Below are 60948 nucleotides of genomic sequence, written 5' to 3'. Positions count from 1 at the left end.
CGCGGGGAGGTGCTCGTTTTGAAGTAATTTAAGCCCAAGTTTTCGCGCGGCTTTACTTTCTATGTGCATTTGGGGAGGGTAGAGGGTTCATCGGGCGAAAAATAAATGCGTGACGTTACACATGCGCGCTCGTTTGACATTATAAACTCGCAAAACTCTAGGCGACGAGTGCGCGATGATTTCGATCGCGCAATGCAGGTAGCGTATTAAGCTTGCCGAAATAATTATTTTAAACGAAGATGCGTTTTTATAATTTGATGCGAATTTGTCTGAAATAATTACCGCGAAGCTTATGCTCTTATGAATCTTATCTGTGGGTATTTATATGAAAGATCATTTGAAATTTCTTCGCCCGATGTTGTTGTTGATAAATCAATTAAGTTTATTGGAAGAATAATAGCTTTGAGAAGCAATTAAGAAGGTCTTTGGAATTTTAATATTTCGTCATAATCATTAACTGAAATATCATCGCAATAGACTATTATACAAAAAATAAACATCGTTCCCGATAGAGAAAATTTTTGCGTTTCGCTACAATGCAAGTCTGTCGAATCTGGTCCTCACGCTTAAATCGTCCTCGCATCGTTGCTCCACGTCATCGACGTTCGTCTTCTCGAACAAACTCAACAGATCCTCGTCGCTCATTTTTTCGGCAACTTTTACACAGACGTGCTCGGGCAAATTCAAGCTGCAATAATCGGTCATGGAGAGATCGGCCGCGAGCATTTTGAAATCCACCAGTAGCTTCATACAGATGTTTGCCATGTATCTTCTTGCGTGGATTCTCATGAACGCACCGTCGCAATTTATATCGTTCATCGCGGCGGGGCATGCCAATTGTCTACGTTACTCAGTAGCCGAGGTAGTTAGATTCTCTAGAATGCTTTGCTATATGCATTAGCACCAGAAGTGAAACTTCAGAGTTCTTTTCTTCGGTTGAATTTTCATTTTTGAATTTTCTTAAATTTAACTCGATTTTGAATATTTGTTTTTTTCAATTACATTGAGACTTATTTGAACTTTAATTTTTTTTATTCATTTGATTTCTTTCGATCTTTTTTTGAAATTACCTATTTCAATTAAAATTCAATTTTTTTTTACTTTTGGATTTACTTACTTTACTTTTTTACTTCACTAAAATTTTCGATTTTTTTCTCTTTTTCGTACGATTTTCTATATATTGATGTTTGAATTTAATTTATTGAAGTTTCACTTCTGATGGTTGTCCTTGATAGCTAATTGTATTATTGTATTAATGTTAATTTTTTATAAGAAATCCAGAATTTTTAATCCATAATGATGGAATTTTAGTATGAATGCCAAAAATCCACTCTACACAAGCTTATGAAATTTCAGACTTTTACCATGAAAAAATTTCATTTTTCAACAAAAAATACAATTTATCATATAGGGTAAAACACCTATTACTGTGCCCAAGACATAACCTTCAATGACCCTATTACTGAATATTTGATTACATGTTAAAATCCAGCAATACGGACAAGCACAGTAATAGGTGCACCTACCCTACTTTTCCTTTAATTCCCAATTCTATATTTTCTCGCCGCATGATCACGGCGCACTGCAATCGATAATTGTGTTATATGTATTCTTATCGTTTTGAAGAGGATAATGATCTTGTGCTTATCAATGGACAAACGGAAACTCGTTTTATTAAATGTATTTATTAATTCATTGAAGCAATTACACCGTATACATATAAGAAGATTCGATCAAATTAGTGTGATGCCGTATATGTTTCTCTGTTAAACAAAGATTATTTATTATTACAACTAAAATAATTATACAATATCTACAAAATTACCTGTTAAACAAAGAAACGACAATTCAGTTCAAATGCCTCAAACTTCTATTTACTCTCTGTCCAGGTGTTCAAAAGGTCGCTTCTAAGTTTAACAGTAAGTACCAACATCACTCTTCTCTTTCCATACACGCAACACTTCAAGCGCGCTCACTCACGCACCAGAGAAATATCGATTTCTTTACATACATAAATAAAATTATTCTAATTATAATTAATGTCATCATCACGAGTTTTAACCCGCAGCCGCCTAGCTAATACCCGATCATCTTTTTCACTCCTTTTACATTTTATATTATCATATCAACATTCAATTTTTAGCCTTTTTGGAGCGTTTCCATCTCCAACAGGTCTTTCGTTATTACGTTTTAATACATTTTCTGTAACATTTATTTTATCTTGCTCATCAGTTTGACCTTTAGCCGCCAAGCAAATATAATACAAATCTTTGTTCGTTAGCTGGTCTATAATCATGTTACAACAGAGAATTGGCAACCGATAGTGTATCAATGCCATAAAGCAATCCAGGGCCCAATCGCGAAAAAATTTCCTCGTTACTTTCTCGCACAAACGGAAATCACAAGCATCCCTAGACCTGTAGTTGCGGCTTCCCGTATAAGACCTCGCGAACTTGAAGTAATCCATATACGTGGATTTTTCCGCCATCTGTTCGAGTATTGGATCGGCTAAACTGTCGACATACTTAGTGATCGAAACATTCACACGTTCATACAATTTGTACTTGTCGAAAAATCCCATGACCTTCAGGGCGTCGCCGAGATCCAGTTCCTGACCTACTTTTGTCTCGAGCAGTTCGACGATGGCCAGCAGACCAGTCGCCACGGCTAGTCTAATCACAGAACAATACTGGACAGGGAAAGATGTTGGATAATCGTACGATGCCGCGGTCGGAAAAACGAATCCGGACACGTCGGCGCCATATTCCAGAAGACTCTTGACGGCCGGCGGACTGCAACTCGCCACGGCCCATTCAAGCGCTGTTCGGCCCAAATTGTCCCGGGCGTCGATCCGCACCGTCTGCTGCGATCTTTCCTTGATTGTAATGAAAATTCGCTCCTCTCCGAGGCCTTGCTTGGCAATGATGTGCAGAAGAGTCTCTCCTTTATCGTTGACCGAGTTCGGATCGGCGCCACGTCTCAGCAGCAACGAAGCTAGCAGCAGTCCGCTGCCGTAATACGACAGAGCCACGTGCAACGGTGTGTTGCCCTCATTGTCCCGCGCGTCGATATTTACTGGCACGCATTTTTCGTCGCAGATCTCTAATAGATCTGCGCACTGTTTTTTACTGATCCTCTCGTAATAAAAACGATCGGCGTTTAGTTTACTAAGGACGTGCAAAGCAGTCGATCCGAACCTGTTGGCCAGGTTCGGATCGGCGCCACTTCTCAGCAACAATCCAACAACCGTCGTGTTCACGTTTTTCAAAGCCAAGTGTAGCGGGTAGTCACCTGTTTTCGGCACGAGGAGATTTGGATCAACTTGACCGACCTCGAGGAATTTCTTCACCGCGTCTTCGAGGCCGTATTTACAGGCCACGTGGAAATGAGAGTAGCCCGACTCGTCGATATAATTTACGTCAAATTTGTCGTAAATGTTGAAAAGACGTTGCAACGCTGCATATCTCGAAGTGCAGTACACGTTACTGCATTGATCTATCTGATGTACTGGCGTGGTGCGACGCAGCAGTGGCTTGCCGTCCTCGTCCATATCGGGCTCGTCTTTGTAGCCGCAACAAATGAAGAAATCAACTATTTCTCGATGCTGGTCAAACGAATACATGATCGCCTCGAGAAGCCAATCCATCTCTTGCCTTGTAAAGATATCGCGCAGATTTGGAAGTCGTTCCGTCCAATCTTTTATTAATGTTTTTAAATTATTGATAAGTAGGTGTCGGTGGCATTTCTCCTTCAAGAAGTAGTTTTTTCTTAACCTCTTCAATTCGTCTAATTTTGGATGCTCCTCCACGCGTTGTTCGTCGGATCTAACACTTGACGAAGACATTATAAATTTTGAACACTGTAACAGTACACGACACACAAACACCGACTATTTAAAAAAATATATTATTTTTTTCTTTCAAAATCAATGAGAGAGTTGTGCTGCTTACACCACGAGGTCGAAACGCGTACTGAGATCTCTATACAGAAATTGAAAAACACATGGTCGTAGCTACACGAGCCATGCACAGTCACGGCTCGAAAGTGAAAGTTCCCTTAGTGTAATCGGAGGCCCCGCATCGCGCGACAATAGCGCACGCAGGAAGCACATGGGCAACGCCCCTAATACACGCCGAACTTTCAAAAGTTTGATCGCGACGCTGCTGACTGTACACTGGGTTAATATCGTTTATCTGTCTACGGTCCAACCGAATGGTGGGACGTGTTTAAGCATACACGGAAAAACTGGCGCCGAGCTGTGAGCCGTGCTCGCTGAGAGCATGAGTTTTAGGTTCATGTTCAAGAAAAAGCCGTGCATGAGCAGCAGCGTGTCAACGGCGGCGGTCGCACGGCACTTTTTGACAAAATTGCTTAATTTCTAACTCGCTTGAAAACCTACTAAAGCTACTTAAAAAAAATATGTGACCTATGATTTCGATTGAAAATTTCCTCAGCTTTCTGATGATGTGCTCAGATTTTCCAAAAAATCTATTTTTATCCGAAAAATTAAAAAATTAAACTTTTAACATTAAAAATATATAAAAAGCGTAATTTTAAGATTTTTGATAACAGTCTAGATCAAAAGCTGAGAAAATTTTCATCTAAATACACATTTTCCAGATGGTTGATTTTATTTTTACTAGCTGAATTACATTGATGAATGTGTAAAAACGCTTTTTACACGTTTATCGCTGTGGTTTAATAAGTAATAATTATTTTCATACTATGAAAACTTGCATATCAATGGGAAATTTTTTCAGCTTTTGATCTAGACTATCATCAAAAATCTTAAAATTACGCTTTTTATATATTTTTAATGTTAAAAGTTTATTTTTTTAATTTTCCGAAGAAAAATAATTTTTTCGGAAAATCTTAACACACCATCAGAAAACTGAGAAAATTTTCCATCGATGTGGCATGTCATATATTTTTTTTAAGTAGGTTTAGGAGGTTTTCCAGCGTGTTAGAAAATGAGTAATTTCGACAATAAGTGCCGTGCTATGCGACCGAAGCGCGATGAGCGCTGCTGCGCTACTCATGCCCGGCTTTCTCCTGTGCATGCAGGGCTATTTCATGAGCACGCACGCAAGCTAAATTTGTGGTTTTATTTTTATCCGCAAAAAAATAGGTTTCAAAATATACTATACACTTACTCCGTAAGAATTCCCGGGGTTTTCATACTTTTGTCGCACGAGGCATACGGGGAATGCAATTTGCACGCGGGCGCGATCGTCCGATTTTTCTCCCGCGCGTTTTCTCGCGCGCCTTGGACTCTCCGCGTGGCTACGCGCGACCCTTCTTCGATCGCTTCTCTTTTTTCTTTTCTTCCTTTTTTTTTTCATCTTCATCTGCACTTTTTCACTCGCTCGCTCGCGCGCGCAAATAATCCAGTCGGCGATCAAGATTATCAAGATCTTTAATGCGCTTTGGTGCTCTTTGCGCTTTCTTTTTATTTTTCTTGCTCGGTACATTTTTTTTATCTCACTCGACTGCGTACGCTCCTTTCTCCCTCTATTTCTTTCATCCGCTGCTCGAGGATCCTTTCAGCGCTGTGCGAGTTCGGTCGTTTTTAAGCGCGTCGCAATCAATGCGCCGGCCGGCGTGTATTAAACGAAAATTAAATACCATCTACCACTTGCTTTTACGGCAAAGAAAAGAGAAACGTGTCGAGTACAATCGGTAAGATAGGAAACAAACGAAAAAACTGTTTCTCAGTTATTCTCTTCGATCAACAGTTACTAAGCGCTTTCATATTACACCATCGAGTACGAGACAAAAATTCCAACGAGTGTACTATAACATCGTTCCGTCGTATATATACTTTATATCGATACGTGCGATCGACTTCCGAGCGGACTCGTCCCATATTTTCATCATCTTTCCGACGAATGTAGTGTACTAAATCGAGCACACGATCTATGCGGCAAATAAATATGGGCTGGTACACAAATCGCATGGGTTATTTATTAAGAAATATACCCACACGCTGCTTGCTGTGCCGCACGCGATATCGAACGCGGAACACGTATCACGGATGCAAAATATAGGTACTTGTTGCGTTCGAAAGGGGGAGTTTCCTTCTGGGACGAGTGCACATGTGTGTGTGTATAGAGTAACGAGCTATATCATGTGTATAAGCTAGTCCTAGCCAAGCGGCGACGCGAGTTGTGGCCGACTTATCGGAGCTATATCGATTTTTGTCTCTCTCTCTCACCGATATAATGTAGAAAATTAGCTCGCGTGTAGTAGCACAAGTGCTGCTGCTGCGAGGCAAGAGGAGAAAGAGCAGGAGGAGGAGGGGCGAAGGGTGTAGTTTCTGAAGTTTCACGTGCATTATGCAGCTGTAGTAGGCACCGGATGTTTATTCTTTGACTTCGACGAGCGGATATTTAATCGAGCCTATGAGCGATATATCAAACTCGAGGAATCGCAAATAGTCGATCGTGAATTTTATACGGTAAAATATAATAAAAGAGAAAAATGAAATTTCACTTGGAATAGTTTAATTTATGAGTGTAATTACGCGAGCTCGTGACGCTTTAATCAATGTCTTTTGTATACGACATACCACGCCTCGGGTTTACATAAGTGTATTACGATATACAGGTCGATTTTCCTCGCGCGTTATCGACGCAGGATAATCCCTGCGAAAATTGTCTCTTCGCCGCCCGAACGCGTGTGACAAATCTGCGCCGAGCAGTGCATCGGAATGACGATACAACAACACACACACACACGCGCGCGTCAAGAATCGACGTCTTCCTCGGAAGCTCGGTGGAGTAGGCGATTGCGCACAAAAGCTCACCACGTGCTGCACGGAATAAACCAATAACCGCGAGAATGCGGCACGGCAGGAAACAAAAGCTGCTGCTGCTGCTGCTGTATATAAACACGAGCGATGCTTGCTGGGTAAACCTCGTATCCTATTCTATATATATTTACGTAATACGTGATTTTATGTGTCTCTTTACAAAGCGCGTGTCGAGGTTGAAAGCGGAAAATTCTCGTGTGCAACTCTCGACATTTGTTACTAAGGCACACGGCGACTCATGAATTTATAAAAAGGCTGAGCAAAGTACGAGTGCGTGTGTATATTGCATGTGTCATATAATAGACGTCTTACTTTAGGTACACAGGCAAAACTTTGATATTACACGAAACTTTGCTCTCGTGTTGCTCTTTTTGTAGATACCACAGTGTTTTTTTTTTTTTACTATCGAAGTACTTATTTATTCTTAATGTACAGTATTTGTGTGTGTATACGTATCCGATTGTAAGAACTGTCCGTATTAATTTTATGAAAGAGTAATTCTCTCGAGTAGCTTGACGCGACCGCGTGTACTGATTTTGTGTCTTGATTATTCCAAACGCAACAGCTGTGGATAATTTAAGGATTTTCTCTCGTGACCGAGCAACTGAGCTGAATATAGAATCACCTCGTCAATTACTGAAAGCGAACCATTGAATGAAAGCTCATGTTTAACTTAGAAATTGAATAATATTATTAAAATAATTGATGGACAGTAAAACTATGATATCATATAATTTTATCCCACGCCAGTTATTGTAATACGATTATTTAATTTTAAGATAAATATAAGCTTTCAATTAAAAAAAAACATCAATCGATTTTTCAAGAAATTTTACATTGTAATGTTTCGCGAGTGTCGGTATAAGGGCATTTATAACGATGAAAAATAGTCGAGTCAATGTGGCGCTGTTGTAGCATAAGTTAGATTTTCTTGTCACTGATAGACATCCCAGCGCTTGGCTTCGCGATGCAAAGCGCACGCAGTTGCCTTGCGAGTACTGACATAAGAGGGTTCAAATCCTCGCCGTCAACTTTAAATTGGGGTGCTCTATCTTTTACTTTTTTTTTCTTTCGAAACAATTCATTTTAATTTTATGTTTTTTAATTTATTTATGTTTTGTTTAATTTAAAAAATTAATTATTTTAAATAATTAATAATTGCTATTTAAAAATAATTCTAACTCGGGAATCGTGATTCGTGGGTGAGAAAATGACAAAAACAATTTTTCTGTTAAATAAATTTAATTTCATAGTCGGTATTTACATACTCGTTGTTGAGTACACACTCATCCGCACGATATTGCTCTAGTCTTGAGTTGCCAGCTAAATATTGCTCGAAGCACGCCGAAAATTCCTCGTGCGTATACCTACGTACGTTTTATTGTCCTCAAACTTAAACCAAATTATATTTACCTCTATTGTATTATATTGCTCGTTGTGTATGTGTTGTAGTATATGCGTAAACGACGCTGCAGCCCTATAGACGAGAGAGAGTTGAAATTTAGGCGCGCACGCTGCGTCAAATTCCACATGCGTATATATTTGACGTTGTATGAATTATTCATCAACGTCATAGTCCCTCCTGAGACTTTGGAGAAACGATCTCGACGATCTCCTCCCCTTCTCTCTCTCTCTTTATGCATGCATATTAACCCTACAAGTGTGTGTGTGTGTGTGTGTGTGTGTGTGTGTGTGTGTGTGTGTGTGTAGGATCCACGCATCGCATGTCGTCGCTGCTGCATCCGTGCGAGCTTATTTGCCGAATTTGCTTTTATTGATTTCAAATAATGTAAAACAGCGGCCCGCGTTTCCCGTCGTTTGATGTTTTTACTCGGTTCTGGTGCATTTTACAAGTCGGACGCAAATTGAGCTTGATGAAAAAAAAAAAATTGTATTTCAACGTAACCGCGTTTGAAGTTTTTGGAAAATGTTGATTGACTTTTTGATTGATAAAAATAAAGATTATTATGAGAAACATTTCGGAAAATAATATTTTTATTTCGTCCTTTAAAAAAATACTTTTTGATACGTATAATATTTTTAACCGAAATGATAATTATGAAAAAATTAATGTTTATTTTAAAAAATAATCTCGATGTGAATAAATTTTACGAGGAGTGCATGTAAACATTATTTGTTTTTATTTGTATAGTTTGTAAAAACAATTAAAAATGATGTATGTCATATGTAATTGATTTCGTTTTGTTTACCATGTATCGATTCAAATAGTCGGTGCCGCGATACTATGCCATACTATCTACGCGCAGACTATACTCATCCCGCTTTAGTTTACGTATCGCTCACTAGATGGCTTCGGGGCAACAAATCGCAACCCTTAAGCGAAGCATGGCCCAGCGTGTACTTAGCGGGGAGCGAAACCTGCCACGAGCATACTTACCTGGCGCAGAGGCTACCGTGATCATGAAGGCGGTTCCTCCAGGGTGAGGCCCTCTCATTGCACTACGATTGGGTTGACCCCTGCGAATATCCCTAATGTGGATATCTCGGGCGTATAATTTTTGTTAGCCGGGTCTGCGTTCGCGCTAACCCGATAAATCAATCCAAAAATAATTTCTCGTCTAGAGAAACCAGCAGCTGAATCATCGTATTGATGTCAGCTGTTTGTAGCTCGGTGGCGACGTTGTGTGAATGCCGAGGCCTCTATATAGTTAATTGTCGTTGAAATTGTCTAGCCCAGACAAGTTAGAATAGACTTTTCGATGATATAATATTATTAATTTACTGAGTTTTATTGATAAAGAAATAATGAATTTGTTATATTGTGTTGTATTTAAGTAAAAATGATTAAAAGATTGGTATCTTGTACAATAATAAGTATACTGAAGTTCGTACATTTATTACGAAGATTATGTTTGCTTTTTATTAGATCATTTAATCATACATCTTGAATGATTTTTACGGAAAGCTACTCATCACTTTTTTATGAGAATTTATTATTTTCATAATACAGTGAAGTGTTCTCTTTCCACGTGCTTGTAACCTTAAAAATTTTTTCTGTTACTTACTACATTGTGTGTATTACAAGGCTATTCAGTAGAAAAATTCATGGCAATAAAGTATTACATTTTCAAAAGTTGTTCCAAATAAAAACTACCTAAGAACTTCTTTTTTCTTTGATGATGCACTTGATAAAGTGTGAAACTTATTACAAGAAATATAAGTAATCGTGTTAAGTTTTATGATACGGTCTCGTTAAATTGACCATTAACGAAGACCACTACAACGTCAGTCACTTACGTGACGTCGTAAAATTCTCGCGTTGAAAAATTGTCAGTCATTGCTCGTTTTCAGTATAGTTATAGTGCATTAGTTCTTAGAGTGAAACGAAACATAATACCATGAAAAAATTTAAAAAAATTTATTTTTGTTTTTCCATCGTTTTTTTCGTGTTCAAAGGTAATAATTAAAAGCTCAAAAATCAACATTTTCAATAATGATTTGACTATACATTTTAATATTTAATGAGCGCTTTCTAATTATAAGATTGCGGCGCAGTTTTCAAAGGCCAAGAGGCAAAAATTGAAGATTTTCCCTACCAGGTAAACATTCGTATTTTTATTCAAACTACACCGCATTCAAAATTTATCAAAGTTTCTTCATTAATTAATTAGTACATCGAATAATACGAATTCTTTTCAATTTGATTGAAATTCATCGATCAGGTCTCCATTCAAAACTCCGATGGTAATAATCATTTTTGCGGTGGCGTAATTATCGATCGCCGTCACGTTCTTACAGCAGCTCATTGCTTATACGGGTATGCATAATTCAATGCGATCTTTAATTCAGCGCGTAAAAGTATTTTCTAGAATTATACCAAAAATAAATTTAAATCTTTTTATTATTTATCCAGATTCGAGCCCGAAGATTTTAAAGTCGTCGCGGGGGTATCAAATTTAAAATTACCCGGCAGTGTTTACTCTGTATCAGATCTGTTCGTACACGATGGTTTCGCATTCAACAGACCAGCTATAAATGATATAGCTCTGTTGAGGGTAAGACATGTGTTTCTTTTACAAAAGACTTGAAGATAATTATTAATTAAAATTTATCATTCAGGTTAACACTTCGTTCCAATTTTCTGACGTCGTGAAGCCAGCCAAATTAAGCATGGCCAGACGAGCATATGGACCATCTCGTAGTTCGGTCTTATACATAAGTGGATACGGAAGAGATAGTGTAAAAATATTTAATTTTTTCCTCCCAATTATACATAATCGTTTAAATATCCATTTTAGTTACATTCTTGGTCATCGAAACTATTGAGAAAAGGTGAACTGCGCATCACTCACGTGAGGTTGTGCGAAAAATATTTCAAAAAACACAACTACTATCAGCCTCAAAACCAAATATGCACGAAAGAAAAAATTACTGGTCGTGGCGGTATTTGCAAGGTAAACATTTACCCCTTCATTCGTCAATACTAAAAAATATTTTATGTCGAAAAATTGAATGTTCTAAATTTCATATAAAGGGTGACTCCGGAGGTCCTTTATCGATAAACGGAAGAGTTATCGGTATCGCGAGCTTCGCCATGGAAGGATGCGCCGGTCCAGGTGATCCATCCGTGTTCACCAAAATCTCATCGTACGTTGGTTGGATACAAAGAAAAATTAAGATGAGTTCGATGAACAGTATAGATATGCCGGATTAATTTTACTTGTTTTCTATAATAAGTTCGCTTGATTAAAATACTGTATTTATTTTATAAATTTAACTCCTTTAAAGTCAAACCAACCAAAAATATCTTACAGTTATTTGAACAGTAGCAAGCATTTACTTGTACAATATAATTCGCTAATTAAGGGCTCCGCAATAACAGAACGGAAATATGTTTATGAAAGGTACCATTAGGTCGAGAACATTGACTCTCCTTCTCTCTCTTTCTCTCTGCGCATCGGGCTTATTTTCATGATAATTTAGCATTTTTATCATGTTAATCGAGCATTAAAATGGCCCTTTAAATTCGTTCCGCGCCGTGAGTATAATTTCAATTTTCCACGGCATACTCAATGGAAAATGATAATGGGTAACGGAGAGAGTGCGTCGCGACGCAAAAAGCTCTCTCTCTCTCGCTCTGCGTTACACAACGAATTAAAGTTATGTAAATATGCGCGACGCCGCCAAAAATTTTCCGCTCCAAGGGACAAGCTTGGCTTTTCTGGAATAACGAGAGCAGACAATAGATTTTATTGTATAAATATTTAAAGTCATTTATACAATCTATATCCATTCTTACAACGATATTATTAGTCCAAAAAATATTAATATCTCGGTTACTATTAATCTTTGACTCTCTCTCTCTCTCGAGAGTCAATGCTCCACATATACCGCTGCTGTTCATTGTTCCTTTTAAATCCATAAATTACAGAATTTCAATACTATAACTGCAGAAACTTCGAGGCATTAAATCTTATATACATATACGCGAGATATTCCCGTGCACACACATAGACAGCCCCCGCGCGCGCGCTTGTAAGTCTTTTATATTCGGTTACATGTACACGTTGCATATTTCCCTCGACTTTGTACGTATAGATATACCACCAAGTATGTATGCATTTTATGAACAAGACCTGAGAGATAGTTCGTCGTAGGTGGTGTATTTCATTGATGCGAAAACGTGGAGCTCGTTAAAGGCTCGCTTCTCTCTCTCTCTTAATACACGACGATTAATTATCCTCACGTGACTGCCGAGCGAGAGAGAGAGACATGATGTACGTGTACGCACTTATATATATGTAATACGCGGAGCCGCGAGCGAAATGGCAAGCTATACATCGTTATATTCTCTCTCTCTTTACCGCAAGAATTAACCATTGAGTTTCATCGTCGTTTATATGGATGTACGGAATGCATCGAAACGATGCGAGAGATATTATGTTTATTCGTGATATCAAGCTCTCGCGAGAAATATATATTTTATCGTTATTTTTTTTTGGGGGGGGGGGAAATAACTACGGCATTAGCTCGAGCATTAAACACGTGGTATACAGAGCTTAGAGCTTTTAACCATATTATGCATCATATGCATGTAGAAAAAGGACACACAATGCGCGAGAGAACTTTATGCAGCCACTGCGAAAAGCCACGAGGAGAACAAAGTACGTTTATATATCTACGACTATACTTTGAAAGCTCGGGGGTTGAAGCAAAGTTGCGTGTGTATATACGGCGGCGCGTGCGCGCAACAACCACCACCACCACCACCAACCCCCCTACATCTCGGAGTCGAGTCGCGAGGCATTGCATCGCCGTCGAGCGCTTGCAGCAGCAGCAGCAGCACTACTTTGTAACATCCTCGCGGAGAGAGAGAGGAGAGTACCCTTACTATACGCATTTGGAATCACGATCAGTCGCTCCAGGACGCCGGTCACGTTCGCATCCAACCCCTTGCTGTGCCGTGCCGCTGCTGCTGGGTGCTTGCTCTCCGTGCGTGTGTACCGCGTTGTGTTGTGCTCTGTGTACTTATGTGCCGCTGCTGCTGCTGTTCCGTGTGTATGCCTAACTGCACCGTGTTTATCCACAAAGTATCGTAATAAACTCGTGTATTATTACGTTGTACGAGTTGGTTTTTTTGTTTGTTTTTGTTTTTTTTTTTTGAGATGTGGTGCGCGTCTTGGATCGTTCGATAGTGATCGAAAAAAATTATCGGTATTTCCCAAGCTTGCGAGAAGAGTACATATTTATCGTAAAAGCAGTAAGTCTTGATTTTCTGAATCAACGCGGTATATTTTGCGCATCGGTAAACAAAAACGGGGATTTATATATAACCACTCGATCGAATGTATATGCGTATACGTGCGTGAAACTATAATAATAACAACAACGACGAGCGAGTCGAAACAAAAAAAAAAAAAAAAAAAACCGAATCCGAACGAAACCCGGCCTCGGATCGAGTAAATAGCGATTTAAATAATTGATTGGCTTTTCATTAGGGCCGCGAGGCAGCAAATGTCGATTCGAACGAAACGTGAAATGCGCTCGAGAGAAAATTTCGCGATGGTTCGCTTGATTGAGATACGCTCGGAAACGACGAAGGGTAATATAAGAAAAAATCTTCGTTAACGCACTGCGGGTTCGCCATCATCGTCATGTGTGTGTGTGTGTTCTCGGCGTAAGGTTTTTTTTACATATAATCAAGCTCGAGCGCGCGCGCGTGTGTGCGTCAACCCCCGCGCGTTTTATATACACGACGATATCGGGAAAAAATTAATTTTATCCGAGGAATATCGCGATCAATATGTAAGCTCGAAAGCTCCATCGTCGTGTGTCTCGACTTCCATCTTTTTTTTTCTCTTCTCTCTCGATTCGCGCTCGAGTTCTCTCTCGTGTAATAATAATAATAATAATAATCTTAATAATCTTATATCCATTCAGGAATCGAAAGCTATATATACAGTGGCTTGCGCGCGTGTGTACTGAATTTTCTTTTTTACCTTTCGAATAAATTATATGAAATTTTTCTGCGTTTTACAACCAACCAGTAGAGAGAGATAGAGAGAGAGAGAGAGAGAGAGAGAGAGATGAGAAAAAGAGCAATGGCTTTGAATTGACTCTTATATCCACAAGGTATTCCTCGGTGCCGCGCTGCTGCAGTTACAGAGTGCACTGTGCTCCGAGCGCATATTTTTATAGGAGCAATGAATCGAGCTTTACAAGTCGCTTCGAAAAATAAAATGAAAAAAGAACGTATCTATATATTTTTTTATGTGGTCCAGTGAATGTGAAAAAGCTCTTTGCTGATGCTCGCGCGCGCGAGCTAGCGATCGATCACTCTATAGGGCTGCCTATAGCACGGGTACTTTTTTTATCTATCATTTTCCCTTCATTTCTTTTTTTTTCACGATGAGTGAATTAACGAGTGCAAAATTAGTAAAGTTCGATGTGTCGTTCACTTCTTTTGTTTTTTTTTTGTTCTTCATAGTGAAAGCTCGACATGCAACGACGCCTAATTAGAGAGAGAGAGAAGAATAGCGCCCCCCTTATTCTGCGTCGCTGTGCTGCTTGCGGTCTGATATGAACGAAAGGCGAACAAGAATTACCGAAGAGAAGCAGCAGAAGCAGCAGGCAATCAAGCAAAGAGAGAGCTACTAGTCCGAAGGTACGAGACGACTCAAGATATACCCTGTACCCGAAACCCACTACTGTGCGCGCTGCATTCGTACTATACTACTCTGGCTGCTGCTGCTATAAAAGCACGTGTTGCATAATTGAAATAATAGCTTCGCTCGGGCAGCAGCGGCATAAGGCTTTTTCGCTCGGTGCCCTCAAAGCTCGAGAGAGAGAGAGAGAGAGGGTGAGAAAACGACTCGAGTTTTTATTGCAATATTCCGGGCACGTTCGTAAACGGCTGCTGCTGCTGCTTGGCGTTAATTAGACTAACTGCTTATCGACTTTGAAATATAGCGGGGCTTTCGAAAGCTCGCGCGCGCGCGGCCCCCTCGACGTGGTTTTCTATTCTTCTTTTTTTTTTTTCTCCCTCGCAGCGCATTACTGCACATTTATAACGTTGAACTCTTGACCTACTGCACTATACGCAGCAGCAGCAGCCGCTTGATTAAAGACTCCTTTGCATAAATTTTCTAGCGCTGCGGAAAAAGGAAATAAATACAAGAAAAAAACGACGACGACGACGACGACGATAAGATGTATCGTCGCTACGAGTCGTGGGCCTCCTCGTCCATGGTCGTGCTCCTGACCTGGGTCTGCCTGATGTGGCTCGGCCATCATCCTGCGGAGACCGAGGCGGGCAGCTGTCGTGCCGCGAAGCTCTGCTGCCAGGGCCGCGACTCCGGCTGCGTCATACAGAAGGCGGCACCCAACGCCATAATCGAGAGCCCGCGCGACAAGCCCTGCTACTGCGATCACGCCTGCCTGAGACTGGCCGACTGCTGCAGCGACTTCAACGAGACCTGCATCGGTGAGAGCGATTCATTATCATTACTATTGATGTTGTGTAATTTCGTTGCGAGCTTTTTATGTGCTTTATCATGATCCAACGTGGGAGAGGGATTTTTTTTTATCTTGTTAATGATATACAACGTATTAAGGAGGTGGGCAAACTTTGAGCGAGGCACTGGGGTAAACGAAGGGATGGGTGAGGGGATCGGATACGGTGTAATTGGCTTTTAAAGAATCGCTAGCTGGCTGAGCACATAAAAGGGAGAGAGAGAGCGACTCGATATATAATATAGCTTCATTGGTCGAATTAAAAGCACTTATTTCTCGACCGTAAATCAAGAAAAGCCGAGAGAGAGAACTAAGAACTAGTACTTAATAAAAAGTTTTTTTTTCATCCTCTTCTTCTTCTTCTATTTTTTTTTTTATTATCCAAATGATCCAATAGATTTGAGCCACTTGCGCCGCTGAATGAATTATGTCACGGAAATCAATCCTTTGAATCGTGTACCGCGCCATTACATAATCGCTTGTATTATATTTTTTGTTAAGCATAAATCTTTTTTATGCTTCCTTCCTTGAAATCCCAAAGTTTTAAAAACGCGAAGATATTTATCCGAATTCCCCTTTGAATATTTTATACATACACATAATAGGGGGAGAACAATATATTTGCGTCAATTCCCTCATTTTTCTCGCCGCGCCGCCGTTGCCTAACGCAGAATTTATCCACTTTTTATTTGCGCGTATTCTTTTAGCCTTTTTTACATCTGTAAAACATCTCGTTATACGCATCGTTTCTCTCTCTCTCTCTCTGTATCCCTCACGCGCCTGTCTCTGTGTAGTAGTAGAAAATCGTCGACGCAAGCAAATAAAATGATGGATTCCGTCAGGAAAACTGAATTTTTTCACTCCGACGCATTCCTCCTCCTCCTCCTCTTCTACAACCCGTTGCTGCACGCGCGCCTTGAAAAATAAGCGAAGCTCTGCGTACACACACACATAGAGAAACGAGCTCTATTATACAGCTGCCACTGCTGCTGAGCGCGTGTGTTTTTACGAAAATACGCGCGCGCGCGCGCGAACGTACGCGTATTTTTATTTAAGCTCTGCGCAGTGCACCGGTCGAGATTATAACGAGCGGCTAGATTGCCATTGTTTAGTCGATATATAGAGCTCTCGGAGGAGGAGGAGGAGGAGGAAGAGAAAAAAAAGAGTTGAAAAAAGCTCTACACCCGCGCCTGGCCTATACCCCCCAGCGAGCGAGAGAGAGAGAGAGAGAGAGAGAGAGAGAGAGAGAGTTACGCGCGCGAAGCTTTCCCGCACGAAATTTCGAGACGTATAGCCGAGATTGCTTTGCGATTCAACCAAGCCGGTACAGAGCTCGTGAAAGAGCCTGACATTAAAAAAAAGAAAGAAAGAAAGAAAGAAAGAAAAGGAAAAAAGATGGGTCAAGCAAACACCGAGAGAGAAACGACACGCTCTTTGAATTTTTCGAATAATTTGTGTCAGCGAAATTTCGCTTCTCTCTCTCTCGCTCTGGCGCGCGCGCGCGCATTCATCTCGGGCTCCCGATTTTTATCTTTTATCGCGCGCCACGATTATAAATAGCAGCTTTGAAAATTGACCAAATGCAAAATATATTTTGTTTTTTATATTTATGTAGGCCCGAGTGTTATGTGTGTACGAAATAAAAAGGATGCAGCGCGGTGCGCGCGATGAAAAGCTCATATGTGCCTCGCGTCCCGAGATAAAAAAGTATATTTACTGCGGTTTTGTTTCAACGTGCACGCGTTAATAAATACACACAAAAAACGAGATGCGGTGCGTATACGATTCACTTTTTTGTTTGCATTCGAAGAAAAAAGAGAAGAGAGAGAGAGAGAGAAAAAAAATGAAATTTATAGAACGGGTAATTAACCGACCGCTCATTGATTATTTTATTTTATTTTTTTACCATCTCGAACGTCAGAAATTAATATCAAAGCATCGATCGCGCGAGCGAAGCAGCTTCCAGCTCTTGAATGGGACTTTGCCATGCGGTGGTGGCGCGCACTTGCCTGAGAGAGATTTGTACATCGCTCCGAAGCTTTAATTAGCTCTCTCTCTCTCTCTCTCTCTCTCTCTCTCTCTCTCTCGGGCGGCGAACCCAATCAAAGTTTCGAAAACGCCTTGGCCCCCTCCTAATTGGCCTGATGTTAGGATCCGATTCGCCAATTAGACGTTTGGGAGTGAGAGAGAGAGAAAATTCAACAAGCTTACATATATCCTCGTGTGGCTTTATAAATATATGAGCGGTTTACGTTTATTTGCCTCGTGTTTGTATTGCTGCCGAGCTTTGATTGCTCGGCATTTGTCAATAATCCGCCCGGCAACTTCTTCTTGTCGTATCCTTGCTTAATGAACGGAAAATTGAGTCGCTTCGACATAGTTATAATAATAATGCGTGGATATGTCGAATACAGGCGCACACATGTGTGTGTGTGTGTGTAGTGTGTAAGCATAGACTCACAAGTTGAGCAGAGTAAACTAACAACTTGAGTTTTCTTAACTAACTAATGTTGATGTTGCTTCGAGCAAACACACGTTACAGGATAATAATTTAATGTACATAGATCGTGAAATCGAAAAGAACGATAAATAATTTTCGGCTGAAGCCATTCATTATCGTATCCGCCGTTCGTCGCAATGAATAAAGCAGCGAAAGATGTTTTATTCGTCGAGTATATAATCTCCACGGAGTATGGAGAGGCTCTAAAATTAACTCCTCACCCCCCTGGGGGATCGAGACCCGACGCGCATCGGTGTACAAGCTGTGTATAAAATAATTATGATCGTTATATCTATATCGACGCGCGCAGACACTATATTGATTCGCACTTAAAACATTATATACACGCGCCGCGGACACGAGCGGATTAAGATTAATGAAGAAGCGAATTTCGGAGCTTATATATATGGAGTCGATAAGGGGTGTGCAGCGCTGCCGAGCACTAATTGCCCCCCTTCGCTTTAAAGATCTTTATTAATCGCGCGGCCCCGAAGCGCTGATCCCGAACTCTCCAGACACGATCGGTTTTGTTACGTACGTAGCATGATCCTGGTAAAAATGGGTACATTGCCATCGATGAACTCGTTTTTGCCGATTTTTTCGTTAGAATTATTTCGCGAATATTAAACGCGTTTTAAACGACGATTTAACCTGTTTCAAAATATCGACGGTAATTTTCAACGACTTTAAATTCGATAATACTACTTTGAGTCTCCACCACTAGATGGTGAGTGTACCTTTAGATGTAAATCTGCAAGTGGCAAAAACAAAATAATTGTATAAGTTAAAGCACGATTCTATAAAAATTTGCAGTTTTCTATAGTTGTTGTGATATCATGAATTTAACCTATCATTCCTGTATATCCACGTTGGATTCATACCCACGTCACTGCAAGTTTACTCGGTGAAAACAAGAAGATACGAAAAATATGACATAACAATATTATCATTACGTCTGATCCAACTCTGTCCGTTTGTCTGTCTGCAGCGAGCGACTGCTTGGTCGGCGACTGGAGCGCCTGGAGCGCCTGCGACAACAGGTGCGGCACCGGCTCGCGGAGCCGCGCGCGCCTCGTCCTCGCGGCGCCGCGCAACGGCGGCAAGGCCTGCCCGACTTTGGAGGAGCGGGCCGACTGCGAGAGCTACGATCGCTGCAGACGTCGATCGCATCATTTTTACGTTCAAGGTTCGTCTCGACACACTTATATTTATTAGTTTTTTTTTATTTTTTTTACTTTCTCTCTGCGTTATAATGCAATAGTCGCCCTCGTTTTGGTTCTCTTTCTCGCGCTTCACACACGCGCGCGCGCACAAACGAGTTTATTTATGGAAACTTCGCCCGAGCGTGAGCGCGTCGGAGTTAATACCGCGTGTAAGGCTGGAATCTAATTAATCACGCAGGCAACCTCGCCTGTATAGTGTGTACTGCACACGACGCACATACATACATACATACATACATAATATAATATAATACAGGCAGAAGAGGCGCAGGTATATAGTAGTGACGAAGATTTCAAAATTTTCCGCAGATACGAGCAGCTTTTCCACGTCGAGTAAAAGCGCCGGAGCCGGAGCCAGAGCCACCGTCGACGACGACGACGTAGCTGCTGGTACATCTAACGACAATGACGTTGCAAGTTTGCACTCAAACTTCGTTCCACGAGTTTCTCGAGGGTAAGTTCTCTCTCTCTCTCTCCGGGCTTTAAGCTTATGTACCTTACCTACCGCATTTTTTGCCTCCGCGCGTCTCGTCTCTAGCTATATATACGGTGCGCTGTTCTGCTGCCTTAATACGATCATAATTCAGTCGATTACGTATGACGGCATTTATGTAATTTTATTAGCGACTCCGAGAGAGAGATGTAGCTAGCTCGGCGCAGCGCAGCAGCACACACACACACAAGAGAAACTTTTTAATCAAGGCATTATGAATATTTGAAAATTCGCCGCTACACAAAAAAGAAGAAGAAGAAGAAGAAGTTACCGTCTCTTCTTGGGTTATAATATATATATTTTTTTATTATTCCATAAAAGCGACACGCCTAATTTTATCGACTCAATTAAGCGCGAGAGGCAAAGACTAATTTGTGTTGGGTCTCGGCGAAACTTCGTAATATCGATCTTTACTTAAAATAGTAGCTATAAAGTTTTCGATAAAAGGGCCGGGAAATTTTCCGGGCTCTTCGACGCACTCGCTCAAAAGATTCGATGCTGCGAAGCTACAATAAAGTACATAAGAAATATATATTGTATTTGTTCAACGCGATGACGATGGTGGTGGCTCTTATATGTAGCGCAGACACGACGCGCGTCACAATGCTCACAATCAACCATTATATCATATATTTTCGTATATATAAAGATATTTCGTCTATATTTATTTATTCTTATTCGCGGGCTTGGGGCGCGGGTATATTCAAATTTATTCCAGTGGAAATAGACAAATTGAAGCGTATGAAGATAATGGACGTGCGCTGGCGGGGCGCGCGTAGAAAGGGAGCTGCTACGCTGCGCAGACAATGGAATCTTTCGCGTTATGTTAACTTTTTATTGATAAGGTAAAAGGGAGATTTTCAAAAGTGTAAATTATCGACTCGAATCGATGGCATTTCTTTGACGAATTGATTGATCGAACGACGTGCGCACGTATCAAGCGAATTCAAGTCGACAAATTCACTCTCGTTCGACTAAAAGCACTATATATCCGTCTCAATTTTTGTCATACGAACTCGGAAATATGACAAAACAATCGTTCCTTCGAACTTCACCATCCACGACGCATACACGCCGCACGAATTCAATTCTTTCGAGCGAGCGAGAGAGATCGGCGCGCGACGCGACGCGCTGAAAATTAATGTCAAATTTTGCGGCTTACTTCGTAGCAACTTAACTACACACACACACAGCTGCATGGATATTAATACGGCTTGACGAAACTCCATTCGAGTTCTTGGCGTTTGTATTATAATGCCTTACAGCGTTAAGCGATGCGGGGCAACTATATACATGACGCGATACGCCTACATAATAATATACGTATGCAACCGAGTGAGTCTCAATTATGCATATCTCGTTGTTGTTGTTGTTGTTGTTGTTGTTGGCGCTCTGCAGCGCGTACTTATGGAGTAAAATTTCTAATCGAAAATTCGCGCGAGTCATACAGGCGCCGCCGCCGCCGACGTGGCAACTCTCGTCGGATGAGGGGGGGTATATAATTATGCATAATAGACGGGTAAAACAAACCACTTCTCTTGGAGGCGTAGTTTAATGTAAGTAGCGGATGCGTCGCGTTTATATTATATATGATGCATATCGCAAGGTACGTTTATCCACACCGAGAGAGCTACGACTCGCGTGTCTTGGATGTATTTGGGAATAATAAGATGGAATGTAGAATTTGGTACTCGATATTCACTTTTTTTTCAAGTTTATTATAAAAATTATAGAAAATATTTAATTATGCAAAATAAACAGAAACAAAAGATAAAAAACAAAACAAATCTGCGATCAAGTATCTTCCAAGAGTCGTGGTCCGCAGCCGCCGCAGCGATGCAAATATTACGCAAATCTCGATTGTTCAGCTGGTCGACGATCGTTTCGCAGCAGTGCGTCGGCAGTCGGCAGCGCGTCAGCCGCATGACAGGTTCCAGGGCACAGGCGCGAAAAAATCCTCTCGACATCTTCTCGCACAGATGCGCGATGCAGAGCCTGCCGTACTCTCTGGGCAGCATTATCGGCAATTCCACCTGCAACTGCAGATAGTTCGAGTAGGCGAGTCGTCGCGCCGCCTCCTCGGCTCGCAACGGAATCAAGTCGCGGAGCGACAGACTCGGACCAATCGTTACTCTTCTCGCCGCTCGCGCGAAGTCCGCCTGGGTACGCAGACGTTCCTCGAGATCCACGTCCGACTGCTCGAACAGCTCGTGCTTGGCGAACAATTCCATGATCGTCAGAGCGGCTCGTTGGTCGAGCTCGTATCCTCGGCTCTCGAGAATTTCGACGCAGGCCAGAATTCTAGAGGCCAGGAACAGTTTGAGGCCGGCGCACGATTCGCAGCCCGCGGCGAAGTCACGGCAAGTCGGAAAAACGAAACTGGCTAGATCGGCGCCGCGATGCAAGAGTGCGTGGAGAGCGAGCGGCTTGAGATTCGTCAGGGCCCATCGAAGCGCCGTCCGCGTCAAGCCCCTCCAGACGTCGATCTGCGCCATCCCTTGATCCAATTCGTCGTCGATCTCGAAGAACGCCCTCACCAAGTCCTCGTCTCCGTTTCCGAGGCAAATATCCAGCGGCGTCGCGTTTTTCGAGTTGGCCAGATTGGGATGGGCGCCTCGTCTCAGCAGCAACCCGACCATCGCCCTGTGACCGTTGGCCAGAGCCAAATGCAACGGTGTGTCACGCATCGAGTCCTGGACGTCGACCCGCACCGACCGACCGAGCGCGTCGCCGAGCTCGAAGAATCTCCGTGCCAAATCGTCGTCGCGTCGTTTGCCCTTGCAAAGAAGATGCAGCGGAGTCGCGCCCTTGCAGTCGGCCGAGTTTACATCGGCGCCCCTCGTCAACAGCGATTCGATCGCCCTCCCGTTGTCGTGCATCGCCGCCCAGTGCAGCGCCGTCCGGCCCTCCTCGTCCTTGGCGTTGATAATAAGCGGCGTCTGACGCTCCTCGTCGACTATCCGGAAGAACGTCTCCACGAAGCCCGCGTCCTCGTTCATTCGGCAAACGACGTGCAGAGCAGTGCGTCCCTTGGCGTTGGCCAAGCTCGCGTTCGCGCCCCTCCTCAGCAGCAGCTCGGCCAGTCGCTTGTGGCGTTGATCCAGAGCCAAAATCAACGGTGGATCTACCGTATTCGCGTCGAGGAGGCAATTGGGATCTTGACCGAGCTCGAGGAATTTCTCGACGACGTCGTAACAGTTGAACCTGCAGGCCACGTGGAAATGCGTCACGCCCGACTCGTCGCTGTAATTCGCGCCGAACTTGTCGTAAATCCGAAAGAGCTGCCTGATCACGGGCAAAAAGTCGGAGCTGGGCTCGAGTCTAGCCGCGAGATGCAACGCGGTGGTGCGACGCAGTATCGGCTTGCCTTTCTCGTCGACTCGAGGCTCGTCCTTGTAGCCGCTGCGAGCCACGAAATCGACGATGAATCGTCCTCGAATCGGTCGACGTTCCAAGTATTTTATCGACTCCGAGAGAAGTCGATCCATTTCTTCCTTGCGAAAAATATCTCGGAAATTCGGGAGTTGGACCTTCCAATGCACGAACAAGTAATAGAATTCATCGAGATCGTACGATTGTTTCATTACCAAACTCTTCCATGTTTTCTTCAAGCGTAAGCTCTTTAAACTGTCCATTAGTTTTTGTGTGTAGATCGTCGTCGCAAAATCATCCATGGTTTCAAGGGTAATTCTGTTTCTGCACACTCGCGCACAACACACAATCACAGTTTAATATACTTTTTTATTTTATTTATTTCGTTTTTTACAAGAAAATTAGTCGCGGAAGTCGATGCGATCTACCTCTGTTTACGCTGCAGAGTTACAACGTGTACTGAGACTACATACAGTGTAGGCAAACACATATGTGGACGAACTTATAAGATATACACGTGAGCGTGATATTTTTTATGGCTGGCGCTGCTTAATTTGGTAATGATTAGAAATCGAAAATTCGGGGAAGTCGCAGGAATAATTAAAATAGAACCGATGCGCTGGATGTAAGCTTTCTAAATTAGATCTAAGCGTGACGCTGGACGCGGAGAGAGTAGCTCGAGGCAAGCGGCCGCTGCAAGAGAGAGACAGAGATACATATATGACGGCTCACAGACATTGTAATATGAGCTGCTTCTTCGTAATCTTTAACATTTACATAGATTGGGTACGATTACGACCAATGCAAGCGTCAGTGCGCATCGAATACTCCGATTCCGAATCGAATCTCTAAAGTTATTCGAGTTTGTATTTTCAGAGCTCGGTGCATAACAGTCGGGGGGCTGGGACATATACCCTTGGTAACTAAGGAGACACCGAGGACTCTTTTTTAGCACACCGAGAATCAAAAATTGAATTTATTCTATCTATTGTTTTATTCTGAATTTCGAAAAAACGTTCTATATGGTGCTCTACGTGCATTGCTCTGAACAACTAACGCAAATTTTAACACTTTTCAACGAGTTGTTTCCCAGGATGATGAGATCATAAATTTCAACATTTGTTATTTTACATAATATAAGCGAATAGAAATAGAAAGAACAGTAAACTACTTAACTGCTCAAATTTACTACTTTGTTTACGTTTATTACAATTATTTAATTTGTGCCACCTAGCGACGACACGGCAAACTATCTTCGCTTAATCAATCACGAGCAGATATTTATCATCGCATCAATCATGTGTAATCTACTATTACTCTCCTAAACTTGTCTTGAAAAATCTTTAAAAAAATTATCGTGTCGCCGAAACCGAGCACGTTGTGCCACCTTCGCACTCAGCGCGAATTCTTATGAATTCATAACTCGACGTTCTTGGGAAGAAAAAAAAGAAATATCAAATCGAAATTTGTGGAGTATACTACTCAACTACAACGCCGTATACCTCAACCGAGCTATTTACTCGACTAATTAATGAAGCGAATCGCGTAAATCTGCTAAAACTGAAGTTGCTTACTCTCTCGAGTAATATTTCTATTGAGATTTTGAAGTATAGGCAGTGCGATAATTTTAATAAAATGTTCTTTGCTTCTCTTTTCAGGTACTGCACGGCATTCACGGTATTAAAAGTCTCCAAGGGTTGCCGCAGAAAATATTTTCACGAAGGTACGTGTGCAAAAGTTGTATTTACAAAACGTTTCTCTCTCTTCCCTCGTTTATATTTGAATCGCGTTACCAAGATGCGTTTATAAATTTCTCCCGGCACGCACGTATAAACAGCGCCAAAGAAATCGCTCGTGCACATAAACTCTCGAACGATTTCCGTCTCGAGCGCGCAAAGAGAACAAATAAACATAAATATACATAATACACGGGGGTATATCGAGGTACAGCAGTGCGCGCTATACTTTGAATAATTTCAAAATTGGCATTATAAGAGGCAGCGCGCGCGCGCGACTCGTCTCGGCAATCGGACAATTACTCTTAGCGCGCGCGCAAGCTCTCGTGACGCATGAAATATTCATGATTCGCGCGCAGACGTTGATATTTTATATAGTACTCGTATATAGAGTGTAAGATCCCCGCGCGCGTGGGAGCTTGCAAGCTCCACTTTTCTACCGACTGACTGTACAGCCGGAGGGGCATTGTGACATTTAAATATATTAATGCGTAGTCGTTTCTCTTTCATCGAGCGATTTCTGCACCTCTCCCCCCGTCTCGCCGCCTGTGCATATAAACGATGCGCGATATTCGAAATTTTCAATGATTCGCATAATATTTCACGCGGCGCGCGACGCGCATCGATATTATAATATTTACGTATCAATTAACGCTCGCAGCAGCAGCGGCGGCAGCGGCAGCGGCAATGGCTGTATAATAATAACGATAACGCGCAAGCTCCGCAAAATTTCCATTTCGTTGCCATCTGGCGTATCAGACGGATGATGATAATAATAATAAAACGCGTCGATTACAAATTTTCGCAACTGCATCGGGCGTATTGAAAAATTTTTCCGCAGTGCCTCATAAAGTATGCTAATTCAACCGCGCGAGTCTCTCTCTCTCTTCATTCGTGTGTACGCGCGGCTGTGTCTGGGTTCATTACCGAAGCCCATAAATAGTAGCGAAGCATTAATAATAAGGTCTTTTTCTCTCTCTCTTACCGAGCTGTATACCATTACCTATACGTATATTAGCATTAGCTCTTATTCTCGAGTCTGTCTCCGGCACACGCACACTCGTACACGTACATATAAACTACTTAGCTCTTGCGCGCCTCGCCGGAGGGCTTTATAAACGCAACTGTGTGTGCCCGCCTGACTCTGCCTAGCAGCACTCCACTTATCGGCTTGAATTTGCATGCGACAAAAGGGCATATATACTCCATGCCATCTTATACAAGCTGTACTCGTTTGCCGTTGACTATATGTATATTCACGAGGCGGGTAGTAGTAGTAGTAGTACGAACGAACGAACGAGGTAAGGAGGGAGGAAATTACCTCAACGCTTGTCAGAGCCCCGCGCGCATGTTGTCCGACTGTAAGAAAGAGAGAGATTGTCGCGCGAGAGGGGAAGAATAGGTAGGGAGAGATAGACTTACAAAGGAAGACACAGGAGTTAAGACGCGGAGGAAGCTAACTGCCTCTCGACGCGCCTGTAACTTCCCTTTATCTACGTGTATGTGTGTGTGTATGTACGTGTATGTATGTATAAGCTCTATCAAAGATTTGCTACGCCAATACGTGCCGCGGCGAAAATTGCATAGGGGTTTATTACGGATATAGCGCGCCGCTGCCGCCGCGCTCCATCGGGATCAATTGGATTTGCACTTTCTCGGGGTACGCGCGCGCGAGGAGAACTTTATATCTCTCTGTAGTCATCGTCGTCGAGTGCTTCAATGGTAGCTGGGGGGGGGGGGGGGGGGGGNAAGATTCGACGCAAAAATAAAAAAAAAAAAACATCTCATCTCGTTACCGTACAGTACTCGCGTCGGATTTTTGTATTATAAAACACACACACGCAATCTCTGGCGCGTCATTCCTCGTTTTCCGTGTATACATACGCGCGCGGGGTGTATTGATTTATCACGACGTTGTGTCAAAGCGATAAAGTTGCGGCGTGCATACCGCATGCCATGCATTGCGTCGTTGAAGGGGGGCACCACTTCGTCGAACATGGCTCGTATATACCGTGCGCTGCTGTACGTATACGTTTATATCGGCACACACATCGTGGTAGCTGTATAACTTGGAAAATATGAATGTGCGCGTATATGTATATAGCTAGCCCTCGTACAGGCACGCAATATTTGACGCTGTGCGGGCTGCACGAGATACTATATATACATGCTAAATTCGAACTCTACGTGATTGCAGGTTTCCGAGTGTGCGTCTGGTGCGGCGGCGGCGGTGGCAGCAATGCTTCGGGGACCAGCAGCAGCAGCAGCAGCAGTAACAGTAGACCGAAGGAGACGTCGTCTACTACTACCGCGTCGTCGTGTCAACTAGACAGACGAAGTCTCCGAGGTATTGGCAGATGGGAGCTGAGGGGCTCCACGGCCGAGGGGCTCAAGCACTGCCACGGCAAGTGGATAGCCGACGACGCGGAGCTACTGGAGGAGGAGGAGGAGGAGGAGGTGGAGGACTTGGACGACGACGAGTACGCGGAAGAAGAAACTGTCGAATACTGCCGGACCAGTGCCAAATGCCGAGATAGACCCGTATGGTCCTTTCTTTAGAAAATGGCCGGAGAAGAGATAGGGAGAGAGAGAGAGAGAGAGAGAAACTCGAGAGTGCTCGCGTTCAACGACTGATTAAATAAGACGTATATATTGTTGTTTTGCTGTAACTCTCTTCTTTCTTTCTTTTCTTTTTTTTTTGTTTTTATTTGTACATAGACGTGTATTGCGGTGGACGTTTTATCTGTAAACCCGATTTTAATCAAGGAGCAAATACTGTAACGTTCATTAAACGATGTATACATTTACATTATATATATATATCTGTGCATCTGCATCGATGTGGATTTTTTAGGGCGTTAAGAGAGAAAATAAAAAAGTATCTTTCTTTGTATAACGAATAAAACAAAACTGTGTATGAATGTACAAACAAAAAAGATAAAAGAAAACTATATATACCAATAAATAGCGTAAGAGCATTTTTACCAATATCCGACTCGAGTTACGAATCTTTATTTCATTCGCAAACCTCCTCTTTTTTTTCATAACCCAGCTTTTTCATTGCGTCATCGTTGATATACCGAGGATATTCACTCGCACTTCACGACTCTATATACGAGGCCCGTGGTATGCATCGGAAAAAGGAATAAATATTTAAGAAGTTAATGAAGCGAGAGCGTTTGGAACTTGTAATTCACGCGCGCGTTCGTATATACGTTTTAACGAAGAAAATATGATTCCCGCACGCAGCAGCGAATGAAACTCTCTCTCACTAGCGCGCGCATTCATTCGAGAATCCCATTTAATTAACTTTTGGTTCTGGCGCGCGCGCGCGTGAGTTGATTTAAAATATTTACGCAATTAAATCGATTCCTCGAGTATAGCAAAGCTGCCCGGGTCAGATTTTTCACTTCTCTCTTCTCTATTTTTTTCGCGCGCGCGAAATCTTTGCTTACACACATGCTGCACACTGTAGTTCACGTGCCTCTACACATGCAAACGCGCGCCTGCGGGTCTAAAAAGACGACGTGTATGAAAAGAAATTAAATCCTTTGACCGCTCGCGCTACTACAGTATACGCGTTAACGCTTATCGGCAGCTATTTCAAACTCATCGGCAGCGGCTCTCTCTCTCTCTCGTTTGCTTTTCATCGTCGCTTTTCCTTCGTTTCTTTTTTCTTTTTTTTCCTCGTCCTAGAGAGATGCGGGCGTTAACTCGGTACTACCTCGTCGAGTGCGTGTATATACGAACCCACGCGCTCGACTTACTCCTTTTTTCACGCCGTATAAGAGAATCGTTAATTCACCGCGACGCCTTAATCCAGCAACGTATAAATTAGATTAGAGAACGCGATCTCCGCGTTTCGTGTGAGGGAATTTTTTTTTCTCTTTTTTTTCAAAAAAAAAAAAGGCTGAAACGTACGAATCCGCGTTTGTTTCACCTTTAGTGCGCGCATCGCAACGCGAGCCGAGCTTTTTTCCTCTATTTACGCGTGACTGGAATTTATATCAAAACGCGCGCGTACGTCGATTTCGTTTCCTCGTATACCGTTTCAACTCACTGGTCAAAATCAGCTTTTAAACTTTATATAAAATAAATCTGCTTCGTTGAAACGCGGCAAATATTTCGAATCAATCCACTAATCGCGAAGCCGCTGCTGCTGTCGGAGCTTTCGCTCGTGCATTTGGATTATCCCGGAAAATTAAGCTTAGTTATACGAACTTTTCAGAAAGTAAACATTGATGGAATATTTCGAATGAGAAGATTACATCGCGAAGTACTATTAAGTTTTTTACAGGATAAATCGCAAATAACTGTATTTAAGCTAAATTAAATATTTATCAGGGATCCTTAAAATTTAGGCTGCTAATTAATTTATCAAATTATTTCATTAATTTGCAATATTACTCATTTAAACTGAAAACAAATAGCTGAAGTATAACGCTTTGATAATGTAACCGGTGAAGCTCTTTGATGATGGCCTTACGCTCGATCGCATAATGTAATATTCCATGAAGCCTCGACTAGAAATGTTTATTGACACGTGTCGAGAAAAAAAAACTGCAAACACAAACAGGAAATGGTCTATTCAAGGCTTTTCAATTGTCATAGCAACTTTGACGATTTTTTGGGCAGAAGCTCTCGTAGGCACACACATCTGTATACGCACTATCAGCGCATAATAATACCGCAAAACAATTCGGCACGGCATGATCTAATATAAATACTAGGCGCAATAGGCAAATCGGTCATCATTCAGCGACTCGCAGTCGTCGCTGATTGACTCTCGCTCGAAGTCTTTTCACACAAAGTGTTCGCAAGCCACGAATCATCGAAAAATCAATCGACATGTCTTCGTCAACGGGAAAGGACATTCTGCTGCTGTTCGACAGGCCCCAGGAGCCGCTCTTCATACCCAAGGGCGAGGAGCGCGTCGGCTTCGACATCCCGACCAATTACTTGGTAAGTTAACAAAAAAACTTCGGGTTGCGCATATCGCGTCCCACGAATTCTCATCGCAACAACGTCGTTCAACAGTCGGACAAGTATCAACCCGTGGCCGGCCGCATCCTCAACCGCTTCGGCGCCGACTCCCAACGCACCGTCGGCCTCAAGAACATCTCCATACCCGATCTGAGCCTGCCCATGCAGCTCGGCCGCAACGACGGCTTCTCCCATCTCATACCGTCCCATCGTCGCATGGCCGGCCGCCTCGTCGAGCTGTTCCTCGGCATGCGCACCGTCGAGGATCTCATGTCTCTGGCGGCCTACTGCCGCGACCGACTGAATCTGCAGCTGTTCTATTACGCGCTGTCGGTGGCCATCGTGCACCGGCGCGACATGAGCGACGTCTCGCTGCCCCACCACTCGGAGATCTTCCCGGACAAGTACATGGACAGCTCGGTGTTTCATCGGGCCAGGGAGGAGGCAAACGTGGTGCCGGCCGGCTCGAGGACGCCCATTGAAATTCCCTTGGATTACACGGCCACGGACGTCGACCCGGAGCACAGGGTGGCTTATTGGCGCGAGGACGTCGGCGTCAATCTCAATCACTGGCACTGGCATCTGGTCTACCCGTTCGACGGGCCCATCGTCGTCGTCAACAAGGACCGCCGCGGCGAGCTCTTCTACTACATGCACCACCAGATGCAGGCCCGCTACAACACCGAGCGCCTCTGCAACGGTCTGCGCCGAGTCGTGCCCCTCTCGGATCTCAAAGCCACCATCCCCGAGGCCTACTTCCCCAAGCTCGACTCCATGGTCGCCGGTAGATCCTGGCCGGCCCGACCCAAGGACTTCGTCCTCTCGGATCTCGATCGCAAGGTCGACCAGCTCAAGTTCTCCATCGACGACATCGTGCGCTTCAAGGATCGCATCGTCGAGGCCATCAGGACGCGCCGAGTCCTGCTGCCCAACGGCCAGTTCCAGCCGCTCGACGAGGAGCGCGGCATCGACACCCTCGGCAACATGATCGAGTCGAGCATCCTGAATCCGAATCAGGCATACTACGGCGACATGCACAACTTTCTCCACCTGGCCATCTCCTACTGTCACGATCCGGATCATCGCTTCCTCGAGTCGTTCGGCGTCATGGGCGACAACACCACGGCGATGCGCGACCCCATCTTCTATCGGGTGCACGGATTCGTCGACGACTTGTTCAACATGTACAAGGCCACGCTGCAGCCCTACAGCCAGCAGCAGCTGGGCTTCGCCGGCATTCAGGTGACCGAGGTCAGGGTGAACTCGCCCGGCAGCAATCCCAATACGTTGAGCACCCACTGGACCAAGAGCGACATCGATCTGTCGCGCGGACTGGATTTCGCGCCGCGCGGCTCGACCCTGGTGAGGATCACGCATCTGAATCACGACGAATTCACCTACAGCATCGGCGTGAACAACAACAGCGGTAGACCGGCCATAGGCACCGTGAGAGTCTTCATCGCGCCCAAGTTCAACGAGCAGGGCTCGCTGCTGAGCTTCAACGAGCAGAGGCTCATGATGATCGAGATGGACAAGTTCACGGCCAATCGTGAGTCGACGTTGTAATATAACAATTTTTATAATTTTTTTTTTGTCATATTGTGAAAAATTTTCAGTAAACAACGGCCGCAACGTCATCACGAGAGCCTCGACCGAGTCGGCACTCACCATACCGTTCGAGGCGACCTTCCGCAATCTCGACGAGGGCAGGCCCGACGAGACCGATCTGCAGGGCAGCGATCGATTCAATTTCTGCGGCTGCGGCTGGCCCCAGCACATGCTCGTGCCCAAGGGCACGCAGCAGGGCTATCCCATGGAGCTCTTCGTCATGATCACCAATTTCCAACTCGACAAGGTGATCATTTTTTTTTTTAATTTTTTTAATTTTCTAAAATTACTTCATTTATTTATTATTTAAAAAATATTTTATTCGCATATAGATCGACCAAGCCGAGCCGTCGGGCTGCCGCAACGGCGTGAGCTTCTGCGGCCTGCGAGATCTCAAGTATCCGGATCGTCGTGCGATGGGCTTCCCGTTCGATCGGGCGGGAGCCGCCAACGTGCGACTGCTCCGGGACTTCGTCACGCCGAACATGAAGGTGCAGCAGGTCACCGTGCGCTTCTCCAACATCGTCAAGCCGAGAGCCGTCTCGAGGCCGGCCAACAACAACAACGGCAACAATAATTTCAACAACAATAATCGCAATATGAATAATAATTTCCGTCAATACTGAGCTACAATGGTTGTTGTTGTATCGATGAATATTCAATAAAGCGTATGCAAATCTGAACGATAACGATGGTTCTTTTTTTTTTTCATTTTTCTGATAATTGAGCGAAAAATGATAAGGCTGAATTTTTCGACGGAGCGAAACAATAATATATCCTATCGGCGTGGATGCCGAAAGCGTGCGAACGCGAATAAAAAACTGACCCACCGTATATGCTGCACGGTATCAAAGAGCGGAAATATGCGGTGCTTTCGCGGCCTCGACTCGGCTCTCGCAGGAAGCGCGCGCGCGAATGTGCATCTCGTGAGCGTGTATATAAAGTCGCTGCATCTGTCCGAGTCATCGATCAGTCTTCGTTATTTTTCCGAATCGGAAACAGTAATATTTAGAAGGAAAAAGTTCGTTTGTCGTTGTGCGTAGTCGATTTTTCGTTTTTTTTTTTGTTTTTACCGTTGTTGTTGTTTGATTTTTATCATCTCGCGTAACAATGGCTCAAATGGAAAAAAGTCTGCTTCTTTTGTTCGATCGCCCGTACGAGCCGGTTTACGTGCCCAAAGGCGAAAATCGCATCAGCTTTGATATCCCGTCGAACTATTTGGTAGGTACACGCATACGGGAAATATAATATGTTTTCGGCCGATTAAGTCTCGAAATAAATATTTTTGGAAAACGCTAGAGTGGAAAATATTTTTTTAAAAGAGATTTTCAAAACTGACTATTTTATTTTTAATATCAATTTTCTCACCTATAGCTGTGGAAATGATAGGAATATTGTTTCGAATATTCAGATTATATAGCTCCGAAATTATAAATTGGGATTTTGTGTACGATCTTTTTACCTTGATTGCTATTAGATGTGTTAATGCTGACGCACTGAGGCTTTGTTTTACTCTGATAAAAATTCTCAAAATTAATAGTGGTCAAATGAATAAAATATTACGATTAAGACTGTTTTCAATTATCTTTAATTGTCTTGTTTTTGACAGTTTTTCTAATTATTTTACAATTATTAAGTTTATTTTGAATGATTTATTTAGTTAAAAAAATTTAGACAAGTTTTCAATCATTTTGAATGCGGTGACACTACTTTAAGCCTCTAGGCTCCACTACTAGATGGCGAGTGGTCCTTAGTCTGCAAATCTGCAAGTGGCAAAGTCAAAGTACGCATACAAATAAGACGTTACAAATTGTAATACCATTGAGAAAGAGCTTCTGTAAAAATAATTTTATAAGTCTTAGCACAATTTTTAAAAATGACTATATTTTTTAAAATTAGCCATTCTTGATTTGTTTAGCATTGACATGGTAAAATTCAATTAGGAAAATTGCTAATGAGGTCGTGTAAGAGGGGTAAATTTCACGAAGTTTATGTAGTCAAAGAATAACCAAAACTAGCCATGAAATGTTGAAAGAGGTGTACACGCGATTTTATACGTATGACAAAAGTCTTCGATAAAAAATAAAATATTCTTGCATCTGAAGGTAAAGGGTGGATATGAAAATTTTGTAAATTATAAAGGATTCTACAATCGTATAAAAAATTTTGTTTCGAATTATTATCAAGCCCTCTAAAATTGTACCATAAAATTTTCTCAAGTTCTTGCATAAATGTGTCGCGAAATGAACTAAAATTTTGGATGTGTCGTGAAATAGTAAAGTAAAATTTGCTCCAAATTTTTTGGTGCTCCGATCATTGTAAGTCGTCAACGTCCACATCACTTTGAAAGCACCAGTTCTCGTCCGATCACTGAAGTTAAGCAAAGTTGAGCGCGGTTAGTACTTGGATGGGTGACCGCCTGGGAACCCCGCGTGACGTTGGTACTCCTTCTTTTGATACTTTTTTGAAGATTAAATTAATTTTTTTATTTGAATTTTTTGATTTTCGATTAAATCAAATATGTAAAAAATGTTTTGCCTATTAATAATACTATCTAATTTGCAATGATATTAAATTCGTTTCAGACTGTTAAGCGATGCAAAATCTAATAATATAATTTGTTGTAAACTCTTACAAGCTCCAAAATCGTATTATAAATTCATTTGAAAATTTTTATGAGCTCTTTAAAATCTTAATTGGTATAGTTTTGAAAACAGTACAAAAAAATTGCCTCATACTTTGCCTATTTCAAAATTCAAGGTCACAATCACGCGCGCAAGGTCGATGTCGCTTTAAAATTATCAGCTCGTGACTCATTTTCGAAAAGTTACTTTTTAACAATTTATGTTCTCCCAATCGAATCTTCTATTTTCGATTTCACTTTTTCGGCGATAAGCAATAACGTAATCTTAGCTCGTTGTAATTTGAAGTGTTCGAAGAAAGATACGATATCAGCTGGGACAAAGAAAGATAAACTTTTTACCGGATCATATTCGCTGGATAGCGATGATTTCTCTTTAGTGAAATCGTACTGATTTATGATTCTCAATTTGGCTATGACGTAACTTCCTAAATAAAGCTGACAGTTGCTGATTACGAAAGTCGAACCTCTCACCAACTCATGTCTGCCGGATAACTTTATTTATTTGGCACAATTAAATGCCTTCATTTACCGATTTAAAGAACATTTTGTATCAAATACCTGCGCGCCACAACGCTAGAACGAATTTGACATTTTTACTAATTTCCGCAGCCGGAAAGATACAAAGACATCGGCGACCGCATTCTCAATCGTTTCGGCAACGACGCGCTCTCCTCCGTGCCGATCAAGAACATCGCCATACCGGATCTGAGCGTGCCGCTGAGCCTGAGCCGTCGCGAGACCTTCTCGCACTTCCTGCCGGCCCATCGCAAGATGGCCACCAGGCTCACCGAGCTCTTCATGGGCATGAGGACGCTGGAGGATCTCGTGTCCCTGGCGGCCTACTGTCGCGATCGCGTCAACGCCCAGATGTTCGTCTACTCGCTGTCGGTGGCCATACTGCATCGGCCGGACACCAAGCACCTGTCGGTGCCCCAGCTGGCCGAGATCTTCCCGGACAAGTACATGGAGAGCTCGATATTCCATCGGGCCAGGGAGGAGGCCAACGTGGTGCCGGCTGGATCTCGCGTACGTATAACTCGATAAGAGAACAATTACTATCTATGTTCAAATAGTAACCGATCGATCTTTCTCAAAAATTTTCATGTAAAGGTACTTATACGAGTGATTGACCACTTTCGACCAATAAATGATCACTTTTGGATATGCAATAATTATCGTTTTTCCTTCTTAAATTATGATCGAACATAGAAAACAAGATGCATCGTTTACTAAAGGATTGAATTACGTCATGATATTTTCTAAAATGGTCATTCACTGGTACCCGGTCATTGATTGGTCTGACTACCCTATAACAAATTTTACTATGTTACATTTTCCTCGATGCATAAATACATCGTACGACCATTATTAGTTAAATTAATAATCGATCGTACGCAGACCCCGATCGAGATCCCGCTCGACTACACGGCCACCGACGCCGACCCCGAGCACCGAGTGGCCTACTGGCGCGAGGACGTCGGCGTCAATCTCCACCACTGGCACTGGCACCTCGTCTACCCGTTCGACGGGCCCCGCGTCGCAGTCAACAAGGACCGCCGCGGCGAGCTCTTCTACTACATGCATCGTCAGATCATGGCTCGCTACAACATCGAGCGTTTGTGCAACGGCCTGCCGCAGGTCTCGCGCCTCAACAACTTCCGCGAGCCCATCCCCGAGGCCTACTTCCCCAAGCTCGATCAGCAGGTGGCGGGTCGCGCCTGGCCCGCACGCCCGTCGGGCTTCGTACTGTCGGACATCAATCGGCCGGCGGACTCGCTGCGCTTCGACATCAGCGACCTGGAGCGCTACCGCGATCGCATCCTCGAGGCCATACAGTCGAGGCAGGCGAGGTTGGCGTCGGGTGGCACGGTGCGCCTTGACGAGGAGCGAGGTATCGATATACTGGGCAATATGGTCGAGGCCAGTATTCTCAGTCCCGATATTACGTACTACGGAGACTTGCACAATCTCGTGCACATGGCCATCTCATTCTGCCACGATCCGGATCATCGTTTCTTGGTAATTTAAAAAAAAAAAAAATAACAAAATTTTCAATGTGAATGAATGAAATTAATTTATTATATTCTCGCAGGAATCGTTCGCGATAATGGGCGACGCCACCACGGCCATGCGCGATCCCGTCTTCTACAGGTGGCACGCCTTCGTCGACAGCCTGTTCACCCTCTTTAAGGACTCTCTGCCCGCCTACACGACCCAGCAGCTCGTCTTTCCCGGCGTCTCGGTGTCGGACGTGCGCGTCAACTCGCCCGGCAGCAATCCCAACACCCTCAACACCCACTGGTCCAAGAGCGACGTCGAGCTGTCGCGCGGCCTCGACTTCACGCCGCGCGGCTCGACCCTGGCCCGACTGCAGCATCTCAATCACGACGATTTCACGTACACCGTCGTGGTGAACAATACCAACAATCGCGAGGTGCAGGGCACCGTGAGGCTGTTCATGGCCCCCAAGTTCGACGAGACCGGCCGACAGATGAGCTTCAACGATCAGAGGATGCTCATGATCGAGATGGACAAGTTCACCTGGACGCGTGAGTATTATTTTATTATGCGTTGAAAATTTCAATTTTCGACCTTGATTTTTTGCATCTTTTTTTTCGCGCACAGTGAACCGAGGCCAGAACGTCATCACGAGGCAATCCGTCGACTCGGCGCTGACCATACCGTTCGAGGCGACCTTCCGCAATCTCGAGGCCAATCGTCCCAACTCCAGCGATCTTCAGTCGTTCGACCAGTTCAACTTCTGCGGCTGCGGCTGGCCGCAGCACATGCTCGTGCCCAAGGGCACCAGGCAAGGATACCCGATGGATCTCTTCGTCATGGTGTCGAATTTCGAGCAGGACAGGGTGCGTATAGAAAGATAAAAATTGAAAAAAAGGAAAAATAATTAACCTATGAATAATTTGAATATTGATTATCGCTCAGGTGAATCAAGCCCAGCCGACCGGTTGCCGCGACGGCGTGTCCTTCTGCGGTCTCAGGGACCTTAAGTACCCGGACGCCCGCGCCATGGGCTATCCGTTCGATCGCGTGGCCCGCCAGGGTGTCGTCAATCTCAGCGACTTCCTCGTGCCCAACATGCAGACCCAGCAGATCACCGTCAGATTCTCCGGGGCCGTCAAGCCGCGCCAATCGAACAAGCAGCAGACCAATAATCGCACCTAAATTGTGCAGATCTTCCCGTATTACAATGATATTATTTGTTTGTCCAATATGCCATGTATCAATTGTGCCATCAATGAAAGAATAAATTGAACTTTTTGCAAAGCTTACTTTTCGTATCTATTTCTAATTTTTACAAAATTGCATAAATCGACACGTGCACGCGTTTGGAGAAAGCAAAATAACAAGCCCAAGGACGATGCAATCTGGTCGCGGAAGTTGCGGCCATCCGAAATCGATACCGCATCTCTCGTGTTGTGCTCGCCTGGCGCATTTTTGCAGCTATATATAAATATTTGCCAGTCGAGTCGCAAGCTCCCATTTGCGCGTAAAATTTTTCACCGGCCAAAAAGCACGCAGCAATCGTCCAACATTTTTTATTTTCCAAAAAATCTCGAAACCAAAATGTCGAGCAATCGCAATCTCTTGTTGATGTTCGACCGGCCCACGGAGCCGATTTACGTGCCGAAGGGCAATCAGGGCACGTCCTTCGACATACCGCAAGAATACTTGGTATAATTTCGAACTATATTATTTGCACTATATTTTAATTGACATGTCACTTAACACTCATTGTCGACATACGCGTGTGATTATTATCCACTTTAAGCGAGATGAGTATCAGGCACAAGGCATGGGCATCATCAATCGCTGGACCAGCATGTCGAGCAACATCGTGACGGTGAAAAAAATCGCGATACCGGATCTGACGGTGCCGGAGTCGCTGAGTCGCTACGAGACGTTTTCTCTCTTCAATCCGACGCACAGAGAGTACGCCGCCTACTTGATGAAATTGTTTATTGGTAATGTGTGAAAAAAATCGTACCCATGTATGTAATTTTTAAAGTGAGTGCCTATTTTCCCTCCGCTAAGCCTCTGAAATTAGATATCAGTATTTAAATGATATAGTTACGTCAGCAAACATATTCAGCTCGATAACACTAATCTAAAAGACATTTTTTAATGAAAAATGAAATCATTATGATATACGGACGTAAGAGAAAATAGGTACAGTGAACTGAGGGGCTTCTAAGGAGCTCCGATGAAAGAGATGAAGACTATAGAATGACTGTATCAATTTTTATTCAAATAACATAAACGTTTGAACTAACATAAAAATTATTTTATCGGTATAGCCGAATTAATTATTATTCCATAAGTGTAACTTTCTTTTAACAAAGTGTTTTCTAAATTAAAAATTCAATTATATCGTATTAAAAAGACACTGAATATTTTTTATCTTCAAAATCTCTTTTTAAATTCAGCCAGTTTTGAGGGTAATGCTAAATTTTTTATTGTCAAAGTAAAAGAACATTATCATTTGCCATATTTTTACTAGAAAATTGACAGAAAGTAGAATGTAACTTCTTTACTATTTTTTGTCCAAAAAGTCATTTTCATCAGATTGCAATGTTAAAACACCCAAAAAATCGGTCAAGCATTCGTTATCTCACTTGGCTCATCACAAAAAAAAAAACTTTGAATCGCTTCCGAACTCACCCACTAATATTTACGAAAACGTGTAATTCGAATAAAGTGTAACAATTTTTCGGTAGGAATGCGAACGGTGGACGATCTGGTGTCGCTGGCCGCCTACTGCCACGATCGCATCAATCCGCAACTGTTCGCCTACGCCCTATCGGTGGCCATACTTCATCGTCCGGACACGAAGGATTTATCGATTCCCGCGCTCAGTGAAATATTTCCGAATAAATTCTTCCCGAGCTTCGCTATACGCCAGGTCGAGGTGGAATCCTTGATCATGCCGATCGTGAGTAGCCTCTCTCTTCTTTTTTCGTTCAATTTTTCAAACTCTCGTTTAATCTTGTTTTCTTTCTGCGCATTGCATTCAATAGGGCCCGATAGAGATACCCATGGACCACACGGCCAGCGACGCCGATCCGGAGCATCGGGTGGCCTACTGGCGCGAGGATCTCGGCATCAACGTGCACCACTACCACTGGCACCTCGTCTATCCGTTCGAGGGTCCCCGCGAGGTCGTCGACAAGGACCGCCGGGGCGAGCTCTTCTACTACATGCATCGTCAGATTCTGGCCAGATACAACGCCGAGCGCCTCAGCAACAAGCTCGGCTGCGTGCGCAGCATGAGGAACCTGCGCGATCCCATCTTCGAGGCCTACTACTCGAAGCTCGACTCGAGTATCGCCGGCCGAGGCTACGCCGATCGACCCACCAACGTCAGATTACAGGATCTCGATCGTCCAGCGGACAACAGCCGCGTGAGACTGAGCGAGCTCGAGTTGCGCATCAAGCGGGTGGAGGACGCGGTGAGGACGCGCCAGGTACTGGCCTCGGACGGCCGCGTGATCGATCTGGACGCCGTCACGGGTATAGATATACTGGGCAATATGCTCGAGGCGAGTATCCTCACGCCCAACAAGGACTACTACGGCGACATACACAACGATCTGCACTCGCTCATAGGCTACTGTCACGATCCCGATCATCGCTATCTCGAGTCGTTCTCCGCGATAGCCGACCCGGCCACCTCGATGCGCGATCCCGCCTTCTATCCGGTGCACGCCTGGATCGACGAGATGTTCGCCAGGTTCAAGGACAGCTTCCCGGCCTACGCCGAGTCCGAGCTCGAGTTTCAGGGCGTCCACGTGACGAGTCTGGAGATACAGACGCCCGAGGCGGACAAGAACATACTGAGGACTCACTGGACCAAGAGCAGGGTGGACATGACCCGGGGCCTGGCTTTCATCTCGCGAGAGCCCATAAGCGTGCAGATACAGCATCTGAATCACGAGACGTTTTATTACGAGCTGGGAGTGAGGAACAACACAGGGAGAGAGGTCGTGGGTACGGTGAGGATTTTTATCTGTCCGGTGCACGACGATCTCGGGCATAATCTGACGTTCGAGCAGCAGAGAGGATTGATGATCGAGATGGATAAATTTACGGTTACGCGTGAGTAGCTATCATTCGTTTTTGATAATAGACTCGTAATTTTTATAATCGATTTTTTTTTTTTTTATTAAAGTGAAAAATGGCTTCAATCGCATAACGAGAAGATCCGACGAGTCGTCGATCACGATCCCGTACGAGTCGACCTTCCGCGATCTGAACGAGGACCGGCCCAGCCAGACCGACGCCGAGAGAAGCCTGGCGTTCAATTTCTGCGGCTGCGGCTGGCCCCAGCACATGCTCGTGCCCAAGGGCGGCGTACAGGGCTTTCCCATGATGGCTTTCGCCATGGTGTCCGATTACGCTTTGGACAGGGTATAGGAATTTTTTTGATAATTTCATAAGCAATAATAAAAAAATTGGATACGATAGTAATTTTTATATATATGCTTTTGCAGGTCGATCAGAGCGTAAACTCGACCTGTCGCACAGGCGTGAGCTACTGCGGCTTGAGAGATCGCAAGTATCCGGACGCGCGGCCGATGGGCTATCCGTTCGATCGCAAGCCCAAGTCGAGCGCGAAGTCTCTGCACGACTTCTTGACGCCCAACATGAACGTGGCGCCGATCACCGTCAAGTTTTCCGAGGTCGTAAAAGCGCTGAAAGTACCCAAAGAGATAATAGTCACGAATTGAGGATATTTATGTATAATATATGAAATAGAATTCTTTTTCGATATATCATGTAAACTTTTTACGTAAATAAATGACGAAATATTATAAAATGGTTGCTTTGTGGGGATTTCATTATTCATCGTAAAAATGATGCCAGTTCATTTTCACCTCAAACGTGTGCATCAATAAATTGTTCGATTTGATACATTTACGGAAAGAATGTAAATTATCGATACGTTTTTTAAATTATTCGCAATTCGTAATGTGTATTAATTATCGTCGATACTTTTTGTTTTTCGTAATAATATCCGACGATTTTAAAATACGTATTTACATCGAAACGGATCACAAAAAAATTAAACGAGATGTATACCGCTGTGATTATATTACATGAATTCGCTCAGCGCCTGTTGAAAGGCAACCTTTTCAAGTTTCGTGTATAATTTAATTCATGGGTTTCCTTCAATTCGATCAATCTCAACGATTCAATCAATTTTATTATCAATGTTTTAAGAATCCTACCATTACGTGAAAACTTTGACTTCCTTCTAGAAAATTATAAAGCCTCTTTTTTTTATGTAAATTAAAAATTTATATCATATACGACCAGCACATACCCACAGGCGTACATCTTTTGAGAATAAAAGTTCGAGTTGACGAGTTTTTTTGCTCAATTATATTTTATTCTTAAATTTTTAAAAGATGGACAATAATATTAATTTTGTTGATATTTTAATTCCTAAATAAAATTCTGTATATTGCGATTGGTCGATATCTATATTCATTTTATACATCATCATTAAATTTTTAATATACATTTCGAGTCCTTGATCCATATTTTTCGCACCAAATTGTTCTTGAATCTTATCATAATCAATGCACTAATTGAACCTTCTAGAGATTTTATTATCGCAAGTTACCTAAAAAAAAGCTCTAGATAAATTTTCAAAAAATAGCCCAATTTCGTTAAAAATAAAACTTCTCTACCGACAAGGACGAATTTTTTTTTGTCCACAGCCTCGTGCGTGTGGCTTGCATTTTTGGTTTTATTAAAATTCGAAATATACCACTCGCACGAGCGTATAAATGAGCGATGCAAGATCTCGATAACTTCAGTTTCGAGCTTCGTAACTACCGTGTTGCAGTCGACGCGCAAAAAATGGCCAACAAAAATCTCTTGCTCCTGTTCAATCGGCCCTGCGAGCCGCTCTACGTGCCGAAAGGCGAGAAAAGCGTCTGCTTTCAAGTGCCGGACTCCTATCTCGTGAGTATCGATATGTATATATACTTTCTGCGAACTAATTCGCAGCTCGAATTTAAATGCTTTCTCTATAAAATTTACAGCCCGATAAGTACCGCGACAAATCCAAGATAATTCGGCAGCGTTTCAACAGCGAGGCCGAGTCGTTCGTCACGCTGAAACCCATCGATCCGCCCGATCTCGCGCCCTTTCTGAAGATAAAGCGCGACGAGGCGTTCTCGCTGCAAATAACGAGCCATCGACAGGCGGCGATGGGACTCGTCGAGTTGTTCTTGAGTAAATATATACATTCATTGCATCGAGTTGGAAAAAAAGTTTTTAACGTAAATTAATTCAATCTCTCTCTATCGAAGATCTGAAAGATCAAGATGAATTGCTAGCCGTGGCCGCCTACTGTCGTGATCGCTTGAACACGCGTCTCTTCGTTTACGCTCTGTCCGTGGCCATCCTCCACCGCGCGGACACGAAGGGTCTGCAGATTCCCAATTATCACGAGATGTTTCCCGAGGGTTACATCGACTCCAAGGCCCTGCAACAGACTCGAGAGTACTCCTCGCTCTTGTCCGCCAGCGAACGAGTAAGCGCATTTATTTTACGAATCAATACACGACGACACGTGTCGCAAATTTGCATCTCGCTCTATATTCTCGTGTTATAGCAACCGATCGACATCCCGCTCGAGTGGACGGCGACGAACGAGGACCCGGAGCACCGGGTGGCCTACTGGCGCGAGGACATCGGCGCCAACAACTGCCACTGGCACTGGCACCTCGTCAATCCGTTCTCCGGGCCCGAGCGCATCGTACGCAAGGACCGCCGGGGCGAGCTCTTCTTCTACTTTCATCATCAGATAATGGCGCGTTATCACGCGGAGCGTCTGTGCGCGGGTCTGCCCAAGGTCGAGCCGCTCGACAATCTGGACGCGCCCATACCCGAGGCCTACTTTCCCAAGCTGGAGATGACCATGGCCGGCCGGGGATATCCGGCGCGCACCGTCAATAGCAAACTGCAGGACGTCGACAGGCCCAATGAAAATTACAGGATCAGCCTGGCCGACATGAAGCGTTACATACAGAGGACTTGGGACGTGATTTACAATTTCAAGGCGCTCAAGAGCGACGGCACTTTTCTGCAGCTGGACGAGAGCAACGCCGTCGAGGTGCTGGGAAATTTATTCGAGTCGAATCTCATGAGCGTCAATAAGGATTTTTACGGCGACATTCACAATAGTTTGCACAATTTGGTATCGCTGCTGCACGATCCCGATAATCGTTACTTGGTAAAGAGAAAAAAAAATTATGAATTCGAGCTTACGAGAGCTTTTCGATCGATAAACGCGTGTATTTTACTCGCCGCAGGAAAACTTTTCACCGATCGGCGACGCCACCACTGCCATGAGAGATCCCGTGTTCTATCGAATTCACGCCTTCGTCGACGACATCGTCAACGCCATGCAGAGCAAGCTGCCACCTTACACTTGGCAACAGGTCAGTGCAAAAAAAAAAATTCAAACGCTAAAATAACTATGTTACGATGTTAGCGGTAAAAAATACTCGCAAAGTTATAAGGCAGATTTAATTTAAAATTAGACATTAAAATTGAAGTAACTCGTGCTACTGAAATTTGTAACGGTACTTTCGTGTGAAATTTTCGTTGAAAGTTTTTTATTCATTAAAATATATAACTACGCAACCACATACATTATTTTTAATTCTAAAATGAACTAAAAAAATTCAGTTGTTTTCTTGAATTTTAACATTTAGATTGAAAATCAATGTTTTAAACTGATTGCATTAGAGTTGTATGAAAATTCAATCATAAGTAAAGCAAATTTGCACCGCTAGATGGCGAGCGTATACCTTTATTTGTAAACCTGCAAGTACACAGGTGAAAATATTTGTATAAGTAAAGTCCACTCAAATGCACTCGCTCGAAAAAATGCGCCAGCTGCTTAACGGCTGAACCTGGTGCTACATAATTTCCCTGTATTCCTCGCCGGCAGCTCTCCTTCGCCGGTGTGCGCGTCAGCGGCGTGCGCATCGAGACCCCCGGCGAGAATCCCAACACCCTCAACACTCACTGGACCCGCAGCGAGATCGATCTGTCCAACGGCATGGATTTCGCACCTCGCGAGCCAGTGCTCGTTCGCGTTCAGCACCTCAACAACGCGCCCTTCAATTATCGCATCGACGCGCTGAACTATCTGTACCACGACGCGTTGGTCAACGTTCGCATCTTCATGGCGCCCAAGTTGGACGAGGAGGGCCGTCCGTTGCCCTTCGAGGAGCAGCGCAGGCTCATGTTCGAGATGGACAAGTTTTTGGTCAAATGTGAGTTTACTAATATAAGTAGATTACTTTATGATATTGATATTTTATAACGTGTGAATAAAGTGCAACGAGGCCACAACGTCATCGCTCGAGCCTCGACCGCCTCGGCCGTGACGATACCGTTCGAGCAGACCTTCCGCGATCTGTCCAAGAAACCGGCGTCCGGCGATCTCGACGCCGCGCTCGCCTACGACCTGTGCGGCTGCGGCTGGCCTCAGCATCTGCTCGTGCCCAAGGGTACCGAGCAGGGCTTCCCCATGGATCTGTTCGTCATGCTCACCGATTATTACGTCGACAAGGTATGATGAAGCGCAGAAATTAATAAAATAAATGAAATTGAAACTTTTCATCATTGTTTTTTTCGCAATTCAGGTGGACGACCCGAACGCGACGTTAACGGAATCATCGTGCACGAGCGCGGCCACTCTGTGCGGACTGCAGAATCGCAAGTATCCGGACTCGCGGCCGATGGGCTTCCCGTTCGATCGTCCGTCGCCGGCCAATGTCGCGCGCATCGATCAGTTCCTCACTCCCAACATGATGCTGCAGCCGATCACGGTGCGATTCAGCGATACGGTCAAAGCTCGTGGAACATAGTTGTATATTCGATGAATGTATCGGTGCATATATACGAAGACTAATAAATAAATCGATAAAACTCCTATATACATGATAAAACTTTTGTAAATTTCTCACCATTCCGATATCGGACACGATAAAAAAAAATTGGGCCAATTCTCACTCCCGATTCGCATCCATCGAGCAGGAAATGTACAATTAAAAGAGGTCTCTCGGAAACTATTTGCGGCACCTATACCAGCCGCACGCGATCTGTATCATAGCTAGAGCTTCATCCGCTCGCGATAACCGATAAGGCGAGATCTCTCTCTCTCTCTCTCGTATTGAATCGATGTATTATTACGCGCGAAAAACCGCAAACTAGCGTCTACCGTCGTCTACCGGCATTATATTTTTTTTGGTTTTCCGACGACCCCGTCGCGTATACGTATATAACTACACCGGCCTGGGAAAAAAAATTGATTAGGGACCTCAACTAGCCCCGGGTTCGATTTATCTGCGTCTAGGATAGCGGAGAGCGGGTAAAACAATTTTTACCCAGAAATCGGGTATAAATACTTCAGCCTCCGCCGAGCAAGTACATCATTCTCTGCTTGTAACGCAGTAAGTACGAGTAGTAGTGGTAGCCAACAACGAGCTCCGAGTCCGAGGCGCGATACATTATTAAGCTGACTCGAGAGCTTCTCTCTCTGTTTTATTCGGTACGAAAAGGGAAAAAGTCTCTCGGCTCGATAAGTGTTGTGTAGTACAGCAGTTGTATATTTGCAGTATACACGCTTTTATTCGCTTCTCGAATACGGTATAGACTTTCGCACTCGAGTCGATTTACTCCGTCGAATTCAATCATCTCTCTCTCTCTCTGTGAAAAATGGACAAGAAGAATCTTTTGGAGTTGTTCGACCGTCCCAGGGAGCCATCCTTCCTGCACTTCGATCTGCCCCCGAACTACGTGGTACAGTATAAAATCCTCATAGAAAATAATCCGTATAAAACACACATAATGATGTATTTAAAAAAAAATTGTTTTCTTTTTTGTAGCCCGAATCGCAATATGAGGCATCGCAGAGCCAAGCGATCGCCACCCGCTTCGGCGACGACGTGCCCAAGATCCACGTCAAGCAGGTGGCCATCCCCGATTTGAGCCTGCCCATGTCGCTGGATCGCGACGAGGCCTTCTCCCTCTTCATGCCGGCTCACGCGAGAATGGCCGCTCGCCTCACCGAGATATTCATGGGTATGAACACACATAAAACGCATAAGGATAATAATATATCGTCGCGCCGAGAAGAAAAATAATGTTAAGCTTTCATGTCATCTTCCACATATAATACCATATCTAATGCACTATACGTGCGCAAAAATGTGTAGGTGCAAGAACGAGCGAGGATCTGCTGTCTGTGGCCGTCTACTGTCGCGATCGCATCAATCCGCAGATGTTCGCCTACTGCCTGTCGGTGGCCATACTCCATCGTCGCGACACCAACGACCTGCAGCTGCCCCAGTTCAGCGAGATCTTTCCCGACAAGTACGTGAGCGGTCGCACTCTGAACAAAGCTCGCGAGGTCGCCAACACCACCACCGGCGTGTCTCGCGTGAGTATAACATCATCCTTATCATCGCGATATAAAATATTCTTTTATTGCAAAGTATAATAAAAAAAAAAAATGAATATGACAGCGACCGATCGACATTCCCGTCGACTACACGGGCACGGACGCCGACCCCGAGCACCGAATCGCCTACTGGCGCGAGGACGTCGGCATAAATCTCCACCACTGGCACTGGCATTTAATCTATCCTTTCACCGGTCCCCGCGAGGTCGTCGTCAAGGACCGCCGCGGCGAGCTCTTCTACTACATGCATCATCAGATAATCGCCAGGTATGCGTCGTCGTCGTCTTCTTTCAAACTTATATATCATATTATATACTAGCTATCGCGAAATTTCATTATGTCACATTATATAGGTATAACACCGAACGCTTGGCTAACGGCCTGGCATTGGTCGAGCCTCTGCGCGGCTTCTTCGACCCCATACCCGAGGCCTACTTTCCGAAGCTCGACCAGGGCGTCGCGGGTCGCTCGTTCCCCGGCCGTCCGCGCAACTACACCATGTCGGACGTCCGTCGGCCCGAGCTCGAGCTCAACTTCAACATAGCCGATCTCGAGGTGTATCGTCGTCGCTTCATCGACGCGATCCGACGTCGCGAGGTGCGTCGCAGCGACGGCAGCACCGTCCGACTGGACGAGCAGAACGGCATCGAGATCCTGGGCAATATGCTGGAGGCCTCGCCCGTGCTCTCCGCCAACTCGAGCTTCTACGGCGATCTGCACAACTCGCTGCACGCCGGCATCGGTCTGGCGCACGACCCGGACGGCCGTTACCTGGAGAACTTCAGCGTGCTGGGCGACACGGCCACCGCCATGAGGGACCCGGCCTTCTACCGGATCCATCAGCTGGTCGACGATCTGCTGCATCTGTACAAGGACTCGCTGCCGCCCTACTCCCTGCAGGAGCTGAATTTCTCGGGGGTGCAGATTACCGATCTGAGACTGTCGACCGTGGGCGCGCCCCTCGACACCATCTCCACTCACTGGACCAAGAGTCTGCTGGAGATGTCGCGCGGCCTGGACTTCGCGCCCCGCGAGCCCGTCCGCGTGCGTGTCCAACATCTGAATCACGTCGACTTCGAGTACAACTTCACCGTGCACAACAACATCGGCCGCGAATTGGTCGGCACCGCGCGCATCTTCATCGCGCCCAAGTACGATCAGAACAGGAGCCGTCGTTTCACCTTCAACGAGCAGAGAAAATTGATGATCGAGATGGACAAGTTCACCGTTCCGCGTTAGTATTGTTTATTTTCATGCTATACTCAATGTCGTGAAAAGCGTATTGAAACGTTTATTTCTGTCGCACAGTCAAGCCCGGGGTCAACTACCTCAACAGGAGCTCGGTACTGTCGTCCGTCACCATCCCCTTCGACGCGACTTTCCGCGACCTCGACGAGAGCCGGCCCGACAAGGACGCCCTGCAGAGCTTCCTCGACTTCAACTTCTGCGGCTGCGGCTGGCCCCAGCACATGCTCGCACCCAAGGGCAACGAGCGCGGCTTCCCCATGGACCTCTTCGTCATGATCTCCAATTACGAGTTCGACCGAGTCGATCAGCCCGCGCCGAGCGGCGGCAGCTGCAACGAGGGCATGAGCTTCTGCGGCCTCAAAAACAGCAAGTACCCGGACGCCCGGCCCATGGGCTATCCGTTCGATCGTCCGGCCAACGTCCAGTCCGTGGAGGAGTTCGTCCTGCCCAACATGGCCGTGAAGGAGATCAGCGTCAGGTTCCAGAATACCGTGCAGCCGCGCCAGATCTCGTTCGGGCTGAGAAATTAAATAATGTGTATGCGCGCATATAGAGAGTTGTGCATGATTAATTAATGTGTACACCACTGCGAAATGAAACAAAATTTATAAAATGTACCCTGCGGATGCAGAGGAGTGAAGAATTTTTAATAAACATTATTTAAATCCTACATCAAAATGGTTTTAACTCTGTATTTTATTATTTTTTTCAATGCTCTTACCAAGAATACAAATCTACTTTATAATTAAAAGTTTTAATGGATGGCAGAGTTTGCAAAAAATATATAATTCTTACGTGCTGCAGTACAATCGTATCATCCGCTCGTTGCACTTTTTTTTTCAATTTATATAAAAAAAAATGTACGATATTAGTGTAAAATATTTTGGGGAAATAAAACGTTTCGCGAATGAAAAGGTGTTCGAGCCGTTACATATCCATTGAATGGAAATCTCCCCAAAGCGAGGCCTGTCGGACGATAGAAGAGTATTTTTTTATTAAATTACTATCGTGGCTTTTTCGAGCCGAGAGAATTTATAAATGAATTTTTAGGGAGAAAAAGTGTTCTATTTATTACAACTGCGTATTACGCGATATTTTTTCGGACGAATGATTCCGAAATACGTTATGATTGGGTATTATTGAAAATTCAAAAAAAATTTTTTTACCGTGAAAATCTTTTGGAATAGAATTAAAGTGTATAATGAAAATGAACTCTGTCTATTGTGTGTTGTTGTAGTAATTTATTAGTTGTTAGTTTTATCATATTTTATAAACACAGAGCTTTTAAACTAACGAGTAAAAACTGTTCATTAATTAGGAGTGCAGGGTTAAAATATTACTCATTCAAAGTATTTTATCAAATCAATTTTTGAAAATTAACAGAGAAACTCCACATTTTCTGCATTAAAATGAAAAACGCGAGAGAAATTGCTCGTACTACTGAAACGAGAATCGGAAGTAGTATAAAAATTAACTGGTCGTCCTCGAGATTCCACTTGATAACATCGTTGCATTACTCGTGGAGCACTGGAAAAATGACTAAATGCAGAGAATCTCTAATCCGATCGTCAAATGTCATAATGCTGAATCTTCCCTACTTGGCTCTTTTTTCTCGTCGAGCGCATCTGACTCTCGGCATCATAAAAATTTCCCCACTCCTCGACGAGCGCCGTCGTTGGAGCAGTGGCACTATACACGCCTGCAAGTAAGCCACGAGCGAGCTGCGCTTTTACTCTCTTTCATTTCCTTTTTTTTTTATCCTCGTGGTATATTAGTCACCACGAGCTTTGCTTCTTTACGATTTTTCCGGCCTTTTTCCCCCGTGTCTCGAACACGCTTCGCACGTGGATTTTTCACAAGTAATTTTTTAAAGTTGCATAAATAAAAATTTGGTAAAAATATTATTGTTTACATTTGACACTACGTTAAAAATTCTAGATATCAAGTTTCATTTAATTGCGGTTTCTCACAAATTCCCATACTCAAAATTGCTTATATCCTGCCCTTATCAACCACCATACACAATTAAATACAAGCTAATCTTGAACATGTTTTATCTCTCTCTACTCTCTCACCGAATGGAATAGAGAAATGTTATTATATCATAATCAATGTGTTAGGCGTGGCGGCAGTGGCGCGCGTATATGATGTATACACACGACCGCAGACTCCACTGTGTGTCCGACGATACAATATATAATCGATTTTCCTGTGTCGTAGCCGCCACTGCTGCTCGGACTTTGAACTACGTTATGCGTTATTATACAATACGGTAAAATCTCAACCGCTGCGTTAAACGCATATATCCCGGTATTCCTTTTCCCGGATTTTGCGGCTAAAACTGCGAACCGCGACACCGAGTTTTCGGTGTGTCGTTGTATATACCTCCCGATGGGTTTTTCGGCATTCAATAGGGTACGCGTAATCATAGACGCGATCGTCGTCGTCGTGGGAATTTTTATTTTTTTAGCCAAGCTAGGCTAGAGAATTATTTTTTTGGGGGGTATAAATATATAGCGAGTTATCGTTGGGCGAGGCGTCAGTCTGACTATTATTGTCAACTTCGCGCGTAGTGCACCACATATATATTTTATTATTCGATCGCGAGACAACAACGTTTTTTTTTTTACATTTTTTTCTTCCTTTGCTGAAAAATGGCCAACGTCGATTATCTGGAGCTACTCAAGTTGGCGTTCGAGCGGCCCGACGAGTCGGTGGCTAAATTGTTGCTCGGCAGCGAGACCATCAACCGAGCCACCTACACCTACCCTCCGATTTCTTTGAATTCCGACAAGGTACGATAAAGTATAAATTTGCATCATCATAGAAAAGTTAAAAATTTTATTGTTACGAAATTCTACAGGACGCGGCATTGAGACTCAAGCTCGAGTCGCTGGATCTGCATAAATTAGTGCAGGACGCGAGGGAAGAAATTTACTACGCCCAAGACGTCGGCCGTCACGAGGTGTTCTCGACTTTCTCGGCAGCCCACAGGCGAGTAGTCACGAAACTCGTCGAGAGATTCCTCGGTAAGTGCACAGCACGATAATAACAAAATTCTCGGAAACATCCGCAAAAACTCAACGATGAATGATATTCGCTCGTATCTCACCAGATTACAAAACCGTCAAAGAGCTCGTGGCCGGCGTCTTGGCGATCCGCGACCGAGCGAACAGCTCGCTGCTGAACTATGCGCTGGCGGTGGTCTGCGCCCATCGCCTCGACTGCGCGAGCTTGCGGCCCCCGAGACTCGTCGAGCTCTTCCCGCACAAGTACTTGCCGAGTTCGAAACTCGCCCAAGCCGTCGAGCTGGCCAACAACACGGAAAAACCCGTCGTAAGCTTTTCGAGCTGCTTTTGAAGCTCTAGCACTTCTCAACTGTCTTTCGGTTTGACTTCAAAAGGTCTCTTCTCTCTTTGTATTGCAGTATCTCGAGGTCGATTTGAATGCGACCGCGAGCTCGAGCGACGAGGAGAATCGCGTGGCTTATTGGCGCGAGGACGTCGACATCAACACTCACTACTGGCATCTGAGCCTCCTGTATCCCGACGTCGAGAGAGCGGCATTGTTCGGTAAGAAGGACAGACAGGGCGAGCACTTCTGGTACATACATCATCAGATAATCGCTAGGTAAGTTTGCAATTTGATTAAAATGCGATAAAATCATATTGATAAAATATATCGCGATCAAAACAGATACAACGCCGAACGTCTGTCGAACGGCTTGGCTCGCGTCAAGCCCATCAAGGACTTCCGCCAGCCGATCGCCGAGGGCTACTTCTCCAAGCTCGACGCTACGGCCTACGGTCGCTCGTATCCCGGTCGGCCGGCCAACCTGTCGCTGGCGCGAATCGATCGTCCGAGGGAGCAACTCAACCTCGACGTCAGTGATCTCGAGCTGTATCGGGCTCGCATCCTCGAGGTGGTGCACCGTCACGAGGCGTACAACGAGCTCCACGAAGAGCTGCTCGGAAAATTCGACCCAGGGAACGGCGTCAATTTCCTGGGCAACATTCTGTTCTACGCCAAGGACAACGCGTACTACGGCAACCTGCGTGGCTCGCTGCTGCACGCCCTGGCCGCGATTCACGATCCGGAGTCGCGTCACGGCGAGGAGCTCGGCCCCCTGGCCGATCGGGCCACCGCGATGCGCGACCCGGCCTTCTACCGGGTTCACGCGCTCACGGACGAGCTCGTGCTGGCCTACAAGGACTCGCTGCCGGCCTACACGGACGAGGAGCTGCGCTTCGACGACGTCGTCTGCGTGGGCAGCCGCAAGGGCAGCCTGCTCAAGGGCACGGAGCGCCACCGCGAGCGCCAGATCGAAACTCGATGGAGTGCGAGCGAGCTGGATCTGTCGCGGGGCGTCAGTCACGCGCCCAAGGGGGCCAGGATCGTGGCCAGCGTGCGGCATCTCGAGCACGAGGACTACGAGCTGGAGCTGCAGGTGCTGAGCGTGAGGTCGATGGCCACCATGGCGACGATGCGGCTGTTCGCGGCGCCGAGCTACGACGAGCGCGGACGCCGGCTGACCTACGACGAGCAGAGGAAGCTGATGATCGAGCTCGACAAGTGGGTCGTAAAACGTGAGTGATATATGTGTGAGATGATTTTTTTTTTTTAATAATATTAATAATTTATGGCGATTGCGTGTAGTCGATCCCGGAACGAACGAAATCAGGCGAAGCTCGAGGCTCTCCTCGTTGACGATTCCTGCTGAAAATGGGGCTGCCGCTGACGCAGATGATACACCCGACGTTTGCCAGAATACCATGGAGCCGTGCATTTACGATAGCCACGACTACTGCGGATCGGGATGGCCGCGTCACGCGCTGCTGCCCAAGGGCAACGAGGCCGGCTTCGTCATGGACTTCTTCGTCATGATCACCGATTACCACCTCGACGAGGTCTGTCGATAATTACCTCTTATCCTCGTTTCTTAAAATTATTTAAAATCGATCGCTGTGTGTGTACGCATATAGGTGCTGGACGAGAATCGCTGCGACTACTGTTCGCGCGCGGGCATGAGATTCTGCGCTCGGCCGAAGGCCCTGTATCCCGACGCACGACCCATGGGCTTCCCGTTCGATCGCAGGGCCGACGAGGCCCACGGCATCGAGTACCTCGACGCCTTCGTGTCCAGATACCCGAACATGTGGTCCGAGCGGATCACGATCAAGTTCGCCAATTCCCAGGACGTTTGAGCTTGAATCGCGGCATGGGCAATGATGTACTATGCGTGACGATTTCGAAGTTACTTGTTTGATTAACAATTTTGACAATAAATAATGATATTTAAACATCGAATTCAGAGCGATATTTTTAACATCGAACACATATTACAGATGATTTTTATCAAAATAAAATTCTAAAAAAATAACCCTGGTAGAAATTTTCGATATTAATAGTGAGTCAATGACTAAAAACTGTTGAAAATTTTTTGAAAAAATTACCATTAAATGACTTTTTTAGACTTTTTTGTTAAATTAATGTTACAATAACAAAATTAATAAAATGACTTTGAGATTTGACCACTAGGTGGCGAGTATCTTAAAAACCGCAAATCTACAAGTGGCAAGTTGGAATAATTATATAAATCGAAGCAAAATAATTATTATTAATTAGATTTTCCTTGATTCTACATGATACAATTCTGTGAAAACGAGACTGCAGGCATAGTTTTATGAATCTCCTAAATCTAAATACAAAGTTTCTAGATAATTGATACATTATTTATTGAGAAAAATGAGGACAAATAATACTCTCGTGTCTTAAGAGTACTTGGTACATTGATCATAGATTTCATTCTGAGAGTAAAGAAAAATATTAGTCACGTTAAGAAAGAGCATTGAATCAGATTGAACTTGATCGCGACGACGATTTACGACTTAACTTGTTAATTTCTTGACTAGATGTTTAAATTTTTTCCCTTTCGATAATTTTTTAGACTTATACATAAAAAAGATTAATCATATTAGGAGCTCTTTGCTAATGAATGAACAGTTTTTATTATAATATTTTATTTTAATAATTGACGTCAATGATGCAGAGTACGTCACTCATTGTTATTTACAATTATTTTTCATATCATCACTTCTGTAACGACATACAGTTTATAAATATAACAAATGAATTTAATATTTACAAAAGTTCATTAATTGTCATTTATACACGATGAACTCATAAAGTTCATCCGATCGCTCAGTGAACTGCAAATATGTGTCTCATCAGATATTTCGAGCACTTGTTGATCATAAATATCTGTCGTATCTATTCAACGGAAACGATGAACTTTCATGTGCATCATTAATAAATTTTCTTCATCTTCGTTATTCGATTCGTAATTTTTTTGTTCAATTAACACCTTTACTGGAATTTTTTTTCTTACTCAAGTAATAATCTTTTATATAATATAGTACTACTTAATCTTTTATATAAGATATATAAAATAGATACTACTTTATTGTTCATCAAAATTAATTGAAATTTAATGAATTAATTAACCACACTATAGTCAAATTTTTGCACCAGAATTTATCATTTGAAAAAAGAAAAAAGTCATATAATAAAAATGACTTTTTTTATAATTGCATCCTGCTTCCATATTAACAGCGTTTTTTTCGTGTTCACACGATTTGCTGTAAAATTTTGCTTTTGTGAACGCATAATTTTCACAGCTTGGGTGTATTCCCAATTTTGAAAATTAAAAACATCGAATACAACTCTTAACTTTCATACTGACGCGTCATGTCTATCACGTCTGTTGATAAAATTTCTACTACCTTGAAGCGATCTGCTGGTATTAATTCTGCTCAATATTTGTAAAAGTTGCGAGTGCTCGGGATTGCTCAGTTTCTTTTGTTTCACTCACGCTTAACTCAAGTTCAACAAGATGAAGACAATCAACTGTGCTGCCACGTAATTATTATTGTACAAAGTGAAATGACAAAATAACTGAGTTAATGTTTTTTAATTTTATTGTTATTTTCAGAGTAAAAAAAGAGCCTGATGGTGCGAATGATAACGGAAATGTCGATGGTGAAATCGGAGACCAAGCATCCGATACTAAAAATTTGGATTACTTCAGATGTCTCCATGATAGTACAGTAAGTTGTTTAATAAGGATAATTGATGTAATCCAAGGGTAACTTTTAAAAATTTCAATTTTGTTCAGATTCACACGCTCGAAGAAACCCAAGGAATTAATGAACTCCAACCTAACCAAGACATTAAAATAGAATTTGAGTGCAAAGATGAGAAATCCAATTTAAATTTATCAATACCGTATAAACTGAATGAAGGGATTCTTGAATTTCAACCTAACCAAGAAATCAAAATAGAGTTTGAGTGCAAAGATGAGAATCCCATTGTGAATTCATTAGGGCCTGATAAAGTAAACGATCAATATCAAGATGTCAAAATTAGAGATAATTTTGCAACTCATTCCTCGATTAAAATTGAAAGTGCGAGCATAGTAAATAAAGAATTTCTTAGTAATAGTATAAAAACTATTGATGTAAGCTCTGACTACAAACTCAACGAACAGAATATAAAAATTCATCCTCTCGTAAATGAAAAATCGATTGGAGGTGAAAAATCGATTGAATGTGAAACCAATTCGAATAAGTTATCTCAAAAAAAAACTCTGAAACCCCATATTGATTTGGCGCTTAATTTCAGTTCATATGCTTGTAATATTTGTGGTAAAACATTTAAAAGGAAAGCTAATATCAAGTTGCACATTGATTCAGTGCATCATGGTCGAAAATATAACTGTGATAAATGCGGAAAGTCATTTTCTCAGAAGGGTACTATAAAAATTCATACTGATTCAGTGCATAATCGTAATATTTACCCGTGTGACATTTGTGGAATGTCGTTTAAATGCCAATCTTATGTCAAGAGACACATTGATTTAGTTCACATTAGTCGGAAACCTCACAACTGTGATAAATGCGGAAAGTCATTTAAACGAAAGGCACATCTTAAAACCCATATTGATTCTGTACATGAGCGTATCAATCACTTATGTCCCACATGTGAAAAGTCATTTACACAAAAGATTTCCCTGAAACTTCACATTGATTCAATTCATAATCTTATTACTCACCCGTGTCGCGTGTGTGGAAAGAAATTTTCTCAAAAGTGTTCCCTGAAAGTTCATATTGATTCAATTCATAGTGGTAAAAACCCTCATATCTGTGATATATGCGAAAAGTCATATGCAAGTAAGTCGAGCTTGAAAAACCATACTGATTCAATGCACAATCGTATAACTTACCGGTGAGACATTTGTGAAAGGTCGTTTAAAAGCTATAGATATCTCAGGATACACATTGATTCGGTGCATAATTGTGTTCCTTTACCGCGTGCCAATTAAAATGAAGATCCACGTCGATGCGGCATACAAAGGAATTAACATCGTGTGATTTTTTCAAGATTAAAACTATAAAGTAAATTATCAAAAAATGAATTCAAGTTAACTGTAATCAATTATTGCGGTATTACTATAGAGAAACTGTCAGAAGTTCAACTGTTACAACCACTGCTAATTCATTGGCAAGTGGCTCTATCGTTAAAAACAATAACTTAATTGTAAATTTTTCTGCTATAACTTTCAAAAAATTAAACAGATCCCAACTTATTTATTCTTCTTGTTTTCATCTGATATTCTAAACATTTACCTCAACATTTTTTTCAATTTAAACAATTTTTTTCCAGCAGTGATGGTAAAACAACTCTACTTTATCTCAATACAACTTAACTCCGCTTGATATAATACTCTCAACGCATGCCAACACCACGTTCAAACATTTATCGGTTATTCGATCTACTTTACAAAATACAAACAAAATTATCTTACTACGCCTTCCTCGGGAAGAAAGCAATTCTTATACATCGGAGACAAATTACTTTTACCACGCCTTAATAAAACGAAGGAGAGACAGAAAACACGCGCGATAAAAACAATTTTGAACAATCGTTCGCAGCTGTCTTTAAAGATTTCAATTCCTTTCACTCGAGCAAGCGATCCTTGGGCGAAGGGGGTAAGGGGGGGGGGGAGACCCGATAGAGCGCGAGCGCGCAAAAAAAGGTCATTAATCGAAATTCCAATGAAGCTTGACGCGCTCGGCTAACTCTCTAGTAGTACTTGGCTATAAACTATATCTATATATACCTATACGTGCTCGCACAGCTGCGTGTGTAAGCGCTTCTCTCGCAGGAGAGTAAGTAACTGTCTGTGTCTGTGTAAGTATGTACCACTGCTCGCAGCTCGGCAACTCTCCGGCTAAATTCACTTTATACACATCCGCGCGCGTTAAAGAATAGACCATTCGTTTCACGATCCCCAAGAAGACGACGACAACGGCGCTGTGAGCAGCGGCCCTTTCTCTCTCTCTATTTTACCCCTTACACCGTTCTTCGATATATAATCAACAAAGACAGTCCAGCGAGGCGTGTGCGTCGCTTCGCGTCGCGCGAGCGAAAAGAGAGACGCGCAGAGACGCGCAAAGACCGAGAGAAAAGGAGATTGTTACACTCTCGCTCGGCAGCGCGACAGACACTCGGCAATATGTATATATGCAGGGGGGTGGTATGTATATAGCAGGATAGCGGCCAGTACCGTAATTTAATCGAAAATTATGTGTCTCTCGCGAACAACTCGTCGACGTCGACTAACTTTGCGTTAAACTCGATTTACTGTGTACAGTATATATACCCGTCGTGCGATTATATACACATAGAGAACAAAGCGCGCGCCTACTCGACCCTTTCGTTTCTCTTCTATACTTTCCTACTTCTGAAATTTTACCATTTTTATCGATGAAAAAAAAGTCCTGGACTCCGCAAGCTCGACAATTTTTCTCTCTATCGGCAAAAAATTAGCGAGTTAATCGTCGCCGCGATGTTGATGAAATCGCCGCGGCCCCCGAGGCGCAAACAAAATTATACCGTTTAATCTGCCGGTGCCGCTGCTGCTGCGTATACCGAGCAATTAGGAAAACTGTCGAAGAGAGCACGAGTTCGTTAAACGGCCGACGATGTTATCGATGTACATACGATACAATGAAGAAAAGGCAACAACGACAACGTGCGGCGGCAAGAGAAGCTGTGCATATATATAAGAAAAGGAAGCCGCGCGTTCAAGTCGTATACTTGCGCAAGCGAGCTTGCAGCGCCGTGACACGAGCTATAGAACCTCTCTCTGTCTATTGATAATCGGGAAAAAGTTTGCGCAGAAAGCGGGAGGAGGAAAAGGAAAAAAAAAAGGGCACGCTGCACCGCCGCCGCCGCCGCCCGTCGCGCATAGTTTCCTCTGCCTATATAGTTTTCTCTCGCCGATAATACGACTCGAGAAAATTCATATCGATCGCGCGAAGGCTGCAGCTTGCATCTTCTCATTCTCTTTGCAGCCTGTATATACTCGTATACTGTACATACATATACTCGTGCGCCTTCTCTCTTCTCGCTGGCTTCGCAAAAGTAATTATTTTTCCATTACGCCGGTGGAGGGCAGCGCTCTATGATTTTTACGAAACTATTTCGCGGCCCTCTTCGATAACACACACACACACACACACACACACACATACAACAACAACGCAGGGTCTTGTTTTGCCTTCGAGAATAAAAAAAAAAGTGGCTTCGCCTCGCTTTGATCATTTTTTTTTTGTTCAACCTTTTCCCCCTTGTAATATAACGTTTTATTATTATGCGAGGAAAAATCGAGCGAAACTTAGTTAAACGAATTCTCTCGCTCTCTGCGAAAAGTTGAGCGAAATCAGTTTACAGCCATCGAGCGCGCGCGCTGCATAAGGGATGCCCCGTTCACTCAAGTTCTCGCTCGAGCTGCTTCTGCTGCTTCTGCTGCTTTTTGCAGTAAATTTAACGGCCCAAGCTTCATCCTATATCTTTTTCAACTTTGCAAACAATATGACAGGGCTGATTAACCAGCCTCGCGGATGTTCAATAAACGTCCAAGGAAGACTTTTACCCCGCGAGGTTGTGTCGTCGTTTTCCCCCCGTCCCGAAGAAAGAGGCAGATAGAGAGGGAGAGGAGCCGTTACGCAGTTGAGTCTTGCGCAATTTCATTAAAAGCGTTTAATTGACGCGCTTATTATTATAAAGATGTCGGGAAATAATCAAAGCATGAATGTACTCACTCAGCACCCATATATGACCAACTGAATAATATTTCGTTCATGGATTTTGATACGCCATCTGGAGTTCGACGCTTAAGTTTCGCCTGGTATTTAGAAATTTAAGAAATGCTTCGACAAAGAAGAACTAAAGAAAAAATAAGATAAAAAAGGGCGAATGAAATTATTACAGTAAAAAAATGCTAAATGTAACCGAACGATAGTCGAGGAAGTAAAAAAATCACGCTCGTGCAGTAGAGCGTCGAGTCAATTTTTTGCACCCATTATATTACAAGAAAAATACATGGCGATATCTTTCGCATGAAAATAGCCCTTCGCCCCCGCTCTTGTACACGCTGCAAGAGAGAAAGAGAGAGAAATTTCATCTACGAGGTTTTGATAACAATACCTGCTTTTTTATGCAGAATACACAAACATTTATTAGCTGGGAGCTGCTGCTGCTGCTGCTAGTTGGTAAAAGCAAAAAAACAGCAGCAGCAGCAGTAGTAAACGAGAAAGAGATAGCAAAACATGCAGGCGCAGAGAGTGAAAAGGAAGCTACGCGCAGCAACGCGTGTACACGCAAATATATACATATATAGCGCAAGTAATCCCTGCACCGCACCGCGCGCCACGGCCAACGAAATTTTAATTAAAACTTCTTGGCACGAGGGGAAGACCTTCGTATTCTCTTAGCGCTCTTTTCGATAGGAAAAAGGGTATGGAAAAATACTCGAATATCGAAATTACTCGCGAAGGAATTCCACTCTGGCATTCGTGCTTGGGATTCGATGCGCAACTTTGCGCGTGATTTCGAGTTTTAGCGGTGACCTTCAACGAGCGCGTAAGTGTATACACAGGGGGGTAGCTCGAGTTACGATTATACACCCGCGCGGGTGAAAACTCGTGTGTGCTTAATAAACGCCGATGATATTCGCTTATTAGGTCGTCGTTGCTTCGGTGCTTGCGCGCTCGTACGAGGTACGAGAGCTTGTGCGGAGGGATAACGTTGGGAAAACACAATGCACACTCGAGACGACGACGACGACGTCGGTGGCCCGAAACCAGAAGAAGGCGGCAGGCAGCAGCGAGCTTTTTTTCCGGGTCAACGAGCGCGCCACCGCGCCGTATAACGACTAAGGGGGAAAACTAATTTATATGCGTGAATTGATATACATCGTCCAACTCGTGTCGCCGGCGCGTTAGTAATTTACATTTCGTACGTCGAAAAAGCTCATACGAAGCTTTTTTTTTTGTCTCTACTCTTTTTTGAACATTTAAGATTCGACGACGAGGAGGAGTCTTTAAAAATTTGTCAGAGAGAGAGAGAGAGAGAGAGGGAAAAAAAGCTACACGGTTTCAGTCGCGAGGTAGCTGTGCCGCGCAAGCTCGTCTTCATTAAAATTTGTCAGACCAGTTTTAAAGTGCATAACAGGGGGCACTCATCTTCATCAATTGAAGTGGCTGGATGGGTAGAAGACGAGAGCGAGGGCGAAGCGATATAAAATATTTCAAGTCTTTAACTCGAAACTACCTGCTATTTCATGCTTAAGATACAAAAGTCACTCTCGGATTAAGTTATATATATCTGCTATACAAGCGCGTTCCGGGTTCGCCTCTCTCTCTCTCTCTCTCCATCCAAAGCGCCCTTTACTCTCTCTCTCTCTCTCTCTTTTGGCCTCTTAACTTGTGCTAAAAAGATTCCCAC

General features: G+C 43.7%; 8 protein-coding genes and 2 non-coding genes across 12 annotated transcripts; 9 read left to right on the top strand and 1 right to left on the bottom strand.

Annotated features, from left to right (window-relative positions):
- Positions 1–2125: 2125 nt before the first annotated feature.
- Positions 2126–3844, bottom strand: LOC106659740. Its single transcript, XM_014382418.2, has one exon. The coding sequence runs from the start codon at positions 3842–3844 to the stop codon at positions 2126–2128; it is 1719 nt and encodes a 572-aa protein (XP_014237904.2).
- A 1126-nt stretch (positions 3845–4970) lies between these two features.
- LOC106659741 (chymotrypsin-1-like) lies at positions 4971–11486 on the top strand. The gene is made up of 7 exons (XM_023457848.1): positions 4971–4974; positions 10316–10371; positions 10495–10589; positions 10686–10827; positions 10892–11011; positions 11071–11226; positions 11307–11486. Exons 1-7 carry the CDS (start codon positions 4971–4973, stop codon positions 11484–11486), a joined length of 753 nt encoding a protein of 250 aa, XP_023313616.1.
- On the top strand, positions 9202–9363 carry LOC111693382. The gene has a single exon (XR_002763407.1). It is a non-coding gene; the product is annotated as a U1 spliceosomal RNA (small nuclear RNA).
- Positions 11487–13257: 1771 nt separating the features above from the next.
- Positions 13258–27753, top strand: LOC106659742 (somatomedin-B and thrombospondin type-1 domain-containing protein-like). 3 transcript variants are annotated; one of them, XM_023457880.1, is made up of 7 exons: positions 13258–13532; positions 14760–14936; positions 15422–15755; positions 19273–19470; positions 19817–19961; positions 25031–25095; positions 27306–27753. In XM_023457880.1, exons 3-7 carry the CDS (start codon positions 15482–15484, stop codon positions 27665–27667), a joined length of 1044 nt encoding a protein of 347 aa, XP_023313648.1. In that variant the 5' UTR covers positions 13258–13532; positions 14760–14936; positions 15422–15481; the 3' UTR covers positions 27668–27753. The 3 variants fall into 3 exon arrangements, with proteins under 3 accessions (XP_023313648.1, XP_023313650.1, XP_023313649.1); XM_023457882.1 differs by lacking the exon at positions 13258–13532 and adding an exon at positions 14362–14633; XM_023457881.1 differs by lacking the exon at positions 13258–13532 and having other exon boundaries at positions 14642–14936.
- A 2203-nt stretch (positions 27754–29956) lies between these two features.
- LOC106659743 (phenoloxidase subunit 1-like) lies at positions 29957–32364 on the top strand. The gene is made up of 5 exons (XM_023457847.1): positions 29957–30070; positions 30146–31634; positions 31699–31946; positions 32047–32266; positions 32327–32364. Exons 1-5 carry the CDS (start codon positions 29957–29959, stop codon positions 32362–32364), a joined length of 2109 nt encoding a protein of 702 aa, XP_023313615.1.
- A 344-nt stretch (positions 32365–32708) lies between these two features.
- LOC106659744 (phenoloxidase subunit 1-like) lies at positions 32709–37538 on the top strand. The gene is made up of 6 exons (XM_014382423.2): positions 32709–32920; positions 34953–35369; positions 35742–36362; positions 36436–36892; positions 36969–37207; positions 37287–37538. The coding sequence occupies exons 1-6, from the start codon at positions 32810–32812 to the stop codon at positions 37524–37526; spliced, it is 2085 nt and encodes a 694-aa protein (XP_014237909.1). The 5' UTR covers positions 32709–32809; the 3' UTR covers positions 37527–37538.
- LOC111693380 lies at positions 34025–34143 on the top strand. The gene has a single exon (XR_002763406.1). It is a non-coding gene; the product is annotated as a 5S ribosomal RNA (ribosomal RNA).
- A 390-nt stretch (positions 37539–37928) lies between the features above and the next one.
- Positions 37929–41089, top strand: LOC106659745 (phenoloxidase 2-like). The gene is made up of 6 exons (XM_014382424.1): positions 37929–38036; positions 38134–38326; positions 39080–39294; positions 39380–40457; positions 40531–40769; positions 40853–41089. Exons 1-6 carry the CDS (start codon positions 37929–37931, stop codon positions 41087–41089), a joined length of 2070 nt encoding a protein of 689 aa, XP_014237910.1.
- A 1138-nt stretch (positions 41090–42227) lies between these two features.
- Positions 42228–48629, top strand: LOC106659746. Its single transcript, XM_023457846.1, is given in 13 exon segments — positions 42228–42332; positions 42413–42605; positions 42683–43608; positions 43688–43816; positions 44332–44659; positions 44723–44958; positions 45032–45217; positions 46104–46190; positions 46277–46472; positions 46607–46830; positions 46916–47118; positions 47205–48085; positions 48160–48629. Coding segments are annotated over 13 exon segments (4164 nt in total).
- A 2124-nt stretch (positions 48630–50753) lies between these two features.
- Positions 50754–53303, top strand: LOC106659747 (phenoloxidase 3-like). The gene is made up of 7 exons (XM_014382426.1): positions 50754–50894; positions 50963–51128; positions 51215–51435; positions 51527–51729; positions 51796–52685; positions 52756–53006; positions 53082–53303. The coding sequence occupies exons 1-7, from the start codon at positions 50754–50756 to the stop codon at positions 53301–53303; spliced, it is 2094 nt and encodes a 697-aa protein (XP_014237912.1).
- Positions 53304–60948: the final 7645 nt, after the last annotated feature.

Source organism: Trichogramma pretiosum, unplaced genomic scaffold (genome assembly GCF_000599845.2).
Source record: "Trichogramma pretiosum strain Unisexual culture from Peru unplaced genomic scaffold, Tpre_2.0 scaffold21, whole genome shotgun sequence".
NCBI lineage: Eukaryota > Metazoa > Arthropoda > Insecta > Hymenoptera > Trichogrammatidae > Trichogramma > Trichogramma pretiosum.
The sequence above is the reverse complement of the archived record's forward strand: the minus strand, read 5'-3'. Positions and strand labels throughout refer to the sequence as shown.

Bases quoted from the DNA above. Each gene is read 5' to 3' on its own strand.
- LOC106659742 (XM_023457880.1), top strand. From the start codon at position 15,482: ATGTATCGTCGCTACGAGTCGTGGGCCTCCTCGTCCATGGTCGTGCTC. The intron at 19,471-19,816 runs GTTCGTCTCGAC...AATTTTCCGCAG, and splicing joins GCATCATTTTTACGTTCAAG to ATACGAGCAGCTTTTCCACG. The intron at 19,962-25,030 runs GTAAGTTCTCTC...TTCTCTTTTCAG, and splicing joins GTTCCACGAGTTTCTCGAGG to GTACTGCACGGCATTCACGG.
- LOC106659744 (XM_014382423.2), top strand. From the start codon at position 32,810: ATGGCTCAAATGGAAAAAAGTCTGCTTCTTTTGTTCGATCGCCCGTAC. The intron at 35,370-35,741 runs GTACGTATAACT...GATCGTACGCAG, and splicing joins TGGTGCCGGCTGGATCTCGC to ACCCCGATCGAGATCCCGCT. The intron at 36,893-36,968 runs GTGAGTATTATT...TTTCGCGCACAG, and splicing joins GGACAAGTTCACCTGGACGC to TGAACCGAGGCCAGAACGTC.
- LOC106659745 (XM_014382424.1), top strand. From the start codon at position 37,929: ATGTCGAGCAATCGCAATCTCTTGTTGATGTTCGACCGGCCCACGGAG. The intron at 38,327-39,079 runs GTAATGTGTGAA...ATTTTTCGGTAG, and splicing joins CTTGATGAAATTGTTTATTG to GAATGCGAACGGTGGACGAT. The intron at 40,458-40,530 runs GTGAGTAGCTAT...TTTTTATTAAAG, and splicing joins GGATAAATTTACGGTTACGC to TGAAAAATGGCTTCAATCGC.
- LOC106659743 (XM_023457847.1), top strand. From the start codon at position 29,957: ATGTCTTCGTCAACGGGAAAGGACATTCTGCTGCTGTTCGACAGGCCC. The intron at 30,071-30,145 runs GTAAGTTAACAA...GTCGTTCAACAG, and splicing joins ACATCCCGACCAATTACTTG to TCGGACAAGTATCAACCCGT. The intron at 31,635-31,698 runs CCAATCGTGAGT...CATATTGTGAAA, and splicing joins CGAGATGGACAAGTTCACGG to AATTTTCAGTAAACAACGGC.
- LOC106659741 (XM_023457848.1), top strand. The intron at 10,590-10,685 runs GTATGCATAATT...TTATTTATCCAG, and splicing joins GCAGCTCATTGCTTATACGG to ATTCGAGCCCGAAGATTTTA. The intron at 10,828-10,891 runs GTAAGACATGTG...TTTATCATTCAG, and splicing joins ATGATATAGCTCTGTTGAGG to GTTAACACTTCGTTCCAATT.
- LOC106659740 (XM_014382418.2), bottom strand. From the start codon at position 3,844: ATGTCTTCGTCAAGTGTTAGATCCGACGAACAACGCGTGGAGGAGCAT.
- LOC106659747 (XM_014382426.1), top strand. From the start codon at position 50,754: ATGGCCAACGTCGATTATCTGGAGCTACTCAAGTTGGCGTTCGAGCGG. The intron at 50,895-50,962 runs GTACGATAAAGT...GAAATTCTACAG, and splicing joins TTTCTTTGAATTCCGACAAG to GACGCGGCATTGAGACTCAA. The intron at 51,129-51,214 runs GTAAGTGCACAG...GTATCTCACCAG, and splicing joins ACTCGTCGAGAGATTCCTCG to ATTACAAAACCGTCAAAGAG.